Source organism: Mixophyes fleayi, chromosome 1 (assembly GCF_038048845.1).
Source record: "Mixophyes fleayi isolate aMixFle1 chromosome 1, aMixFle1.hap1, whole genome shotgun sequence".
Lineage (NCBI taxonomy): Eukaryota > Metazoa > Chordata > Amphibia > Anura > Limnodynastidae > Mixophyes > Mixophyes fleayi.
In genome coordinates this window covers 122,469,530-122,541,618 of record NC_134402.1, presented here as the reverse complement: position 1 = coordinate 122,541,618, position 72,089 = coordinate 122,469,530, and the positions used below count along the sequence as shown (strand labels likewise).

At 41.2% G+C, this 72,089-nt stretch overlaps 1 protein-coding gene across 2 annotated transcripts; it reads right to left on the bottom strand.

The window, feature by feature from the left end:
- Positions 1-12,259: 12,259 nt before the first annotated feature.
- Positions 12,260-51,722, bottom strand: ANKRD50 (ankyrin repeat domain containing 50). 2 transcript variants are annotated; one of them, XM_075200064.1, is made up of 5 exons: positions 51,561-51,722; positions 47,083-47,943; positions 29,767-29,996; positions 16,388-19,938; positions 12,260-14,435 (listed from the first exon to the last, which is right to left on the bottom strand). In XM_075200064.1, the coding sequence occupies exons 2-4, from the start codon at positions 47,556-47,558 to the stop codon at positions 16,391-16,393; spliced, it is 4,254 nt and encodes a 1,417-aa protein (XP_075056165.1). In that variant the 5' UTR covers positions 47,559-47,943; positions 51,561-51,722; the 3' UTR covers positions 12,260-14,435; positions 16,388-16,390. The 2 variants fall into 2 exon arrangements, with proteins under 2 accessions (XP_075056165.1, XP_075056174.1); XM_075200073.1 differs by lacking the exons at positions 47,083-47,943; positions 51,561-51,722 and adding an exon at positions 21,664-21,685 and having other exon boundaries at positions 29,767-29,794.
- Positions 51,723-72,089: the final 20,367 nt, after the last annotated feature.

Here is a 72,089-nt window from a genome sequence, read left to right as displayed (position 1 = left end):
TTCAAAAGGAGGTATATTTTGCCATGAGGCTACATCAATATATAATAATAAAGAGAAGAGACATAGTATTGGATAAGTAGCACAATATTAAAGATAGATTCCTGATATGATCCCCAATGTTAAGAGGAATTATATAGGTTGGAAAGGGTGTAACGTATCAGTATTGTTCCTAAATATAAATATAGGATATAATTGATGATCATAGTGGCATATAAGATATAGATGGTAAGTTAATAAGAGATAAAAAAAATCGGAGATGGCATTCCTATCACCCCAAGAAACATGCATAATTGGTGTTTTCATTCAAACCATTGGGTATGAGGGAGTCCAAAAGGAAGGTCCATCTACTCTCTTCTCTGAAGTAGTTGTTTGTTCATATCCCCTCCTTTTATACCCAAATGGATCTGTTCTATAGCAAATGCTTCCAAGTCACGAGCAATACCTCCATGTTCATTCAAAAAGTGCCTAGCTACTGAGGTAAGTTGTTTAAATTTCTCTTTGTCAGACTTTGCATTTCTTATAGTTCCTATATGCTCAAGGATACGTGTTTTCATGACTCTACTGGTCATACCCACATAATATTTTTTACAAGGGCATCTAAGGGCATAATTAACACCCCTAGAATTGCAATTAAGGAATTAATCTATTTTATGGTTGGCTCCAGACTTATCCTTAAATTCCTTAATTTTGATCATATGATCACAGGCTTTGCAGCCTCCACATTTAAAAGACCCTGTAAGAGTTGGTGATGCCTTCTTGATCTTACTGAAATGTCTTTTGACCAACCTATCTTTCAGATTCCTGGTTCTCCGCCATGTTAAATTCACCTTATCATCCAAAACTGATTTAAGAGTATTGTTGTTTAATAGAATCGGCCAGTGTTTTTGTAATATCTGACGAATATTTCTCCACTCTTGGCAGAAATTACCAATAAATTGAATTTTATTGAACTGTATTTTTGGTGTCACTGGATATAGATGATCACGATCTTTAGTTTTTGCTTCTTAAAAAGCTCTTTTTATAATCCGTTTGCTCTAGCCCCTTTCAGGTAATCTTTTTTAGTTCTTCCGATCTTATTATGAAATCTTTCATATTTGTACAGTTCCGTCTGATGCGCAGGAACTCTCCTTTGGGTATATTCCTAACCACTGAGGGATAGTGAAAACTTGTATTGTGCAAAATACTGTTTGTAGCTGTTTGTTTTCGGCAAAGGTCTGTCTCAATCATACTTCCTATCCCTTTTTTTTATTGTAATATCCAAGAAATTAATTTTTTCCAGACTCATCTCATAGGTCAGTTTTAAGTTGTTATCATTAGTATTTAGGATTGTAATAAATTCTTCAAACTCCAAAGTATTTCCTTTCCACAAGATGAGGATATCGTCAATATCATGAACCAACATTATTATGTGGTCAGAAAATCTCTTTAAATCCTCATTAAACACAATTTATTTTTCCCATTAACCCAGATAGAGGTTAGCAAAGGTCGGCGAGCACACTGCGCCCATTGCTGTTCCTCGCGTTTGTAGATAAAATTGGTCCTCAAGTACAAAGAAATTTTTAGTTAGAATGAATCTCAACAGTTCAATTAGAAAATCACAAAATATAGAGTCTTGATTATCTTGTAAGAAATATCTCACCGCTTGGATTCTTATTGCATGACCAATACTGGTATAAAGACCCTCCACATCACATGTTATAGACAGCCTGGAGGAGGGGCCATGGGCAGCTTCGGGCACACAGGATCAAAGAAAAAAAACATTGTAAAAAAATTCCTAATTGCTGCCTTGCTGTGCCCCCCTCCCCCCCCCCCAGGTTCCAGCCTTTTTTAAGGAAAATCTTAAAAAGGGCTTTATTAGGCCTTCTAAATCCCCGGTAGGAGCCGGGTTCTTCTTCGTATCTAATGAGGACGGTTCTCTTCGACCCTGTATTGACTTCTGTGGGTTAAATAAAATCACAGTCAGAAATACTTACCCACTTCCGCTCATATCGCTCCTTTTCAATCAACTCAGAAGGGCTTCAGTGTTCACAAAGATCGATCTACGAGGTGCATAAAACCTTATATGTATCAGGGATGGGGACGAATGGAAGACCGCATTCAACACCCACTCAGGTCACTATGAGTATCTGGTCATGCCTTTTGGTTTATGCAACGGACCTGCTGTCTTCCAGGATCTAATTAGCGATGTTCTACGAGAGTTCTTAGGATGCTTTGTTGTGGTATACCTGGATGACATCCTGATTTATTCTCCATCCGTGGACCAACACCGCCTTCACGTGAAACAGGTCCTTTCTAAACTTCGGCAGAATCAACTCTTTGCCAAGCTGGAAAAGTGTGAATTCGAGGTCCAAAAAGGTCTTATTTTTAGGATATATTATCTCCCCGGATGGGTTCTTTATTGATCCCAACAAGGTCCTAGCAGTTTTAGATTGGGTACGCCCAACCAATCTGAAGGCCGTTCAAAGATTCCGAAGCTTTGCAAATTATTACCTAAGGTTTATTCATTCCTTCTCTGACCTTGTAGCTCTGCTTACTGCCCTAACCCATAAAGGGGCTGATGCTGCTAATTAGACCTCTGATGCTATAGCCTCTTTTGAAGCCCTGAAGTCTGCCTTTGCATCTGCTCCAGTCTTAAGTAATCACCCTAATCCTGAATTACCTTTCGTTATTGAAGTGGATGCTTCTGATAGTGGTGCTGATGCTGTCCTGTCCCAGAAGAACCCTCGAGATCATAAATTGCACCCATATGCTTACTTCTCACAGAAATTCTCATCTGCGGACAGAAATTGTGATGTTGGCAGTCGAAAACTTTTAGCTATAAAATGTGCATTTGAAGAATGGCGGCACTGGCTGGAGGGTGCTGTTCATGTTATCTCCGTGCACACAGATCACAAAAGCTTGTTATTTATTGAATCCGCCAAACTTCTAAATTCCAGACAAGCACGCTGGGCATTGTTTTTTACCCGCTTCAAGTTTATTATTACTTACAGACTTGGTCCCAAGAATGTTAAAGCGGATGCACTCTCCCGCAGCTTTATTTTCTCTCACTCTCCACCCGCTGTTCCGCTTCCTATTTTTCTCCATTCATACGGGATTGACCCAGGATTTAGGAGCCGCTCTCCACCATTTCCAAAGAATCGCCCCTCCCAAGACTCCTTCGGGTAAATTGTTTGTACCAGTCCATCTCAGGAAGGCTGTACTATCTGAAGCTCATGACAACAAAATTGCCGGACATCCTGGAGTTTTCAAAACCACTGAAGTCCTCCTGAGCACAGTTTTGTGCCCCTCTTTGTGCTCTTTTGTAGAGATTGTGCTAGAAACAAGTCTACCAGAAGCTCTCCGTCAGGTCAACTTATGCCTTTGTCTACTCCAAGTAAACCTTGGTCACATCTGTCAATGGATTTCATTGTGGATTTACCCTGGTCACAATACAATCTGGGTGGTGATAGATCGATTTAGCTAGATGGCCCACTTCATCGCTTTGGCAGGTCTACTAAATGCTCGAACTCTGGCATCACTCTTTATTCGCCATATCTTCCGCCTCCACGGTCTGCCTGAAGATATTGTTTTTTACCGTGGGTCTCAGTTCATCTCTCTGTTTTAAAGGTCTTTCTGCAACCACCTTGGCATCAACATCAGTCTGTCATCTGCCTTTCATCCACAGTCAAACGGACAAACAGAAAGAGTCAGTCATTGGAACAATTCCTCCGATTATATATTTCCAAATTTCACAATAATTGGTCTTTTCTACTTCCGTGGGCCGAATTTGCCTATAATAACTCTTGCCATTTTTCCACAAGCACATCTCCATTCTTTTGCAACTATGTCCTTGATCCCAGGTCCAATTCTCTTTCTTCAATCAACCCTTTTCATTCTCCTGGGGTACGCCAAACAGCCTCCCATCTCAGAATTATTTGGAAGAAGGTCCATTCCGCCCTACTTCAGGCCTCCATTCGGTCAACATTTTTTGCAGATGGTCATAGCAGAAGCTGGTCTCTTAAAGTCGGAGACAAAGTCTGGCTGTCCACCCAGAATATTAGGCTCAAACAACCCTGCAAAAAATTGGGACCTAGGTTCATTGGACTCTTTTCTATTGTAAAAAAAAATCAATTCTGTTTCCTTCAGGATTAAGCTTCCATCTTCATTGAGAATCCCTAATACGTTCCATTGATCCCTCTTGAAACCTTTTGTCTCGTCCACCAAGTTTGAAACTCATGAACCATCTAAACCTCGACCAGTCAATGTGCATGGTTTCATGAATTTATTGTAGAGAAGTCCAGGGACAAACCCATTTCCTGGTGCATTGGAAGGGCTACAGCCCAGAAGAACGCTCGTGGATTCCTCAGAAGCGCCTGCACGCTGACAAACTACTCAAAAAATTCTTTAAACAATTTCCTGGAAAACCTGGCTGTCTGGGTTCCTTGACCCCTCCTCAAGTGGGGGGGGGGGTACTGTCTCGAGTCACGGCGACTCATTGTGCCCGCAAGATGCATACCGGCTGTCTCCATGATGACCGGAACGTCCCTTTCTGTTTTGCGCCCCGGCATTAAGGGCAGCCGGGAGCGTGCGCAACTATTAGGAATATTAATTAACCAGCCCCCTGAGGCTGATTTACCCCAGGCTGGTATCCTGGTTCCTATTGGCCAGTCTCTGTATATTAGGCAGAAAGGGCCTCCTTGCCGGTTATAGTTCCCAGTTTGTGTGTGCTAGCCTGCTCCTGTGCTCTAAACCTGTGATCCTTGGCTCTGTTTATTGGGTTTGATTCTTGCCTGTTGCCCTGACCTTTTGCTTCGTTTCTGGATCCTCCTCATTTGCTGCCAGCCCTGACACCTTGCCTGATTGACCACCGTACTTGCTCCGGACCTAGACTTCAGCCTGTTTCTGACCACGCCCGATTCTGCACCCTGCTCCTCTGCGCTACGGTACGTTCATAAACCTGTACTACTTTGAGTATAAGACCTGGGGACAACCGAGTAGCTCTGAGCATAACAAGCTCTACGGGAAAGGCGGCTGCTATAGGCGAAGACCTCTCCATCTTGTTCTACTGGTTTATTATAAGACCGTTAGCCGTAACAGTGCAGCTTGTGATGGCCGATTACCGAAAGATTGTACTGATTCATTATGTTGTGTGTGTCATGCACCCCTGAAACTATAGAAGACCCTGGCCCCCCCAGAACAATTCAAAACGTTCTTTTCATGGATGGTCAAAGCAATGCAGGATTTTCAGGCTCCAGAACAGGGAACAAAGAGGGACAGGATTCCTATAGGAGAAGATATCATCATTCTTTAAATAGTGCCACTTGATTCCGCAGCACTGTACAGAGAACTCACTCACATCAGTCCCTGCCCCATTGGGCTTACAGTCCAAATCCCCTAACACACACACAGGCAGACAGACTAGGGTCAAATTGTTAGCAGCCAATTAACCTACCATGTATGTTTTTGGAGCGTGGGAGGAAACCGGAGCACCCGGAGGAAACCCACGCAAACACGGGGAGAACATAAAAACTCCTCACAGATAAGGCCATGGTCGGGAATTAAACTCATGACCCCAGTGCTGTAAGGCAGAAGTGCTAGCCACTTAGCCACCGTGCTGGAAGTGAGGCCAGGGCCATCCCCTGAAACATTCAATTCCCCTCAGGAGTGGAATTCGAAGTCAGTTAGTGAGGCTGAGGATCCCAGAATATTACATTTGGATACTGTGAATGTTATACTCAAGCATATTAACAAGTGTCTAGGCATTGAGGAACCGACAGTTCTGGTCAAACCTCAGGATGCATTATTTTCGGAAGACCAAGTAAAATCTAGAGTGTTCCATACCCATAAGGTGGTTAAAAGACTTGATCGCTAAGGAATGGCAAGCCTTAGACAAAACTCACCCTAACATGGGGAGACTGAACCGCATGTACCCTTTCCAGGATCAGGATATGCTGAAATGGTGTTCAGTACCTAAGGTGGATTCAGCCATAGCTGGCTTATCTTCAAGGACCACCCTCCCATGGGATGGTGGGGGACCATTGAAAGACGCCATGGATAGGAGAATGGAGACACTAAAGTCTGGGATAGACATGGCTTCGGTAGCTAGAGCCCTTAGGTTGTGGGCCAGCACGTTGCATAAGGATATTGAAGATAAAATAAATAGATTGCATCTTTTAAAATCCTTAGAGGTTTTGCAGAAAAGCATTGATTTCTTGTGTGAAGCTCCATTGGATACGATTGTGCTCTCTTCCAAGAGCATGGCCTCGGCAGTTGTGGCATGAAGAGCGCTTTAGTTCTGTTCATGGGCTACAGATCATCAATCTAAAAGCCGTCTGGCAACGCTTCCTTATGAGGGCAATTTCTTGTTTGGAGAGAAACTGGATAATCTCACCCAGAGGCTAGCATGTGGTAATGCTAGTCGTCTACCACAAGACAGAAAGGGGAGACGTTTCCTCTCTTACTCTCTGAGACAACAGTTTAAAGAAGGCCGTACCTATAGGCCTGGGAGACAATATTCCAGACACCAAGATAATATGGCAAGACAGTCCTTTCGGCCCTTCAAACCAAAAAGGGGGAAACAAGAACAGCAAAGATCCCAATGACTTTCTACAGATCCAGTCTCCACTAACTCCAGTGGGCTGCAGGATATCAGGTTTCTCAAAATTTGGATTCAGATAACACAACACAAATGGGTCCAGGAGATGGTCACCAGAGGGTATTCCATAGAATTCCATACCTACCCAGAAGGAAACAGATTTGTTCAGTCAATAAGTCCCTCGTCCTTCTTTGAACAGCAAGCATTGAAAGAAAGCCTAAGAGGCCTGGGAAAAATGAGAGCCATCGTACCAATGCTGACAAATCAGGAAAACATGGATTTCTATTCCAGACTGTTCCTCGTCCAGATAGTGTCAGGTGCCTTCAGAACGGTACTAGATCTACGAGCTCTCAATTGTATGTGCGAGCAAAACATTTTTGGATGGCATCTATCAACTCAATCCTCAAAGCAGTAGAAACAGGAGATTTTCTGACAGCAATAGACTTAAAAAGGATGCATATTTTCAGATCCCGATCACCAGCAATTCCTTAGATTCTGGATTCAAGGACGCCACGTCCAGTTTACTTGTCTTCTGTTTGGCCTTTCCACATCTCCAAGAACATTCAGTCCTTATAGTTCTCATAGTGGCACACAGGGAGACAGGAGTGGTTTTGTGGCCATATCTGGACGATATCCTAATTTCAGTCAGAAGAAGCAGCCTTGGAAGTTACATCACAATTAATCCAGTTTCTGCAATGGCACGATTGGTTAATCAATGTATAAAGAAGCTATCTGACACCATCACAACAGCTTGTGCTTCTAGGAATGCAAATAAATTCAAGAACGGTAAAGATCTGTCTCTCTCAAGAAAGATTGGACAAAATCCAGTTCTTAGCGCACCAAGTTCAGATTCAACCTCGAGTTTCAGTGTGAACCTATCTTTACCTCCTAGGAATGTTTGCCTCAACAATAGGAATCCTTCCATGGGCAAGATAGCATATGAGAGATCTTCAAGCAAAACTCTTTGCACAATGGGATTGCACAGTGGGGTATCTAGATTCCAAAGTCAACCTCTCAAGATCGACAAGATCGTCCCTAAGCTGGTGGCAACGCCGAGGCCTGAGAAAGCAAGGTGTGACTCTCTCAATACCAGACTGGTGTGTTCTTACCACAGACGTCAGTTTGGTAGGTTGGGGTGCTCACATGCAGGCAATGGTCACACAAGGCACTTGGCGACAAGAAGAGAGACTTCTCCAGGGGAACATCTCGGAGATGAGAGCGGTCTGGAGTGCAGTCCAGTACTTTCAGTCCTATCTGCGAGCCAAACATCTGCGAGTGTTCTCTGACATGACTGTGGTAGCCTGTATAAGCAAGCAGAATGGTACCAAAATCAGAGCAATGCTGACTGAAATACCCACACTAATGGCATGGGCAGAGACGAACCTGAGATCTCTCTCAGCCCTCCATGTGGCAGGCAAAGACAACGTGGTGGCGGACTATTTAAGCAGACACCAAGTCCACCCAGGAGAATGGGAGTTGCACGAAGAGGTCTTTCAACTCATGCGACACAGGTTTAGAATGCCAGAAATAGACCTGATGGCCACAGGAAGCAATGCCAAGGTTTCCCTCTTCTACTCCCGTCACAGAGACAACAGGGCCCTAGGATTAGATGTCCTGTCAATGCGGTGGAACTTCAAAGCTGGGGTACGTGTTTCCTCCCTTTCCAGTCATCCTTCAGGTACTCATAAAAATAAGAAATGAGAAGGTGGAGGTGATAGCAGTCCTCCCGACATGGTCACGGCCTTCTTAGTTTTGCAGTAGCATGGAGGATGTTGCTGGAACATCCATGGTCATTGCCGGTCAGACCAGACCTCATACATCAGGGTCCGGTGAGATGAGGTAATAGGCATTCTAATTCAAGCCAGCAAAAATAATAATTCTTTAATTTATTACAGAATTTGGAGAAAATTTGTTGGGCAGGGGACATGGCGAAGGATCCCATGTCTGCCAGTGTGCCAGATGTGTTAGAGTTTCTCAAAGATGGTTTTGTTAATGGACTAGCACCCTCTACATTAAAGGTGCAAGTATCTGCTCTTAACATCCTTCTTGATACCAAGCTGTCATCTCAGGGTCTCGTCTTCCAATTCTTTCAAGCACTGAAGAGGTTACGACCGAGACTGAAACCACTCTTAGCCCCTTGGGACCTTAATATTGTCTTGGACGCCTTAACAGCCGATCCCTTTGAACCATTGCAGGATATATCGCTCAAGTGGCTCACTCTGCAGGTGCTTTTTCTGGTGGCAATCACTTTGGCTCAATGAATAGGGGACATACATGCGTAATGGTGTGAAAAACCATTCCTGAACATTAAGATAAAGTGATCTTGAGGACGATTCCGGAGTATCTACCCAAGGTTGTATCTTCCTTCCACATCAATCAAGAATTGGTACTGCCATCTCTCTGCCCTCATCCCTCTAATAGTGAGAAAACACATCTCCATACTCTAGATGTAGTGAGAGCTATATCTACTTACATTGTCAAGACGGAGAATCTTAGGAAGACAAAGCAACTATTTGTACTTCCTGAAGGTCCTCGCAAAGGACATGCCCCATCAAAACCCACATTGGCAAAGTGGATCAGAGAAGTGATTGCACAAGCCTACATGGGGAAAGGGCATGAAGTACCTAGGATACTGAAGGTGCATTCAACTAGGGTGGTAGCGACCTCCTGGGCACATAGAACCCATGCATCGGCAACAGAGTTCTGTAAGGCAGCTGGATGGTCGTCGATGCACTTTTTCTAAGCATTATCTTCTTGACATTTCGGTCTCTAAGGAGACACAGTTTGGGAGAAGGATTCTCCTTTAAGCGCTGTAAATACATTTTCTGTTTGACCGTATTACGGTGTTGGTTTTTATTGCCCTCCCAACTATTGTACTGCTTTGGTGTATCCCATTGTAAGGGTTGCCATGGAGTAGGGAAAGTAAAATTAAGAATTATACTCACCGTTAATTTCCTTTCCTTGAGATACTCCATGGCAGCCCTATATTTTCCCACCCTTGTTCTAATAGTTTATTAGTTTATAGGACGGCTTGGGAAGTTACAAAAGACACTGAGGAAGAGTTGGAGCTGCCTTATATAGGGTGCAAGTGGGGCAAAATCGTTCCTCTCTACACTAGCTGATCAGGGTATTATTAACCCATTGTAAGGGTTGTCATTGAGTATCTCAAGAAAAGGAAATTAACTGTGAGTATAATTCTCAATTTTCTAGTCACATAGTGTACACCTTGCTTTTAAATATAAATTATGTTTTATGGCTCTGTGGCTGTGTTTTCTGCCAGTAATTCACCTTTAAATTATGATAATCTAATTGAAAACTGTTTTGCATGGAATGATTTGGTTTATGCTGATATTTATCATATAAATTAGACATAAGCTGTAGGTGGTGTCAGCCTTTTGAAATGAAACTAGTTTTACCATTATAAACACTTTTTTTTTTTTTTTTCAAATATTGCATGTGGTTTTTCCTCACTTATAAATAACTAAATTCAATTTAAGATTTTGACAGAAAGCCAAATTTGTCCTGAACCCCCCCCCCCAAATTAAACAAAGTATATATTCTATTGTTATGCAGTGGTCAAAGTGGACATTTAGAAATGGCAGTATGGAAAATTGAACTGGAATCCCAGGGGTCAAGGGGCTTCCTAAGAACCATAAGTTTTAGGGAATTTAATGGTTTGAAATAATAAAAAAAATAAATTATCCTGTAATTATCACCCTTCTGAAACTTGATGTCTAACTACTTGGCACAATGAGCAATAGTTCAGCTCACAGCGACCACCACCACGATTGCAGTCATAGCAGAGTCATTGTTCCTCGACAATGTCCATGCTGCTCCAACAAGATTCCCATCATCTTGACTAAGCTGCACTGGTATTCGTAGTAGTAATTTTGGAGCATCTTGTTATCTCTCAAAATATTGAGATACTAATACTGTATCATGCTATCTCAGTACAAGGTGTGCAGAGGACCCCCTGTGACACATACATAAAAAAGGGGATGAGGAGAGACACTGTGCACCCCTCTATGATCTTGAAAGGATACTTGCAAACATTGAATGGTGACAAGATGTGAAACCCTTCCATATAGCAGTGCACACTTCCTCTGGGTCCCAGGATATGAAACCCCATTGCTTCCAGTTTAAGCCCCAAAAGTGGTTCTTATTAGAAATGAGCAAACCCCCTTGTCCAAACATGGCAAAGAACCCCAGACTGCCTGCTATTCCAACCTGATCTGGTGTCTCTCAGCTGTGTACAGAAGTACGGGTCATGGACCCCGTTTCTTCCTCAGATTTCTCCCAGAGTAGCTTGCCGCGAGACTTCTCTACCGAGTTCAGGGTAACATCCACAATGTACTTCCTGCCGCCTTGAGCCAAAGAGACGTTTACAGCAGTAAATTAGTGTAACGGCAGCTGGGGGACACAAGCTTGTGGCTCCTTTGAAATGGGAGCAAGGTTGAGATGAAACCTAGTGGTTTTAATAGTATATTACAAAGCTGCTGGTGCAGATTAGGATTTCTCCATTCATCAGTATATCGCCAGCTGGAGAAAAGGAACAAGAGCCTATACTTGTGTCTCCTTATTGCACTTGAGCCATTTGGAGAGGTTCTGGTATATCATACTAGCCCACTTTGAGCACTGATGCTATGTGTAAAGTGAAATGACTTCACAGGAATCATGCCTAAACTTTTGTACTGAAACTTTTTCAATAGAAAAGGAGGTGGAAGTCCAAGAGTTGAAACTTTCAGCATTTATTTATTAACATGCATATGTAGTGCCAGCATATAGTAGTACTCTGCAGATCTTCAAAATTTGGACCAAAAATACTATTTGAGATAATGGAGGGTAATTATGAAATATAACAATCTAAGTTACCATACATGGAAGAGGTACACATAATTAGTGTGGCCCGTTATGGTTGGCTGATGCATATCAAATAAAAAGAACAAAAAAGGACACATATATAATAGTAATAAAAACTGAAATGGTCAATCACATAAAATGATATTTGAGAACTTTACACCTCGCCCCATGGGAGATCCTGGAGTTGAGGCCAAATGGCATGTGAGGGAGGCTGTGTCGCCGCAATTCATGTCATTTTGACTACTCTCCTATGGCGCAATGCCACGGTCATATCTTCTCTATGGGGGACAGGGCCACAATGATACGATTTGCTGCAAATCACATCACCGGGGCACCCCCATCCTGACAAACTTCAATAGGGTGTGGGCAGGATGCTGGAGGATGGTCTGGAATATCCCAAGACACTGTGGGGCATATTCAATTGTTTGAATATTCCGCCGCGTTAAAACGATTACCGTTAAGCTGGATTTCTGCTTGCAGCGCTGAAATCCAGCAAGAAAACTACCGTAATAACGTTTTTTAAGCGCACTATTACCGTAATAACGGTAATAGTGCGCGGAGCGCAAGATTTTTGGCGTTTCCGCCGACAACTGAATATGCCCCTGTGAGAGAGTAGGCATGGATGTATAAAATATAGTACTGGTGTTGAGGAACTTCTAGCATAGGAGACAAAAATATGAACAGAGAAATGAAAAAAAGAATTACTAGAATGTCATTCATTTAATTGACGTACCATCATCATCATCCGCTATTTATGAAATCACATTCACATGGCGACTATTTTAAAAGTTAATTTAAGCTTGTAAAAGTAAAAATAGTGAGATATTTGATGAAAAGCAAATATATTTATTATGCACTTTCATATACATAGGAGGAGTTCTTTGCTGAATATTATACAAGGAATAAAATAAAAATTCATTTACAATGTGTAATTCAATTTACATTGGATATTTACATTCAAAAACAGAAGAAAATGTTTCCATAAAGGATGGAGCAAAATACATTTGCATAGCAGAGTAAATGACTTGTGAAGGAATATCTTACAAAGAAATGACAACTGAAATACTGTTAAGAGTAGAACAATACAAAACAGTCAGTCAATAACATAGCACAATTGCTATAATTAGAAAACAAAGTACTAGATTTCAATGATTCACAGAGCTGCTACTTTATTCACTTCTTCCTGCTGAGGCATCTTTTATGGATTATTCAAATAAAAAAAAAAAAGTTAGTGGTTTTACCAGTTAAAGCAAGTTCTTGGAGGAGTGGGGGGGATAAATTATATGTATAGTCTGAATGCAAGAGAACTCTGCAATTGATACTGGTATCTAGAAAACAATTTGGTTATAACAAAATAAATCATTGAATTAATCAATCTCAACCAGCACATTACCTTACACACAATGGAGGCAGTCGTATTGTGAGCTGAACAGATATCCATAAGAATGCTGCCAGTAATTTACTAGTAGTTATTGTCATGACTGACGCAATGATGTCACTGGTTCACACGAGACGTTTAGCTCTCATGAGACGAGCCCTGCCTACTCTGTTTCACATCTGCTTACTTTGTCTCCTTGTATGTCCATGTTTTATGGATGCTGTTTTCTTTGGAGCTTTGTGGCACCTTACAATAATTATGATAAGTCATAGATTGCACTGTCACTATTCGCTCAACCCACAAAATGGCTGACTCCACTGTGTGATGGAAACAGATGCTCTTTAAGAAAAGGCTTTTAAGTTCACAGAGTTGGAACAGTTTATTAATAAGCTACATCCACAAACTGGGCAATATCTGTGAAAAGAGTAAACAATAATATGACACCTTGCTTAAGCCACAAGGTCCATTTTGCCTAAAAGAAGAAAACAAATGTTGCAATAAAAATAAGGCTCAGAAAATGGCAGCTCTTAGACAAAAAAAGCACTTGTAACAGATTGGCGACTGAGTAGTACAGCAAAATACACCATACTTTCTGGACATAAGGGGTCGTTAGCATTCTTAAGGCGGTCTTTTAAGAACGTGTTACTATATTTATGTAAATGTCCCACAGGGACAAAATATTCAAAACTTTATAATATGTTGTAGTTCCTCGGCAGAGGCTGCATTATTCCTAACCCTAGTGCGTTGCATGGAAAATAAATATGCCATTAACAATACTACAACAAAATGTAGAGAACCATTGTCATTTTGGGTCATACATTTGTACATGTTCACTTTTGACACAAACAGGAAAACTACGTACATATTTCTTTCTCTAACTGGACACAGACAACATAACAGGTTACAAGTTTATTTAAATAAGCAATTGAGAACGTTATCACCAGAAAAATACATAACACTGAGATAGTCAGTGGTGGATAAATATGCTTTCAAGGAAAGTTGAGCATAATACATTCAACTCCACTGCAAAAAGGGTGGTGTTGGGGTGGGGCAGGGGGATTGTGGTGCTGCTGATCTTACTGTGCAGGACATGTCTAGGCAGGACATGTTATTAATTACATACTGAAAGTAAATACTGCAGAAAAATAGGCTGAGTGTTTCTCTTTTTTTCCAATCTACATATTTTGCCCCTGAAGTGTTAATATACTTTGGAGCTTGCAAGAATACAGAGGTGCGATTTGTTATATGCTGTCAGGATGGGACTTATTCAGCTGCATGTCTTGTTACTAAACAGGAGAAACAAGAAGGGAGAAGAGTCAGAGTTCGTGGAAGGACATGCATATTTATTAGGTTTCAGATTCATCTGAAAAGCTGCTAGTTGCATTTTTTTGTACGGGAAGAGTAAGGGTTTTCTTTAGGTGCAGTTACAAAGTGCGTTTTTGTGCACAATACATCTTTAAGCACATATTTTAACATTTTAAAACAAAACTGGCCTACAACTAGGCACATTAAAGCAATTTTTCAAGTCCATTTAACTTCAGATGTTAAGGTCACCAAAAATAAAAGGGTTGAAGTTGTTTGTGTCTTATCTTCTAGTATGCTATATCCTTGTGCTTTTCCAACCTGAAAAAAAAAAAAAAAAAAAAAAGTAGGGTTTATTTGCAAGAAACCTTTGTTAGTTGCTCATATTATAAATGTATTTGATACCATAGTTAAAAAGTCCAAAATAGCCCTGTCAGCATGAAAAAACATAGGTCAGCAAGTTCTCTATTTAATCGGCTCCATATTTACTTTGAACGTGTAATATTGTGCTGAAATTATGTAGCCAGTACTTTGCACCTGGGAAAACCACGTTGCATTGGAGGAGGGAGGTAAATTTAAAATATGATTGGCGATTTATATCGGGGTAGGACATGTCCTAGATCAACTTTAAATTTCAGTGCACAAATAAGGCTATCAAGTATTTGTGCGCTACATGAAAAAAAAGCCAGTATTTATCTTATGTGCAAATAAACTAATGTGCACCCCTTGCATTGTAACATGGTTTATCCAGGAGAAATCTTACTCTTTTTTTGTCTTACCTTTTTAATGAATCGGGCCCTAGGACTAGACATAGCAATAACCATACTGCCGATGTTCTGTAGTAATGAATATCTATATTACCATAGAGGGAGCCAAAACATGGGACATTTATCATGGCAGTCAAGATAAATGGCATTAGTAAGCTACACAATTTAGAAAAACACCTACCCGCCATCTGTAATTAGGATATTTTAGCACCATGAAACGTATGCCGTTGAAAAACTTAAATTCGCACCTAATCTTGACCATGTCATGTCCCTTGCTCACCATACTGCGTCATCCAAGGCTATGACAACCATGGTACAATATTACATTTTTAAAGTACTATAGAAGTGGAATTATGCAGCTGTCCATATATACAGGGGAAAAACAAACATTGCAAGCTGTACACCTTAATTGTACAACCACATTGCCATCTTCGTTGTCAGACACACTGCAACTTTTTGTTTTATTATATTTTTTAGTTTTTTAATTCTTCCTCCTCCGCCTGATCTTTTCTTCCAAAGTGATATTATACCCTCTCTTAGTTCTCTTGTCAGCATTCCTTGTTGCACTTCCATTTAAAAGAAATGTAAGACTGCTAATGACAGGTTCATTTTAAATAACTTTTTAAAATACACTACTTCAGAGTATTCGAATTGAAATAAATCAAACATCTAGGTAAGCTCTCTCTTTAGAAGCCTTTCGTTTAGACAAAAACACCTAAATTTAAGATGAACAATAGATATGATATATAAGTACTGATTTGTTTATTTAGTATTAAAAAGCTTAAGAGTATATTCTGTTTTAAACAGACTTTAGACCAGGAGTGCACAATGTTTTTGTATAAGGGGCAGTGGTCCTATGCATATAATGTACTTTTAGATAGGGCACAAGAATGTAAGTTAAGAAAATATAGGAGTCAGCTTGAACTTTGCTTACGGAAATCCGTGCATGGTTTATGTATATGTGGGTGTGGCTTTTCTATGGAATAATAGCTGTACACCATTATTTTAATAATGGGCAATAAATAAGTAATCGGCACATATGAAAGATACATGACAAATGAGAAGCATTACTGAGTACACCAATGCAATCTGAATACAAAATATAAGTACCCATAATGTTACACAAAGAAGTCCTAATCCCAGTCTTGTGTTTAACAATATATAGTTACCTGCCATCTCTAAGTCGGCAAAATAGTCACAGCAAGACTTTGCGGCAACTGTATTAATGTCTGAGCACAGGCATTGACAGCGAATGCTGCAAAATCACTGAGCGTTGATCTTGAAAAAGTGTATAAAATGCAGACACACTAAACTGGATTTGTATTTTGTAACGTTGTTTCAAGTATAAATACAATACACATTTATTTTTCCGCTCTAGAAACTCATATAGCTGTCAAACAAATACAAAGCTTTGACTGCCATGACTGCATTAAAGACTGATGTTTGCTTTCAAGCCCACTGAACCATAAAGAACCTGCACGTTAAAAGCCTAAAAACATGTCTTACCAATTAAAGTGGCGTTTCCTTTTTGTAATTAAAGCTAGGGTCAGTTCCTTCAATTTGAAGCTTAAGTGACTGTTTAAGGCCTAACTCAGTTTCCGTTGAAGGGTATCCATCCAAAACTTCCTGATGTCCTCGACCTTGTACTGAACGTGGCACAGAGACTCTACCAAGAAAAACCTGATTTCCTTGAAGGTGATAATTGGGATTGGTCATTATCCCATTCCTTTTCTTTTGTTCTGCACTTTGTTGTTGAATAAGAAATTGCTGTTGAGATCGCCCGACTTCCTGCTGCACTGAAGGAATTTGGATTTTTGAAGTGTCTGCAGGGATTTGCTGTAATGGTACATTCACTCCAGTTACAGAACTTGGAGCATGCACTCTTTTGTCAAACTGAGTCATTTCATATTCTAAAACCTTAGACTGGGAACAGCTACTTTGCTTTGTTTTCTTTGTTACAGAACTAGATTTGTTTGAGTTTTCTCCTTTACCACTTTTGTTTGTTTTTGTTGATTTTAAACTAGGCTTGACTTGGCTCCATTCAAATTCGCTTATGGGTGAATTATTTTGTCCTACAGATCGAGTTGTTGAAGAAGGAGAGACTACTGACTGTCTACTTCTACTGCGTGGAAGTGAATGTTGTTGAATTTGCTCTGTAAAAGAAAGGCAATGGAAACTATCAATAGGCACAGTTTGAGCGGTTGCTGTAGATGAGGTCGTACGAATTGAAGAATTTTTAGAACTCTTGAGGGAATTATTTGACAGTGATGACTTGTGTCTGTCTACAGTAGAATCTGGAGATTCTGATGGAGAACTAAAAGCATGAGAAGGGCCATTGCATAAGCCACGCATTGTAGGATGCACATCACCACCTCCTGTGCTGGATGAGCTGTTTGATTTAATTGTTAAAGATTGTACTTTAGTAGATAAAGGATTTAAGGCTTTTTGCTCCATTGTGTGAACAGGAGAAGGACTGCATCCATTTAGTGTTGAGGCTCCATATTTTTCAAGCAATTTAATTATTTGAGAATGTCCATTTTTTGCTGCAACACGCATAGCTGTTCTTCCAAATTGATCTGCATGATTTGGGTCTGCACCATGTTCTAACAATACTTGGACAACATCGCTGTGTCCTTCCTGGGCTGCAATACAAAGCGCAGTCGCCCCTTGGTTACATGTATGATCAACAAGAGCACCATTCTCAATTAAAAGTTGAACCACTTTCACATGCCCTTGCCAGGCAGCAGACTGTAAGGCAGAACGTTTTTCATTGTCAGATGCGTTGACAACGGCCCGATAGGATATGAGGGACTGAACCATCTCTAAATGTCCCTGCCAGCAGGAAACATGGAGAGCTGTTCTGCCTTCAGCATCACTAGCTTCTACATTTGCTCCATTCTCTAAAAAATATTCAGCCATTGTTAACTGATTTTCCAGGCTTAATATATAAAGTGTTGGTCTTCCATCAGCATCTTTGGAATTGATGTCTGCACCATTAGTGAAAAGTAACTCAACTATGTCTCTATGCCCTTCCAGAGAGGCAACACGCAATGCATTCCGACCATCATATCCCTTTTGATCAACTGCAGATTTATTTTCCAAAACAATTTGTACACAGTCATAATGTCCTTCTTGTGCAGCCAACACTAAAGGAATTCGGCCATCATTATCAATTTCATTTGTTCGAGCGCCTTGTTCAATCAACGCTTCACATATTAATCGGTGACCCTCAAAAGCAGCCATATGCAGTGGAGTCCATCCAGCATCATCTCTGTGGTTTTCATCTAGACCTCTGTCCAGAAGTGTCCTTACCACTTCAACATTTCCTTGAGCTGAAGAAATACTAAGAACAGTTCGACCTTCACTATCAATACTATCTACTGCAGCACCCCAAAAAAGTAATGTGTTAACAACAGATGCGTGTCCCATAGAAGCTGCAGCAAGGAGGGGTGTACGACCATTATTATCAGTGTGATCAACATCGGCACCACCTTCAAGGAGCAAATCAACAACATCAACATGTCCTTCATAAGCAGCAACAAGTAGTGGGGTCATTCCATCTTTATCACTGTGATCTACTTCTGCTCCTCGCTCAATCAGGAGACTGACTACAGATGCATGTCCCTTACTTGCAGGAACACAGAGTGCGGCTACTGATAAAGCTGTTCGCCCATCCACATCTTCGTGGTTGACTTCTGCACCATGATTTAAAAGATGTTCTACAATTTCTCTGTGTCCCATGTATGCTGCTGCAATCAAAGCAGTTCTACCTTCATTATCAGCTTTATTAACTTCTGCCCCATGCTGTAGCAAATTCAGTACTATATCTTCATGTCCTCCCCATGCTGCTGCTCTTAACGCTGTTCGACTATCTGCGTCTGCACAATCGACTTTGGCCCCAGCATATAAAAGTGCAGAAACAACTTCAGTGTGCCCACCCCATGCAGCAGATCTTAGTGCCGTCCATCCATCATGATCGCAATGGTTTATATTTGTGCCACATCCAATTAAACAATTGACAACCTTCACATGCCCTTGGCGGGCTGCTAAAGTAAGTGCTGTTTGTCCGTTGGTATCTTCTAATTCAAGATTAGATCCTCTTGAAACAAGCAAGTTGACCACATCAAGATTACCACTGTAAGCAGCATTGGCCAACAGTGTTCTTCCATTTGAATCACATTGATTTACAGATGCTCCATTATCTAGAAGTGTGCGGATTGAATCTTCTCTTTCCAAGGCTTGTCGTACAATGCAACATGTTCTATCATCTTCACTGTCAACATGAGCTCCTGCCTTTACTAGCAACTGCAGCACCTCTTGTTCCTTTGGTATTACTGTACACAAGGAATCTTTTACACATGTTCCATTCCAGATCATCCACAAAGCCAATTCTGAGTTTGTTATCTGCAAGTTTGAATGTATTAGATGTAATCCAAACTCCTGAACCTCTGCTGGTGTCAGTTCTTTTGCTCGACATGTATAACTCATAGCAAGCATTCGATGTCCCTCTGCTGCATTGCACAAGTATTTCTGAGTACAGTGCTTTACATCAAGCAACCATTCTGCAAAACTGTAATGGAATAAGATTTTGGTATTCCCTAACCCATCAACCAGGACTTTTGATAAAACATCCAACTTCCGCTGAAATTCTTCCATTGTTAATGACATGTTTTTGGTCCAAACTGCATGGAACAGTTCAATAGTTGTAAGCGGCCTGCAAGCTGCCAGAATAGCATTTAAAATTGGTTGCACCTTTGCAAACTGTTTTCTTACAAACAGCCTCTGACATAGCCAGAGGTATAAACCATTCAAAGTTCCAGGGATATCTCGTATTTCACGTAGCATGATGAAATTCTCTACTACGCCATCTAATACACGTTCCAAGTAAAGAAAGCATCCGCTGCTTTTAATGTGCAGTTGGTTTAACATCTCTGCAGTTTCTTTAGTTAAATGTTGTCTCAACGCTTCTTCTTGGTCTAAACGATGTAGAATATATTGCTGAACATCTTTAACTATGTAAGCTTTTCGGAGATCATCCAAACTTATCTTTCTGAATCCTGCAATTAAAACACACCATGATTATTAAATGTCACATGAGACATTAATAAAAGGACATTTGTTCTATTTGACATATGTATTAGTAAAAAATTGGAAGTTGGGTCAGTGGATTTATATGGATGTCTACTAGTAGATCAGTACACAATTAAATCAATTATTAAAGACAATAGAAAAGAACGCTACTTCCTATGTTTATAACAATTCCATTCAAACTGCATTGTCTATTCCTCTGTGGAAAGTCCCATAAAACATCATGGCAAAAATATATTTACTGAAAATAATGGTTTATAAATAAACAGTGTGAATATTACTAGAGAACTAAATAATCATTTTTCTATTTAAAAACTAAAATTTAGATTTTAAACACATCTGTTTTATCCCATTCAGCAACATGCTGTCTTACTCTATGGTTGGATGTTCTTGTAATAAAACTATTGTTAAAAATTAAGAATGATTTTTAGCACACCTAAACTATTCAAAAGTTTTTGTCATGCTTTAAAAAGGGTACAATAATGGACTGTAAAATGCTTTGCCAATATGAATGTGGTACAATGAAGGTCACCAAAAATTACAAAAAACAAACAAACAACAAAACACAACAAAAAGAGGTACCCTGTAGACTGGAGTATATCCTGTTTCTTTTGCTTCCTCTCAGCAGTGGAATGGCAGCCCACTGTAGAGTGGTTTTGCAGAAACTATTAAAAGCTGGTTAACTGCAACTACAGCTCCCAAGCACAGCGTTATGAAAGTCTGTGCTGATACAGCTGCCAGAGTCACACAGGGTTTTACTATAATGCGGCACATTCCATGAGGTGGAGGAAATAGGCCGGCAATTTGTGTGACAAAGGGGCAAAGGCTGCTAATGTATGACGCTATATAATATTTGCAGTAATTACACACTGGCCAGTGCTTTAACAAATGATTACAGTATAACAGAGCAATAGACAAATTACAGAATTCAGGAGCCAGCTAGAGATGTGCATCCATTTACATATTTAATATAAACTATTCACTAATCTTAGGTGCCAGCAGTAATTTTATTAGGAGTATTGGCTATCTGGCTGCAATGATTTTGTCAGTCCTGATAGAGCGATATCACAAAATTAATGGCCACAATTTTATAACGGCATTCACAGGTAACCTACCATAAAATGTCTGTATTACAGTACTGAACTGTCAAATCCAAAACACTCAGATCATTATTTCATTATTTTTAAACACTGTATGGTTCCATTTTGTATCTACACTTTTTATTTCTCCTTCATGAAAGTGCAGCAAATGTTGCTGATAGTCAAACAAGGACATTGACTTTCATATAGGAGATTATTTTTTTTTATATTTTAATGAATAGACCAAGTTTATTATTTGTCCATTAGATGAAGGCTAACTTAAGTAAATGGGGTATAAAACTGAAACACAGAGGACATGAGCCTGACTGCACACTGTGGTTCAGAGACAATTTTCTTGTCAAGTTAAGAATTGTTTCCATGTGATCATTTCAAGACTGGGGCACTGGTCTATTAGTGTTAGTTCATGTTCCCAGTGTCACTTAAGTAGAAAGGCAGGTTCCACTAATTAATGAACTGAAGACAAACAAATGTCATGTCCTGTATACAATGGCTTATGTCTATATATTTTACTGTTAATTAGGATATGTTTTCCTTCTTACGAGTACTTGAAGACATTTTATATTTGGTGGGATAGACGGTCTATAAAATACATACCCTTTTATTTAAGATGGATTCCCTAGAAAGAAAGGGACACAATTGGAAAACATGTATTATTAAATAAAAATACAATTTTCAAGTAACAAGTGGGGGACATAACATTTTTGTGCTGTATAGCAGTCAATGGATGCCAGCAGGAACAACCCATGGCCAAGAAAGTAACAAATGTGTAACATGTATCACAGGGTGTAAAATGACATGTACACAAGTCAATACACACCGGCTGCTCTTCAAAGGAGAAAGATCAACTCCAAGTTCTCACCCACACATGAAGCCAATCTACACCCTGCACACACACGTCTTTCAAGATCACATAACACCTCTCCCACCCTCTGAAGAGTATTCTCACACAAAGATCACCACATGCTTGGGACAATCTTAGTAGGTCGTGGGGGGGATTGATCTTCTCTGCTTTAGTCTGCCACCAATCCTGTTCACCCTCTCTGCTCCTTGATAAAGAGGCTGAGTGCCAGTAGAAGTAATAAATATTGATTCACATTTTAATTAGAATAGGAGAACATATGAATCACAAAAGTTAACTAAGCATTTACTGCAAACTGTGTTTCTCTTTGATTCTCTGCAAATATGAAGAAAGGTAAATTTATACTACTCATTGGCATGGATTTAGAGTAATATACGTGCAAGGAGATTAATATATCTATATCTAGATAGATATGTATATTGCATTCTATCTATATATTTCTATATCTATATCTATATCTATATCTATATATATATATTATTTATATTATAACTGAACTACAGCTCCAAGCTCAACCATAAAAATTGTTGTATGTAATTTAACACTATTCAGTTAACCAATAAAGAATATCTCTCCAAATCACTATTTGCAAACAACTATTTCCATTTTAATGGCAAACACCAGCCAGGTAACTTTAGTCTAAAAAGGAGATAAACCAGCACTGTACAGCAGCATTTAAACTCAGAGCAGAATAAAAATGTACCAATGCTGTATTTATCCTAATACCACTATGCAGGTGTGTACGGAACTGAAGAAATCAGACGTTACGACAAAGGTTCAAACAGATCAAACACTTCATGCTTACACAGCATAGAAAAAGTGAGCTGGGCTTTTTGATCTCTGCATATAGCATATTACTAAGGTTTCTTACAGATACCACAAAAGGAATGCAATTAGTTAATGAATGCATCCACATCAAAAATAACATTTGTCACAGGTCTATACATCTTACTATGGCAACATATTTTACTACACCTATCAATACATCGCAAACAAAATTGTTAGTTTAGTCCTATCACCACTGAAAAACAACAAAAATCCTTATGTATTGCAAAACATTTGCATTACATTACATTTACCAGCAGCTTGTTAGCTATAAGACCATGCATAACAACAAGACAAAGCTTTTTAAGGTTATCATCTACAAAATAGGCCTGGTCGCTGGTCGCACCTTCTGTGCTAAATGTACTATAGCTTGGATTTTAAAATTGATACCTATTAATTATATGGCTACCACTTGACAAAAACTCTGCCACCTGTCATTTAGTTAATCTTTTGACCTCTGCTGCTGAAGGGAGAGAGCGGAGTACTAGGTGTGGTGGGGGTCGGGTGAGCTATGAAAATGTGTGGGGGGGCGAGGGTAGGAGGAATAAAGGGTAGATAGGAGGAAGCCAGGATGGCGCACAAGTTCCCCCTTCGCCAGCCCGCATGATCACCGCAGAGTACACTAGTACAGCTCCCCAATTTCTCAAGATAATCAAAGCGCTAGAATGAGAGGTGGGTGGTAATTAAAGTATTTAAATAAAAATATATAATAAAGATGTGGACACATTTTGTGTTTTACTAAGACACAAGTTTTAACATAGCTTTGTAAGTTAAACAGGCAAAATGTAGAGAGCAAATAACTTAAACATTAGCTGGAAATAAATACTGGGAATTTACATCAATTACATTTTAAGAATGCTTTACATTCATCTATGGTTACTGAAGAAACATAATACAAGCACACAGTATAGATTAAGTAGCTGATGTTTAAATTCTTTATTGTTCAAAATAATCTTACACTGAAGCTGACAGTTGTTGGTCTGCACAAAAATACAAACAAAAAAAACCAAAAACCTCATTCTGTATCCCAAAAGAACTCACAGACTACATAGGTTAATGAATAAACCCCTTATCTTGGACAAGACGACCATTTATATGCCACTTTCTTTGAAACCTGTACTTCTTATGTGCTAGAACAGATATTTTTTTCTAAAGGAAATTCCACAGCTGGCATCGGAAGAGCATAGGTAAGCACATTTAATATTCTTTTACTCTAAAAATTAAAGAAACAGAAAATGCTTGCACCTGGTATAACACCTGCTAGCTATATTAGTCCTCAAAGTTACCCTGACAACATAGGCAAAACCCCAAAATCGCCCTTATGACTTACTGGTGTGGCATGTACAACTAAAACCTCTCTAGACAATCTGATAAAAATCAAATCTTAAGCGCAAAAATAAACATGGTGCAAAAAAACAAAAGTACTATACTTGCAACTAAAAAAAAAGTCTATAAAAGACATAATACATATTTTGCGTGGGCCCGATTTGTAACATGTTGCAGCTTTTATATATTAGCAAATTATTTGGTAAATAGACCAAAAGTGTTATTTAGAATATAAGATTTGTTGCATTGTCACATTGCCGTTATGTCGTGTTGTTGCGAGGTTTCCTTCCAGCGGTCAAACAATTGTTTACAACCAAAAACGATGTTTTCAATATTTGTCACACTGTGGTCTAATAGGTTACTGTTTGGAAACAAAACAACTATGTAAGATACAGCAGCTGTACCTCGAGAGCTGTGGAAGATATTTGCCAACACACACACACACACACACACACACACACATCTCAACAAATACATATATATACCTGTCTATCTACAGATTGAGTCCCCCATTCAAACTGCCACCAAAACTATCACAAGCTACTGTTCAGCCAAATAAATCACCCTTTCCCTGAGAGACTTCTTACTTCCCATCTCCAGCATTACATTTCAAGAGACCCAAGTGAATATTCTGAAAAGCCAGAAATAAGCAGAGGAGAAACAATCATGGGAGTGTGTCAGTTAGACAACTCATCTTACTTTACAGTATGCAAGGTGACAAGTACAAAAGTATTTTGCACTACTACAAGCTATAATAAACACTGATGACAATTATATACTGTCTCTTTGATCAGATTCCTAATTTCCCAATTTAAATACTTAAACAGCCATCTATACACTGTAAGCAGCTTTTAAGCAGCCAAACCATTAAGAGCCTTAGAATGAGTAGTGGATACAAAAAAAGATTCCATAGAAAATAAATGAGACATTTGACTAACAGCTTGATCCCCACGATTACACACACACACACACACACACAAACACACACACACAATAAGAGACGCTATAGGCAATCAAGTGACTCAGAACAATGAAAGCAGTATGCCGGATTCAGATCTTTCTGGACCCTTCTAGATTTACTAAAATCCTAGATTGTGGCAGGGGGGGGGGGGGCGGGGAACAAAAAAGACTTGATTTTTTTAGGACCTTTAGGGTCAGTTAACATCAAGAGTGCTGGCCACTGAAGCGTAAACCATGGCCAACACTCCTTAATACTGCATTTGTCGGAGGGATTACCGATCCCTATGGCAACCTCACTCACATCTTGGCTTGCATTAAACTCCAATGAGTCTAAAATACTCCATGGATCATTTCCGTTTAACTCTCACTAAGCTGTGAATGAGCAGGAGCGGTTGTCATAAGGACAAATTATCCCACAGACAACTGCATTTTACAAGTGGAATTAAGAAACATTCACAACGGTTAAGGCTCCAGCTGCCAAAGCTTCAATACAACAGGGAAATATAGCCAATTCATTAGGTCTTATTTTCATATTATTTTTCTACATATTTTGAGAGAGGAATCAGTCCTTTTAATCTCATGCATCTGTACATTGTGCTTGATAGAACGAAAATGCCATCTGCCAAACAGGTCTTAGTCAATGACATTTTCATTCAGTATGGGCTAAGTGGTCAATTTAATAAGAATAGCATAATCCTTGCTTGGATGCTTCCAGAAGAAAACATGCAGATACACATACACAAACAGCCCAACTAAATTTCGAAAAGGAAAGTTGCGCTGGATTGCAAATAGATTTAAGTAAAGAAAAAAAAAGGGCCCAAATGAAAATATGTATATTTCACACTTACTGTAATATTAGTAAAGTTCACCAATACATGCTGGAGAGATTACACCTTTAAGACTTATCTAGTGCCAAGTTAACAGCTGTTTCTCATTATCACAGAGCCTTTTGTCTAAGCTTTCTTGGAACAAGCAGGACATTAATCATTAGGAGCATTCCATTTAAACTAACCCTTTCCTCTACATTTCTTGGAATTCTAAACTGCAGCTCATCCGGTATACAATGTGAAAACCTGATACACAAACAATTAATTAGTGCTTATTTCAAACTGTCCATCTCTCCTTGAAAAATATCCATTACTGTCAATAGGGTTGTTCAGCTGTCAAATGTAGACTAAAAGCAATTCAAATATGTCTCATGAATCCCCATTATAGATCATAGCTAAAATCTTACTTAAACATAGTAGAGCAAAAAAAGGTAGCAGGCAGACCATCAAATGTGCTCACTGTCTCCACAGAGGAGTAACAAAACGTTTTTTTGACATTCCACCGTACGAAGCACCAGTTACGCACAGAAAATATTTCAGATTAGTTTACCTTTAAAATTAACAAAATCTTCTAACAATATAATTTCACGTTTATAGCAGTTTTTTATTGCAGTTATCTTATACTGTAAACATTTCAATTGCTACATGTTGGTCGAGAACAGTAAATGGTCCGAGGAACCAATTGGTTCTATTCCTTAGCTCACCAAGCTTGGCAACACATGTACAGAACTTAAAACAAAAATACACAAATATAAAAATCAGCACTGCAAGTAAAATATACTTAAAATAGAATAGCTATGTCTTAACAGGGCACATTTTAGCACCGATTAAAAAGAATATAAAATAAAAAAATAATTCTGATTGCACATTGCTTCTTCAACAAGGTCTCAAAGTCTTCTATAAATGGTACATACTCTACCATATGGTAACAGGCTCCATCACCTTTTAGTCTTATGGTGCTACTGACTCTCGGACCACCTGCAGCAGACTGCGTAAAAAGACTATTATAGAGTATTCAAGTGGAATGAATACGAGTATAAACAACTGTAAAATAGAATATTATATTTTGTGTTTATACGTTTCTATTTGGAGAATAATCAACTGGGTAATGTATATTCCCATATTTTTATAGAAACCTATTAGAGCCAGAGATAAAAGCAACAACAATGCACACAGGGTATTCCTAAATTTTATGATCACCACTCCTGCACTTGGTCTTAGAAAAAGAGTTATGGCAAAGAACCATAATTAAGGGGGTGCAACAGCTATGTGGCCCAAAATCAGATGGGGGGCACATTCCCTGTCAAAGCCCTATATGCGATTTTTCACCATTGGGTGGAACATGGATCTTCACCATTCTGCTACTTCAGTTTTACTCTATAATTTTAGGTTAAGGCACAGTCCTTCTTTATTAACCAGCACTTCTGAATATTAGGTTGTTAAACATCAAGGACCTGGAAGCAGAGTTGTTCGCAAAATGGTAGTTAATTACGCTACAAAACAGCACACACAAAAATAGCTCCCACTGAGATGAACATATGCTTTCAACTGTTTTGAAGAGTGTTAGATGCACTGAAACATAAGAAGCAAAGAATCTCACCATAGCACAATGCAACAAATATGTACAGTCTCATGTTGTGCAATAGTTTTTTTATCACATCTGTGTGCATGCACTTAACTTGCATCTTAAATGCAGAATTTTAATGCCAATAGCCTTAAGGAGCCATTGACATTATTTGCTGAACTATTTGGCTTACGGAAAATAAATAATCCAATTCAAAATGGTCTGTAAAAAAATTTCTAGCAATCCCTGTAATACAAACATTCTGACCAGTGCTATATACTGTAAAGCGCTACAGAATATGCTGGTGCTATATAAATAATTGTTGTTATTCGTAATAAAACATGGGGGATATATATATATATATATATATATATATATATATATATATATATATATATATATATACATATACATATACACACACATATACACATACACACACACACACACTGAAGCCTCAAACATTGCAGATGAAACTATTTCCCACCACTGATTCGTTATCTGCTCCTAGAGTTTACTATGCACATGTAAGCTTTATGACTACTTTCAGCACTTTCATACCCTGGCATAATCAGCAGTGACCTTTGTCCACTGCAGAGAGTAACCAGCAAAGCACTCCCTCAGGCAATTTCACAAATAGCAAAAGGGTCTTTCACTTAACTCTGGTGCCGCTTTGTTAAACTTACATAGCTAACATAGCTCTGCAACAGCTATAAATTATCAGGTTTCTTACATGCTGGACAGTCAATAAAATGAGTGCTCTAACGATCATAGAAGGAAAAGGCTGGCAAGATTTATAAAAATAAATAAATAACATAAATAAATAAAATGAAAGGCTACAATAAAAGTTATGTCCCACTGTTTTTAGCAGAATAAAAAAAAAATTACAATTAAATTTATTGCCCATTTGCAAAATAAACTATATAAATATATATTGTTTTAAAATGCTGGAATGGACAAAGGTCATTGGGACCTGGGGGAACAGTGTGAGCTGGAGAATTTTATTTTGTATACTTCTAGTTAATACAGGTTTTTTTTGTTTTTTGTTTTTTTTATTTCTTCTTGTTACTCATACCTTTGTAGCCTTTCCAATTAAAATAGAAAATCATTCAAAGAATTGAAGCAAGATTCGGGCTAGAATGGGGACGCTGGATGATTCCACACAATGCCGAAACTGTGCCAGTGCTTTTGGGCTAACAAGAAAAGCAAACTTTACACATTTACATTCAAGTGTATTTAGTACATGGAACTGCCAATAAAGCACTATGCACAACATATTGTAGAATAAACACAATGGGCCTCATTTACAACACACGAAACATCTAAGGCACAGTGCAATATTCTGTTTGGTGTCATCACGCACCTCTACCTAGATATCTACCAAATGGCACTGGGTGACTGAGCAAGAGGGCAGCATCTGTGAGGCAGTAGAAGTTTGAACCAGCCAATGGGTAGTTTGTGCGCTGCAGTGCAAAAACGAGATTTTGTGTAGTAATTAAAATTAAAAGAAAAGGGGACACATTTCATTTAAGATAGTTCTTTGCTCTGCACAAGGCTGTAGCCATATTCACTGTGCAAAAACACTTGAATTTGGCACCAGCTCTGAGCTGGCAGAGAACTGCTCATTGTATGCTTTCCAACAGGACACACCTTTACACCGACCACTTCAGTGGAGAAGCGCATTTTAGGTGCACTTTGCCTAATGTTAAAAATAATAAATGTATAAAAGCTTCAACGCACAAGTTACATGACACAAGGATAGGCCCGGTGACGACCTCACTCAGGATAAATTAATGCCATAACGAAGGCTACACAGATCAACATTTCAGGAGTAAATGGAAAAAGATTAATTTAACATAATTCGTGGTTCTAAAAGTGGAAGGAGATTGGACTTTGATGTGCTGCTCACAATTTGTGCATTTCTGGTTTGAGGCATCTCCAATACCAGAAAGTAGATATGCATCATGAAGTGTGGCGGGAGGTCCAACTAGGCTCACCAGCATACAGCAAAAGCAACAGTGGAGTGCATCCAGGGCACTTCATACATAAGGTCCACTGTGTACAAACTGTTTTCCGTTTGTCACTAAGCAGTTTCTTCATTTATTGCAAACACAACGGAATAAGCAGGTCTGAATAACTAACAAAGGCCAGATAGCCATGGCACATAAATATTTACTGCTGGCACCAAACATTTCCTTATCGAATACCCTTTCCTACATCTTAAAAATGTCAAACTGTTTCATAAGTTGTATGCCTGTATGACATGAAATACTAACACTTTTTTCAACCCCTAGCCATAAGTGTTCTAGTATTGTAAAAGGGACTTTAATACATACCTGTAAACATTTTTGTGACTGTCCTGCTTTGTTTGCGGGCTGAACATACGAGTAAAAGCCATGGAGGAAAGAACTCATGGTGGGTTGCTAAAAGATCTGCTATGGTTCCCGATAAGCCAGATGGCCGGTGTTCTCCTTCCGTAACATTGCAGCCTTCATCAACTGAATCAACAACCAGTAAGAGACTTTGAGCAGGAGCTTTCATGGCCAGGAGAGGGAGAAGAACACACCTGGAAACAGAAAGTATATTATTTTGTACACCATGTTCACTTGGAGGTATGTTAGGCTATTTTACAGTTTCAAGTTTCCTTATCCGCACATCCGACACGGACAAAGCTGGCTAACAGCAACAGAGCACAATATCGCAGCATCAGAATTTGTTTCTAATATTTTGAGTATGTTATCACACCTATCATACCACACCACAATGAAAAGAAACATGACAGGCTGGTAACTGGGTGAAGGAATACCAATTTGGAATATGTATTTTTATTATACATTATTTAAATGGACTCTGGTTGCTAAAGAAGTGAATTGTCTGAAACCAGCCAAGACTATGTGGAAGGTGAATGTTACCAGCATTGTGAGAAATAGAATATTGCACAAGTTACAAATGATTCTAAGTCAAGCATCTTGGGGGGGGGGGGGGGGGAGACTTGAATGTCATGTAATAACTATAAAACAAACAAAAGATTCCTATCACAGCTGCTTGCTTTGTATACAAGCAATAAACAATATATCAAAAGCTCTCATGCAGCTTTATTCTTTATGATGTGGCAGAACCAGATACAGGAAAAAACTGTTAACTGAAATTAGACTATGGACAGTACTGACCATATATTCAAAGCAATTCTTAAAATCCTACTTTCCCAGCTACTAGTGCTAATGTCCAGCCTGTGACATGACTACACTGTAAAATATATATCGCAGTATGAAGCCTCCTGCATAATGGGATGTCATCCAAATCATCCACTTCACAAAGCCTTTCTTGTTATCGACGACTATAATATACAGGTTTCTACGTATAAATCTGCATCAATAGTGCATCACGCAGGTGCACAAAGCAGTACGGTAGAAAAAAAAAAAAAAGTACTCTATTATTGAAAGGAACCTTGTTTTCACGCTGAACTTTTATAGACTTGGGTGAAAAGCATCATGGAGTCTGGTAGAGTTATCACTGCATAATTTAAAATAAATAATAATAATAAATAAAAAAATACATAGTCCTGTCCTGAGAGTAAGTCATACTTGCCAACTCTCCCGGAATGTCCGGGAGACTGCCGAAATCCGGATAGGTCTCTCAGACTACCAGGAGAGCAGGCAAGTGACCAGCATACTGGACGAGACCGTCATTTTGTCACGGGGACGGGGCCAAAATGACTCGTTTCACCACCAGTCGCGTCATTTTGGCCCCGCCCAGGCCAAATGATGCAATTCACCGCACCCCACCCCCTCCCAGGGATCTCCTGGACGTCACTATGTAAAAGTTGGCAAGTATGGAGTAAATTATGGAACAGGAACAACCATATGACCATGACACACAAAGATAAACCCACAGCAGATATGAGACAATACTTAAATACTTATTTGCAGATAGATTTTAGAATTATTGCAAACTATTAAAACAAAAAACAATAAAAACTGTACGAGAAAAATTTAAGCAAAAATTTGTGTATTTTGGACCTTCCTTGGTTGTAATCATATTTTAATGACCACCATGTACTAGTTTATTATTATTTTGGTAATTTAACTCCTTATGGTAGACTCAGTCTGAGGCATATTTTTAGCAATTTTATTAGTAGGTGGTATGATTAGTTTTACTACAGACTTCTTATATACATCTATATTTCACAACTGGACACCTAACAAGTAAACAGGTTACATTTTTTATATCGATCGCATTTAAAATGTTATCACTAATTTAAGTCCACAATGTTTAAAGCGTAGTAGAGCCACATAAAAATAAAACACCTCTGGCTATGAAGGGATCATTCTGGCTTTTAAGTAGAGATCTCCTGTGAACAAATGTATCTATAAATAAAGCCCTACAAAAAAAACACTAGTGTTTTCACCCAATGTACATTCAATATAGCATTTTTAAACACAACAATATTTAATAAATCCTCCTCCATCTAGACACATCCAGAACTCCAGAAGCAGTCTTAGGGGTAAATGTATCATAGTCCAGTTTTTGCATCCCGCGCGGGATGACAGCTAAAATTTAAAGCGGCGCTGCCTTGTAAAGGCAAGTTTCCCTTTACAAGGCAGCGCCGCTTTAAATTTTAGCTGTCATCTCGTGCGAGATGCAAAAACCGGACTATGATACATTTACCCCTTAGTCTATAATGTACAGGGTCAGGCACATTCTTTGCCTTTTGTAGAAGCAATTTGAAGTGTTCTGTTCTGGTTTTCTCTGCACAATTATTATTAGGATGACTCAATTTAAAGGACCAGGCATGCCCATTTACTATATTACATATAAAAATATTACTAAACAAAAATAACTCCAGAACAAAATAAAGGATTGTTTTGCAAGGCTTTGGAACTCCTGGTGAATAGGTATTATTTGTATAGGAATAAGAATCAGTATAATGTAAAAAGAGTATGTCTGAATCACAAAGATCCCCCACTAATGTCACCCGTGCAGCACTATTGGTATTATGTAGACTAAATTAAAGCAATCCCATAGACATTCTTTATTATTATTTTTAAGCAGCAAGTTATGTACCTTTGAAGCACCATACAAGATATTTTCCTTTAACTCAGACTTCCCTTTGCAAAATCACTGTGTGGGGAGACTGGTACTACAAGAAAGTGTCCCTCAGCTTGAAACATTTGGCTTCAGCTATAAAGGAGTTTATGAGGAGAGAGTGTAATTTGATCCTTGGAGTTTCTTCACTGACTGGCTCTGACTCACAGTGGTCACATGATGGCAAAGTAATGGGGGAAGGTGGAAAAGGGAATTGTGCTACTAGTGTGTATGTAGAGAAGCCTCTACATACATGCAAAGCCTCTCTGCTCTATAGGTCATGTGACTGTTCTTGTTGTGGTAATCATACGACACTTCGCAAACTGTAAATCATTATTAGCAGCTTGAAGAAAAACACAAAGGAAAAAAACCCCATGTGCTTACCAGTAACCAGACAGCCACCATTTTTAGCCTTATTAAAAAGGAAATAAACTTGACCAAACAACCAAAAAGGCAAATGCTCGTGTGCTATTCTGCCTCCAAGAATCTATTTCCGCCTTTATGATAGAGGACATGAACCTGGATTCTCTACTAGTCACAGCTGAAGAGGATTTAAAAGGATTAAAGAGAATTTAAAAAAGGCACAAGAGGTAGAACTAGAGATGGTCACTGACCCCCGTGTTTTGGTTTTGGATCTGGATTACCGTCGTGTTTTGGTTTTGGAAAACTGCCATTGCGTGTTTTGGTTTTGGTTTGCTATTTTTTTGGAAAATCCATGTTTTTGGGCCTAAATTAACCCAATTTAGTGCTCCAACTGTTTTAGAGACAAGTAATCTAATTGTTGAGGTAATAAATCATCCAAAAAACAGTTTAATTCTTCGTTGGTAGGCCTATTCTACACACAAAACAGATTGTCTTCCTCTCCATCTATGCATATTGGCAATGCAGCCATCGTCTTTGAATGTATATTACACCCTACACTTATAGTTAAATATGTAAAGAAATGGAAAAAGCCAGTTTGGTTTCTGTCTCTCAAGGCCCCCCTCCACTTGTATAAAATACCAAAAAATTCAGCCATTATAGACTGTACAATATTAATTGACATGGAGAAAGCCAGTTTGGTTTCTGTCTCTCTAGGCCCCCCTCCACTTGTATAAAATACTAAAAAATTCAGCCATTATAGACTGTACAATATTAATTGACATGGAGAAAGGCAGTTTGGTATCTGTCTGCATCAGATCCTCTCTCCACTAGGAGTAAAATAGAAAACTATTCAGCCGTTATATAATCTAGAATATAAATAGAAATTGAGAAAGGCAATTTGGTATCTGTCTGCATCATAATCATCAACATCATCATTAGCGCCCTCGTCGCCTACACAAATCTCCCCCTCATCCTCTTCTAATTCCAAAGTGGCATCCTCAATTTGGGTATCACCGGCTACACTCGGGCTATTAAGGCACACATCAGCAGAATGCTCACGATTAGACATCCCACTGTTGGATGGACTCTCCACAGGGATTGTTGTCATTTGTGAATCAGAGCAAATATTCTCCTGTAATGCCTCACTGTTATCTTGCAGCTCGGCTTTGACGCGTAACAGTAGTTGTGCACCAATTGTGGGCTGGGTAACTTTTTGGGATCTGCCACTAATAGCCAAAGGTGAAGGCCTTATTCTCTCTTTGCCACTGCGTGTGTAGAATGGCATGCTTGCAATTTTTTTTTTATCGTCACTTAACTTTTGCTCAGTTACACTTCTTTTTCGCTTCAATACAGTAAATTTTTTTTTGGTTTTTGTTTTTTGCACTAATTTGAAAACACTCTGTTGTTTGATATCGCCTTGGCCAGATGACGTACTGGGAACACTAACATCAGGACTGGTGACAGAACCTGGTTGCTCATTCAGATCATATGTGGACTGCTTTGAATCCATTCTGAGCGCAAACCACTGGGGAGTGCTAAAAATTATTTAGTAGATACTGCTGACAGATATGACTTTTGACAGCCAGAAATATTTATGCACAATTATGGGGGACACCCCAAAAGCGCTGGGGAGTGCCAAATATGAAGAAAAAATAATAAACCTCTATCCTCCTCTCTGCACTAGCGATTTTGGTTAGAGCAATTGCAAGAACAATATTGTATTCTCTGTCCCTGCTCTAATTAGCCTATGACTACACCCTGCTCTCTCCCTCTGTCAAATGGCGATGGGTTGCTGTGGAGACGTGTATTTATAAAGTTGAAGTATCGCGAGAACCGAGCCCCGAGATCCGACGACGTCACAATGACGTTCGGCCTCGATTTGGATTCGGAATGGGCGGGAGAGTACCGAGCTGCTCAGCTCGGTACTCGGATACCCAAAGTTCGGGTGGGTTCGGTTCTCGGAGAACCGGACCCGCCCATCTCTAGGTAGAACTAAACAATTATTTTTCACATAACCAAGCTCAGTATACATGACACTCACATGAAGTTGGTTATGTGAAAAATAATTGTTTGTATTGTAGTCTGCTTGGGAGGAATGGTCCTCACAATCTATCTTCTCTGTGTTTGTATCATCGTGTTTCATTTACTTAATTTGCACTGCTATGTAGATTAAGTTGACAAATTATAAGCTGTATCATTAGACAAATACAACCACAGAGAATAACCTACTTGTTAATAAGGTTAATGGGCCAGATTCAAATCGGAGCCTAACTTGCACGCAAGATGCAGTTTAAAAACAAAACAAAAAAAAAACCACCGCAGAACAGTCTAAAGATGCACTTGGATCTGAATCTGGGTTGAAGTACTCTCTTGTCTACAGGTACTTACCATGTATTAACAGAGACAGTATACACACTAGTGTATGTGCAATATAAGGGAACATCAAAATTCATACAAAAAAATGGATATTCTAAAATAAATTAACAACTCTAAACACTATAATCATTAATAAAAACATGGTTGGTTACAAAAAAACAAAAACAAAAGAACTTTACTTTTTTTTTAAAAATACATTGACTTCACCTTAAAAACATTGCCAGAAACGCCCTTTTCTTAAGCAACATGCTACCAAAACGCTTATCCATTTTCTCATCATCTTCCGTATTGACAATTGAAACCTCCTGTTATTTGGCATTTCTGACACCCATATATCTACACTTCAAATCCATCCAAATGCTGCTGCAAGACTGATCTTCGCCTCTCACCGCTCCACATATGCTGCACCACTTTGCAAATCCCTACACTGGCTCCCTGTGTCCTCCAGAATCAAATTCAAATTACTCACCCTTACCTACAAAGCCCTCAACACTACTACCCCTTCATACATCTCAAATCTCATATCAAAATACTCTCCCTCCCACCCACTTAGATCTAACTCTGACCTTTGCCTTGTCTCGCCTCTGGTAACCACCTCTCACTCTCGCCTACAAGATTTTTCCCGTGCTGCTCCCCACATATGGAATTCCCTACCATCATCTTTTATTTATATAGCACCACTAATTCCTCAGCGCTGTACAGAGAACTCGCTCACATCAGTCCCTGTCCCATTGGGGCATACAGTCTAAATTCCCTAACACACACACACGCAGACTAGGGTACCACGCTCAATCAGACTTTACCACAGCCTTCAAATCTTTAGATGCTCTTTGAAAACCCATCTCTTTTTTAGAGGTGACCTTAACCCCGATAATACTATTCACACTGATGCACCAGCACAAGTGTCCCAATCTCCACTCTGATCCACACTCGCTCCTCTTGTTTCAGCTGTGCCCTCTTCCACTTAGAATGTAAGCTCTCTAATGAGCAGGTTCCTTCATACCCTTTGTTTTCATGTCTGCATTTATTTTATCTACCTTGTATGTACGGTTTTCCCTACTTTACAGCGCTGTGGAGCACTGTGGTGCCTTACAAATCTACGATAATACATAAATCAAGATGTTCTCAATGTGTACTGTACATACAATGTGCTTTTATAATTTATCTCCCTTGTATACACATGTTTTGTGCTATATAGTTGCACGCATACATGTACTTTTCCAAACAAGACTATGCCGTGTCAGTCATCACTATCAGTCGGCAGTTACAACGGTAGCTGGTGCAAATGAGACATCTGAAAACAAGTTTACTTAAAAGAAACCCAAAACTTTAATTAGCCACATTTGCGTTGGCCCGCCCTTACTCTTAAGTGCCTTGATTCCCACCAACTACAGCGTGCAAGTACAACACTGCATTTTTCTAAGGGGAGAAGCACAGCTTTGTAAAACCTTGCCTACCACTACTCTTAACATGTATTATTTAGAGGATGAACACAATTAAAATGGTTAATGATTTTGGGCTGTTTATGAGGGACCTATTACACAAAAGGCAGTGGTAATGTAAATTCAGCAAAAATAGTTTGTAACACCTTTTAAAAAGCTAGGGAAGAACCAGGGCCGGATTAACCATAAGGCTAACTGGGCTACAGCCCAGGGGCCTCGGGCATCCAGGGGGCCCTTGAAAGTGCTCAACAGCATTATTGATCGGTCGGGGGCTACCATTGCAGTAAAGAGCGTACATTGTGCCGGGGAAGGACCGCAATGCCAGGAGAAGGAGGTAAGTGCCTTGGGGGCAGCTCGGATCACGGGTGTGGGGCCCTCACGGGGGAATGGAGGCCCCCTTAGCCCAGGGGCCTCCATTCCCTTAATCCGGCCCTGGGAAGAACCAATCTTATTATATTCTATTTGACAAATGCAAGTTAAAAAACAAAAAAAAAGCAGACTACACATAAGGGAATTAAATTCCCCCTGAAGTAACGCAGCGTTGTAAAATGCAGTAAATTTAACCCAGATTTCTGCTCGCGGGTCCCTGAGCCGTAAGCAAAACCCCATTGCAAAAGATTACCATACTAATGGTAATTATGCGCATTACCGTAGTAACGGTAATAGTGCGCATGCTGCGTTACTTTCAGCAGTAACAGGCTATTAAATTATATATAAAGCACCGTTTTGGTAGAAAGATATTGTCTCTCTAAAAAAAAAAACCATAAAAACAAAGTAAGAAAACAAATCAACAAAGCAAAAAACAAATTTATCAAAAACGCATGACATGTTTTAGTCAAGTATAGTCTAGTCTTCTGTATGTAGTTGGACCAATTTGCAAACAAATACACAATTTTGAGAATTGACAATACACACATGCATTAAAAAGAAAAGAAAAACACGTTTTATAAACTCAAAAGAAGTTTATGTGAATTGGTTGACACATTAAGTTATATGCATATTTTCTTACAAAGCTTATCTTCAACATGCTCTTTCATTTACACGTCACTTTTTTCCTGTACATTTCCCATTCTCAGACAGTTATAAATCACATATTAAAATGTATCCAAATTATATTTTACTAAGATTTATATCTAAATAATGATTCAGTTTTCATGCATGGATGGAGTGTTAAAAGAAATAAGGTAAGAATTACTATGTAATACTTTGATGTTTGCGCAACAAAGACAAATCATTTTGGATAACAAAGACTACTGTAATTTCAGAATGTTAAGCAACAGTATACATAGACTTATGGATATGAAATGTGGATCCTAAAGCTGGTCCAACAGACAGATTCTACTGCGAGTGACAAACAGGATTGTTATGCAGGTTGGATAATCACTTGGAGGCCAGATTGGATGAGATCTAACTATTGCGCCCCTCTGCCTGAAAGGACGGGTCAAAGGAAACTGTGAATTCAACAGAGGTCTTCTATCATTCCCCCCCAACATCAATGAACATTCAAACACCCACTTCAAAAAGCTATGAGTGACGTCATGAAAATAAAATATTTGGGGAGGACTCCCAAACACCCATTCCCTTAAATACTTTCTGTAGAAAGCAATTGCAAAAAAGTGCATAAGAACCAACAATTAACAGAAGCTACATTCAATGCAAAATGACCCAAAGCAATTTAAATATACATATATTTAGTGGCGTTAGCATTTAAGCTGCTGGTCAGGTAAAATCAGCTTGGCTATCTTGGAGCAAGGAGATGCCTATATTATAATCTTCTTAGAAAAAGGATTGATGAAGCACTGCAATTCACAGCATACAGTAACAAGCCAAAATATTTTCAGAGCATAAGATATCATTTATATTTGGTGAAGCAATTGGATACCACCATCCTACTACGAGCACAAGCTACTCGTTAGAACAACTGACAGTTGGTTGCATTTTCTCTACGGAGGGTTAAATCACACTGCACAGAGCATGAATCCATTACACAGTTCTAATTACAACACTTTTCAGCCAACAGAAAATGTATGTCCCCATGCTTACTTTCCAAACAAACTTTTTTTCTAAAAAAATAAAATCAAACCACCATAATCATCTATCATCACACAAGGTAAAAAAAAAAATATCATGTCTAACACCTTCTGGGATAAAACAAAAAAAAAAAGGATGATCGCAAAATACATAGATATAAAACATATACATTCATTATATAATTATATTAACTGTTCTTGAAAGCACTGGTATGTCTTATTTTATTTGTACCAAAACAGGTAAGAGGGTGCAATGGTCAATAATAAAATTCACTGAGAAATAAGATACTCAAACTGAATGTAGTAAAACTAAAATATATAGTTACCTGAAACACATAGTAGTAACATATTAAAAAAACATGCTTTTCATTTCATGCAGCGTTAAAAAAAAAAAAAAAAAAATACCCAACGCTGCTTCCGTTCATTTCGGAAGTAATTAACAAAAAAAAAATAATTACATTTACCAAAATGTCTATGTATGTTGAATGAGAGCTGCTTGCTACAGCAATAGATGAGAAAAATGTAGCACTGGAAAAACTATTAGAAGAAAGGATGTTGTACAAAACTCAAAAGTGACAGCACAGCCCTAACTATAACTTGGGGCAATAATTCTTCTGAGGTTTAGTTGTCAAGTGAAGAATTAAATTCAGGTGTCACCTGTCTATTCAAGTGTGGTCTGGAATAAAATGATTCACTTGACAAGCTCTAAAGGCTCCCCAGCAGTAGGACTGAGATCTGTGAATCAGCAGCACAAGCGATAAGGTCATTGTAGAATTTGGCCACATGTGGGTGGCCAAATTAGCCAAGAAAAGGTCGTTTGACGTGCAGGTTGAGTGGCTGGCTTACTTCTGGACTACATGGAGGCATGTTAGGGTTTGGTCTGCTTGCAGCCTGTGGTCATTTGCTCATGGGAATTACAGGCAGAATGACAACTATCACAATGATTCATAAACACTCAGGTTACAGAATAGGTGAGGTGTTTTTGATCATTCGGCAGCTATACTTTATTTTTAGATGCAATGTCATTAAACATTCTGAAAATTACAGTTATACAACTTCCAGTGCAGGGCCAACCATCTTCTGCTTGCAAACATAACATACTTCAATGTTTCCATTTATGTCTCAATGTACATCCATTTATTATAGAGGTATCCTGGGAATTATATGATGTACAGAAGAAAGCATTGAGCAGTGACTACAAATATCAGTACTTCCTCTCCAACCAATAGAAACATGTTCCTCCAACCACCAAAACAAGAACAGGACATTATGGAAAAAAACATGTCTGGTAACCAAACATTTTCCTGAACTAAAGCCATTCTGATGGAGACAGACTGCTAGGGGTATATTTACTAAACCGTGGATTTGAAAAAGAGGAGATGTTGCCTATAGCGACAAAATTCGAGTTATTTATTTAGTACATTCTACAAAATACGACTGGTTGCTATAGGCAACACCTCCACTTTGTCAAACCTGCAGTTTGGTAAATATACCCCCTAGGTTTCATTTAATTTCATCTACCTTAGATTATGGACTACTTATTAAAAACTAATTTACATAAACTTTGTGTAACTGAAATAATATTGTGCAGCATATAGAACCTTTCTGCTGCTCTTCTGCTATTGAACACCAATCAGCATTCACTTATATACACTCCATTCTGGTTGGTTGTTGGAGCACAATCAAGGACAAGTATCTAGTAAACCATTGGCAGCAACTTTATGTAAATATGCCGGAAGTGTGGCACACGTGAGATGAATTACAGTCATAAGCAAGGGGTCCTGCATGGTGGAGCGACACAAAAAAGTGATCCCTGAACATGGTCACTAGAGGCTGCAAATCAAGGTGACCGGTATAATATGCTAAAATGCAGAGTGTAATGAAAAGGGGCATGGCATTATAAAAGCAGCATGGTCTTATATGTTGGTGTATAGTTACAAGCAATTGTCCTAAACCAAAAGCTATTGGGCGTTGTGCCTACACTCAGCAACCATGGGGTTCTATATATAGCCGATTTACAACTTAAATCAAAATATAATCTATAAAAAGATATCTAAACACTGCCTGCATGGAGTTTCTCTTGTCAGAAACACCAAAATGAAAAAAAAAAAAGTTAAGGCAAACACCTTGGAAATCGTGGATTAAGGGAATGGAGCTATTATGATCTAAAACATACTTCAAAAATGACCATAAAGTCCTTAAACGAATGAATGATTATAGTTTAGGATGGTCCAAAGACTTAAATATTATTGAAAAACTATGGTCAAATCTGAAAATTGGTGTGCTAGCAAGAAGAGCCAAGAATATTTCCAAGCTAGGAGAGTTCTGCAAGGAAGAGTGGGAACAATTCCTAACAAATAATAAATAGACTTATAGTTGGGAATATAAAATTTTGTGAAAGTTGTGATTTTTGCCAAAAATGGTATTACCAAGGACAGACTGTCAGCGTATCCAAACTTCTACACATGCCACGTTCAGTTTTATTGCTTTTCAATCTTTTAAATGTACATTACAATCTGTAGACCTGCCACCAACTTTTCACTGAAAATGCAATTTGACCAGGGGTCTTTAAACTTTTACATCAGTTTTTTTTTATCATTAAACAACCTGATAAAGGCAATATTCATTTCTTCCTGGCCCCGTCTGCTCTGTAGGATGACATTGAAAGTAACTCCCATCAAGGATTTAAAGTGGCTCCGTCATCAAGCTGGGGGCATTTATTTACCAAGATAACATTTTTCCCCACCTAGTCACCAACGAAAGGGACGGCATAAAGGGTAGCATATCCGATAGTCTAAAAAACACTTACATCCAGAATACCCCTTCGCATCCTGGTTCTGCTTAATTTAGTGCACATGTGCAAACTTTTCTCTACTTCCTCTCACATCAAAGCAGACAATACAAAAATGAAGACCATGGGAATAACTCCCCAACTCTGCTGTATTCCTACTAAAGTTTCGATATTAAGAAAAATATGGTCAGATCCACACAATATTAGCGTTCTGAGGCCAGAGAGAGATGTGTTGGATGTGCACTCATAGCTGCAAAAGTGGCAGGTTGCAAATTATAAACCTGCTTTACCTAAAGTGTGCACATTTTTAGAAGGGAAGTATCTCTACAATAGGAAATAAGTGTCATGGAAAACAATGCAGAGTTTATTATGTAGAGCTGGAGTAGTGGAAGAGAGAGAGTAGACCCAAAACCAGAGTATACTTTTGAACATGACTGTTTTACCTAGTATTGTATTAGCGATAGTGACATCTCCCTTTTCTGAGCCTGAGGAAGCAAGGGTAAGGTTAAGCGTTGTGAACAAAAGCACACTTTTTGTAAAGTAAGGGCAGAGAGGACAGGGTAACTTACCAAAAAAGTACAGCAACTATGACCAGTGTACTTAAAATAATTATGTTTTTTTTTTAGACCATTTAAACTTTTTAAGGTCTCTTCTACTGTTCTTCACCAATTCCCTTTCGGAATTGGTGCAGAACAGTAGAAGCGACATGTGCGGGAGGTGCTAATAAGGAAAAATGGCAAATGTTGGTTTTGACAGATTATAAACCACAACTGGGTAGGTATATTGGTAGTAGATATAAGATTTATAATGCAACAGCATGGAGAGGTCTGAAGGCAAGAACAACAATTTTCAATTATATTTTAGAGTTGTGGCAGATAACATGATATTTTCATTGACTTCAAAACAATGCAAAATGTTGGCCATTATATTGCATTAGAAGATCTGACTACCAGCTAGATGTTTTCAAGCAATGCAAACACCGGTTAAGGTTGAAGACAAAACATTCAATCTCTAACTACTTTGCTGCATATAAAAATACACTGTGCTCACTTTGTGACATCAGAATCAATAGGAAAAAAGCCAAAGAGGAAAAGTACTACTGCCCATCACTGTTGTATAAGCAAAAAAAAAAAAAAAAAGACACCTGTGCAAGGACAGGCAGAGAATTACAGATTAAAAAACTTCATGGTCAATCTAGCAGCTACACTTAAAATTAATGAAAGGAGTGACAGTGTGGTTCCCAGATAATGTCTATGAATCAGCAAGTTTTTTTAATAACATTATATAAATCTATGCACATTATTGTTGATAATTTTAACAAACAGCAAATTTGAGATTCTTACAAAATAATATTGAAATCTGGGTTTTAAGGGTTTGTTTTTTAGTAATTTGTAGCACACAATTTGTTTACAAAAAGAGGATCACTCCATATAGCACACGAACCCATAATTTTAAGAAGCAATGACTTAATGGAAAGCAGGTGACCAGAGGGATCCCAATAATCAAGATGGAAAATTATTACATGTATTTGGGGTTTAATAGCATAATTTAGTAAGATTGGGAAATATTTCTGACATGTGGCAACATGCTTTTTTTTTTTTTTTTTTTTTATACTTTTGTGGTATCGTGGAGATGAAATATTGAGCAGATTGCCATATGACCCCAAGTCAGTGGACTATATACACTATATGGCCAAAAGTATTTGGCCACACCTGTTAATTATCGAGTTGAGATGTTTTAATCAGACCCGTTGCCAGAGGTGTATAAAATCAAGCACCTAGCCATGCAGTCTCCATTTGCAAACATTTGTGATACAAAATGGGTCAGTCTGAAGAGCTCAGTTACTTCAAGCGTGGTACTGTGATAGGATGTCACTTTAGCAATAAGACTGTTCATAAAATTTCTTCCCTGCTGGATATTCCTCGGTCAACTGTAAGTGATATTATTAGAAAGTGGAGGTGTTTAGGAACAACAACAACAACCCAGCCACGAAACGGAAGAACAAAAACTGAGCGGTGGGAGCTTAATGGAATGGTTTTTCATGGCTGAGCAGCTGCATGCAAGCCTCACATCACCAAGACCAATGCCAAGCATCAGATGGAGTGGTGTAAAGCACACTGACACTGAACTGTGGAAACAAGTTCTGTGGAGTTACAAATTAAGCTTCTCTGTTTTGCAGTCAGATGGAGAGTCTGGGTTTGGCAAGGACTGCAGAGACTGACAGGGACAGAGCTCTGACCCCATCGAACACCTTTGGTATGAACTGGAACGGAGATTGCGCACCAGGCCTTCTCGACAAACATCAGTGCCTGACCTCATAAATGCTCTACAGAATGAACGGGCACAAATTCCCACAGAAACACTCCCACATCTTATGGAAAGCCTTCCAAGAAGAGTGGAAGCTTCTATTGTTGCAAAAAGGGGTACAAACTCGATAGTAAAGTATATGTGTTTGAATACAATGTCATTACAGTCCCTGTTGGTGTATGATTCAAGCGTCCGAATACTTTTGTCCATATAGTGTATATTATATGTAAGTGACGGTAGAGTTAACTACTCAAATAAAGAGTGTGACAGAATGGACCTGCTGTCCGTGTTGCTGGAGACCAGATGGGCTTGCCCTGCCACCATCCCATTTTATCCCAAATGCACCCCTCCTGTCGCAGTAGGAGGTGCCTGCTACCAACACTAGGCTCCTACAAAAGCACCTAGAACTGCTTCCTTCTGGGTAATTTCGTTGCTAGTAACCGCCTCGCTGGGCACCTGGGCTGGTACCCCTGACCTCTTCCTTTATCATCAACATTTATTTATATAGTGCCAGCAGATTCCAGAGTGCTATACAATTGGGAACAAACAGTAATAAAGCAATACTGGGTAATATATACATACGTAGATGTAAGAAGGCCCTACTCGCAAGCTTACAATTTCTTTAGATCAGGGTTGCTCTGGATGGTTCCCTCTGGCCTATCACACTGGCCAGAGCTGCAGGGTAGCGGGGAGAACCATTGGTACTAGACAATGGGCCTCAACCACAGAATAGCTGGACAACGGATTACATTTGATTTAATCTGTGTTCCAGGGATTACAGCAGGTAAGTAGGCATCAAACCGGTTCCTTAAGCAATGAAGTTTATTAGCTCAGGAAGTCCTGAAAAGGACATTTACACTAGTTTGAGGTACTAGCGATATCCAGAATGTACAGATGGTATAATACTGATACATGGTCAAACAGTACACTTTTTATACAGCTTTGCACAGATATGTAATCCTACCCCTCTAACTAATCCAAGTGCTTCATGGAGACTCTGCCCATAAATAAGCCTGGAGGGGTTTAACACCTTTTTACATTGCTGCTAGCTGCCCCACTACGTCTGATGTTTTTTAATTCAATGTTTACCTTCAGAACATAACATTTCTCTAAACTTGTTCTGACCGCAATTTAAGTTGCAAAATTCACATTCATCTGTGATCACTTGCATAGGGAGTCTACCAGCAAGTATAATTACCTCCTTGTGTCTTTCAGGCTCAACAGACGCTTTGGCCACTCATTGACGGAAATGTCTAATTAACATGAGATTACCTGTCTCTAGACAGTTGCAAAACTCAAACGTGACATACTGTCTCAAAAGATACATACATTTGCAATGATATGCACCTCTGTATTGCACATCTACGGTAATTAAAATAAATATCTACAATAAGTTATTTCTATGTGATCCAGCCACATAGGGCTTAACAAAATTAAGTCAGAGGGATCTTTTAAGGAGACATAGAAAACTGGCAACAATTAAAATGAATAGAAATTACTCCCAGATGTTAGGCACCAGCACCAACCTTGCAGGCATATTGGTTACAGTACTCTTGGAACCTGTTCAGCACTGGAAAAGGATGAAGTTAAGATGGAAGGTTAAAAAACAAGGTGCTCAGTTTTGCAGTTTTGGACAGATAGAGCGATGACATCAGGAAGGAGACAGCTGAGGCATTAAGTGATGTAGGTAATTTCCTGGGAAGAGAGTTCACGTGAAGAGATCTTAAGTTGTGTATCACAAGCATACCAACCCATCTTATTACATTTCAGTGGAACCAGTATTAAGAGACAAGAGAAGGGGGGGGGGGGGGAGGGGTCAGCAGTGAACTCAATAACACCCCAAGGAAGCAGGGAGGGGGTAAAACCTGCAAAGGAGACACCAAAGGAAAGATTTGAATTTTGTATTGTATCAAACACTAACATAATAGTAGCAGAAGTTGGGGAACTCTACTAGAAGCCTCATCTTGGGCACGTGCCGTGGTATATTTAGTACACAATGTGTGGTTTTAACCAATATATTCTGTGCAAGGGTTGTACTGCTTACAGCTATTCTGCTGTGATCTTGCCATGACACGAACACATTAACAAAATGCAGATTGTAAACACTAAGTGAAAAGAAACCATCCATATCTATCCTTCAAATCTACCTCGGGTTCTAAACTATATCCATGGCACTTGCCCTGCGCTGTGTATACACGATGCTGAACCTAACTTAAAAGAATAAAAATAAGGATCACTGATCTCTTTGTGAAACAGTTCATTCAAACTCATTGTTGTTTTTTTGTCATTCATTCGCAAAACTAAGAACAATCAGTTTACATCAGGTGAATCAGTACACACGCTGACAGCTATGTTGCATTGACTGTTTGGACATGAACCACGGGTCACCAACAACCATTCCCCCTCCCCCACCAACAAAAGTCATTAACTATCAATTAAGTAAATGGCCACTAGACCTAAAATTCTAACTTTTTATTAAAAAATAAATAAAAAAAAGGCATCTTGCAACATTCAGAAGAATTTCTATGTGAATTACTATGAATTACTATGAATTACTATGTGCGGCGCTGCGGAAACCTTGTGGCGCCCTACAAATAAACGATAATAATAATAATAATTTCTGAAAGACACTAATCAATGAGAAAATGATATACACTCACTAATAAGCCAAGCACACACAATCATCTTGAATAATCATGTTGTATGATCCAGACTACAGACAGACTATTGACCACAGAGGAAAATACCCCCCCTCCTCCTAATAGAGCAACAGTATAAAATATTATAATTTGTGGAAAGCTTCTGAAATATTTGCATTGATACCTATGAATACTTGCAATAGCTCTTTTTAACTGTTACTATAAGTTTGGTGGTCAATTTAATGTTTAAACCAGCTCATGTTATATAAATATATACTAAACATACATTTATTTTTAAAATGTGATGTCAGGTATAGGCTTGGAGATGAAAAATAATTTAAGCAGGAAGTAATATGTGAAACTGACACCAGCACACTTTGAGCCACGATACAACCTTTAAAAAAAAATACATAAAAACTCTAGAAAGCTTTACAACAGATTTCAAAAGATGTTTGTGATAAACACATATGGTATAGGAGTGCATCAAGTATTCCTATTGGCTACTATCAAACAAGAACTGTTAACACAGACTGATCATCAATGTTTTGTATGATATTTCAGTTATGATTGCAAGTGTTAACTATATCGATCTAGGTTGCTTCTTTATACAATACTATACCTTTTAAAGGCCTCAGATGAATTACGTTCACATTCTCCAGGCTGTAAAAGTTTTTGAATTGAAGGGTCATTTAATTTGTCCTCATATCCTGGCATCAGCCCTCCTTGACTAATCTGGTCAACCAGAGTCCTGATGAAGCTTCCCACACATAGAGTATCAGAGTCTTGGGCCCTGCAAAAGTGGAAAGCCAGAACCTGGAGGTGCAAGCCTCTTTGTAAACCTGCAGGTGAACTTGGCCATACCAATTCTGTGCAAAGAGCTGTCTTTCCACTGCCAGGGCCCCCAACAAATAGCAAACCCCAGGCTGTTCCTTTGCCAGTGCTGCCTCCATTGTTGCCAGAGTTTACCACAAGTGATAGTTTGTTTGCTGTAGTTATGTTGCAGTTCGTTTTTTCCTGTAGACAGTGCTGGAGCTTGTGGAAGATCCATTCCCTGCAGTAGAATGGTTTTCCCTGCAGCAAACTCGTCTGAGCCATTGTAGCTACTGATTGTGAATTTGAGCACTCGCACAAAATTGTATTACTTCAACATCTGAAACCAAATAAACCTTGGGGCAAAAGATAGAACTGAATTCCAGTAGTGACATATCCCAAACAAGAAAGGGCAGTGGAATGCAGGGTGAATTCAATGGTTCCAGTAAATGTCAATCTCCAGGTGCAGCACGTTCAATATTCTGCATGCGTTTGTCCCCATTTTACAATTAAGTACTTAAAAGACCCAGTTCATATGAGGAATGGCAATATTTTGCCTACATCCAAGAGTAATACTTTTCAGATGGTTCAGACAGTCAAGTACTCTCATCACTGCATCTGTTTTTCATATAACTGTGCATTCTTTCACTACAAGCAGGAGACAATACATCTGGAAAAATGAAGGGGGAGAATGGGAAAGCAACCGTTAGTATGCACCAAAACAACTGATCATCACATGCTACAGTTCATTTGAATAATACAGCATTTGAATAACTTTATTTAAAAAGTGGACAGGACACAAATTTCAATAGACATGCACAATCGTGAAATTGAGGTTGTAAATCTAAGTATTACATAAATGCGACATTACATCGTTAAACTAAAGTATATATTTAAATAATACATTTTGTATTTCTGAAGCAACAACAATCTTATCATATTGCTGCCTTCTGAAATGGTTATTGCAATGCAACAGACATGGTGATTCTGGCATGTAAAAAATAATGTGTGCTGCTGCTAATGCTAATGCTCTGAAGAGAACAGAACAAAAACATATTTTTGCATCTGGGAATCCCAGTAAAGAAGTTTACACTAAACATGCAGAAAAAGTAAACTGACCAGACACTATGCCAATCCTAAATTTTACTGAATATTTAGGGAAGGAGCTAGGCAACCTAATACGCTTGAAGGGCACCATACTACCCTTAATCTCAGAATTAGAGCTGGGGCTGCAAGTACAGCTCAGTAGGGCATAAAATAAGAATGAGGACTCAAAGGACAAAAAGCAGAGATGAGCTTGGGGTTGCAGGTGAAGGCTTGGCGAACCACATGCAGTCCTACAGCTGCCTGCTGCCCATCAATGATTTAGGGTATGACAATTTTGGCAATATTGGGCAAAAATAGCAAATCCAATACATGTGAACTAATGTATGTAATCAAGTGAAATGTTTTGAAGTAATAATAATGTATTCAACATTGAATACATTTAACTACAATAAAAAAAAATTGTTTAATAACCTTTTCATCCCAGAAGACATGACATTTGCAATTATAAAATACCTCAAGATATGCCTTTTAACCCATATCTTTATGCAAATATGATTTTTACTTTGCTACATTATTACAATTGTAATTTTACATATGTATCACTTGTGGTCTACCTCAATGTCTGTTTCCACACAGAAATATATAAATAGCAGCACAGATCACAGTTCAACATATAGCAGCGCAAAATATAGTTGTAGAGATCATGAAAGAGCAATACAAATATATCATAGCACAAGGTGTCCGCACAATCAGAGACTCCCACAACACAAGCATGCCCTGCACATAAGAAATGACTAATGTAAGAGCATATTTTCCATATACAATGCCACTCATTTGTTTGGTGTTTCCCCATTTCAGTGAATCAAGTGCACAGTTGAAGCGCAAATAAACATTTCAGCAACAGATCACTGTGATAAACACTTTATCTATAATCTCACTGTATTATAGTATATGAAGACTGGACAATGACCACTGCTTGCTGTATTTTATATATGTCCAGACTTCAGAGTACTTTTAAAGCCATTATCCCCAATTAGCAAACGTTCAGCTCCAGATATGATCCATACACAGACAGATAGAAAAACCACCAGGAGTACAAGCCCTTACGGGGAGTATGTGTGGCAGACTCCTTGAGAGGACACAGAAAGTGATATTACTACTGGAGAATGACTATTCCACAAGACTCTTGTGGAGACACAATGGGTTTGTATGCAAAGACATTTCAAATCACTTAGGAAAGCTTTATTCAAATTTGTATGACAGTTTTTAAAGTAAATGTCACCATTTGCTAGATTACAGAGACTGTGGTTTCTGTTTCAGACTTTATTTTGTGGTAATAACAGCTATCGATTGTCACACCATAGTATTAAAATTTAATGTTGGTGTCTCTTCAACTTAAGTCAAGTAAAAAGTATGTATATTTAATTGGGTATCACAGATGTGCAGACGACCCACCCAGAGAAGAGCACATATATTAAATGCCACAAAGATATTAAGCTGTGAAATACATACAAATAGGAGAAAACCGATTCCTCTACTAGTGGCCGTAAATGTATTTTGCAAGTAAGTGCAAGCAACGAGACAAATTACAAACTTGCTTGCTCTAAAAAATATCTACCATTTTTTAAAGGTAAAGAAATCCATAGAGTAAGGAATTCATACATAGTTGTAAAACTATTACAGAAATCTAAAGGCTAATGCATTAATGTCAATACTTTCCAGGTTCCAGTAAAAGAATATTAATACATCCGGAATGCATTTGCAGACAAATAGAGGAGGAAGAAAACTGATGATTATAGGCACTGGAGAACGCTGTATGAATTACATGCCTGATCTGTCTGGCATCGCCCCTTTAATCTGTTTCAACACATTGCCCATGCTCTGCCGCAGTTCACCTTCCATCAATGGAAGCAAATTGCTTTAAACAATCTATGCTGAGCTTTGCAGTTTGCATTTTCACTGTGTTTGGAATTAAAACATGCATTTTTAAACCACACAATGCTCATCAGTGGTAAGCACCAATTCCTGGCTTGCAGTTTTATCGACACACCCCTATGACAAATTAGCTTTAGATCTAACCTCAACCATGTACTGATTATACCTACTAAGTAAAGAGAGATACAGAAATATCTGAGTATAAACAGAGTAAAATTAAAACTTTTTTTTACTGAATAGCTGTCAATACAATTATGCAAAGTATATGTAAATGGTTAAGTGCCACTGTAAACCCTTACGTTAAAAAAGCAGTGCCACAAAAAACAACATTAGAAGAGGAATTCAAACTCCTTCAAAGGAAAACAAAAAAAACCTGTTGGAAAGGGGGGGGGGGGACTCTTTCTGACAGCAGCTAGCCTTGAATTTACCCTTCATATACACCCTTGCAACATGGTCAGCTCTGAGCTGCAATTTTCTCTTTTCTCTCTCTGCATGGGGTGGAAGTGATTTCTTATTCAGGATTTTGCACATTGCTCTTGGGTATTTATGGCCTTCTTCCTCCTCCCCAGCACAGCTCATGACCTTTGTGCTGCTGGAGGATCCCAAGCCCCCTTTCCTGTGTATGCATGGAGACTTGGGCAGCTCCAGCCATCCGTGTCTGGCCATGCAGACACACGTACACAGGGGGCTGTATGCACACAACACATAATATAACAGAAGGCCAATGACATGCTGTGCAAGGCCAATGACCCAGCCCCGGATAGATATAGCATGATGGGCTGTAGAAGTGGGGGGGGGGGGGGGGGTGTCCGTGCAGCTGGAGTTTGGGGTCTACAAACAGGGTGGAGGTGCAACAATTGATGAGTTGGTCGGTTATTGGGGATAAGCCAGTCACACCCGTATCCAGCTGCATGTGTGCATCTTACACATCTCGTAGAAGTACAGTCCACCTTCTGTGTGCGGGATGCTTATCAACATAATGTGGGGAGTCTCCTGCAGACAGTGGTTTAGACATTCTACGGTTTAAGAGACGAAAGGTACAAATACACACACTGACATGCACACAGATAACTTCTCTACATTAGCAGACAATAGGACACACTGATGAGCTGTGTGTAATTAGGACTAGTGACTCGCTGGGGTACTGACATATGTGTGCTGCATACGACATGCATGTATCATGTACTGTTTACACTTGTGTGGGTGTGTTCATAGTCACATATGTGTATATACACAGCACATCCTGCACTGCCCTCCCTTGCTCCCCAAGCGCTGAGGTGTCCGCCTTTGCCCCGGGATATTTACCTGAAGCTGCCTCTGTGTGTAGAGTTGCACTGGGCACCACTCCCCACAGACCGGGTGTCAGTCCCCGTTGCCTGTCGCTTCTCTCCCCGGGGTGCTGGCTCTTTGTTTCCCCTCTTTCTCGGGTCCTCAGTCTGGCTGTGCAGCGGTTGCTCCTCCCCGTCAGCCGGGTCTCCGCCTCTAAACAGCAGGAGGAGACAGCAGCCATACAGCTTGCTGGAAGCCGAGGACACTCTGCCTGGCTGCCACACCCACAGCCTGACGTCACGCTTTCCAGCCACATTCCCGTCTCCATGGTCTGGACACCAGCCAGCAATTTGCTCGCTGCATCACGGGAGTTGTAGTTCTACCGGCTTTGCGGACAGCAGGGTCACGTGATTAGGCGTCCTGGTGTAACCCCCTGACTTGTTTTCACTTTTTAAAATATTTACTGTCAGATATGAGATTTCATTCGCATCTCCTTCAGACTAAAACGACAGATTCTTTCAATATATATTTCTTAAGAAAGAAAAATACTAGTGGTATTGCTTATGGATAAATGAGGACCCTCTATCATGACCCTTTCCACCAACAAAAAAATAAATGTTCTGCTCCTGTACTTAGTTTACTATTGTAGTTACTTACACTAAATTAATTAAACGAGAAGGGTGTTTTAAGCATACTTCATACTTGCCAACTTTCCCAAATTGTCCAGGAGACTCCCGCATTTCGCGAGAGTCTAACGGACTCACGGGAGAGTGAGGCAATCTCCCACATCTGCCCACTTCCTAGTGAAGTGGGCAGAATAAGGTCCAAAACGCAGCGATTCACTGGGAATCGCACTGTTTGGCCCCGCCCCCTGCTGTAAAATGATGCATTTGCGTCATTACGTCATGGGGCGGGTCCAAAATGATGCAAATTTTGGAGCCCCGTCCCCATTACACCCACCTCCCCCGGCAGGCTTCCGGAAGCCAACTTTAGAAAGTTGGCAAGTATGGCATACTTGCCTTCTCTCCCCGAATTCCCAAGAGGCTCCCGAATTTCTGTGAGTCCTCCCGGACATTTTATAGCGGGGGCGGGACTTTGGTGATGCAATGATGTCACCACGCCCCCTCCCACCCCCCTGTCACATGACTTCTCTCCAAGGATCTGGAGGGGGGGGAGTTTGGAAAATGAGGGTGTCAAATATCACTAACATATAAGGTATATACATGATTACGAATTTCTTAATGGTACAGCTATGAGTATTAAACATTTCACTTATTCTACAGAGTTGCAATAGCAGTGAAGTTACACAGGTCTTTGCAGTACATGCACAGTTAGCACTGGGACAACACCTAGCTGATATATGTATATAGATATTTCCTGGCTTTGCCATGGTTACTACAGCATTTCATAATACACACAATAAAAGTGAAAGTACAATAAAATGGAGTTCAGCGGCCAATTTGCTTGGCTTGTCACAAGGGCTAAACTACATACAACTGGGTCATGTTCAAATGTATGCTCACCTTTGGTCTACAGATGACCAAAGTTGCATTGAAAATCTATACAAATCCAGTTTTGTGGCAGAACAGGCCATTATTCAGAGGTGTGAAGTTATGGCGATACAATCTTTGGGGCATATTCAAATGCGATTCGCGGCCGCACGGGTCCCGGTAACGCAACATCATGGATTTCTCCCCATAGGGGTGCACACAGAAATCCGGGATATTGCACTACCGTATTGACGCTTTATATGCGCAGCCGCGCGTAATCGCGGCCAGTAATCGGAATTGAATATGCCCCTTTGAGTTCCACTCTTGCTTCACCATTCTGCAAAATGTCTATTGGGCTCTGGGTGTGTAAATGCTCTTTTTGGAGATTTTATAGCAAATTGCTGAACAGTTTTAAAAATGTCACTTATCTCTACTCTTAGCTCAATCAGACTTTCCCACAGTCTTCAAATCTTTAGAAGCTCTTTGAAAACCCATCTCTTTTTAAAAGGTAACCTCATCCCCGATAACACTATTCACACTACTGCACCCTCACAACTGTCCCAATCTCCAGGGCCGTAACTAGGGCTGTGCGACAGGGGCGACCACCCAGGGCGCAACGCTGAAGGGCAGTGCCGGATTTACACCTCATGGGGCCCTTGGCATGATATCGGTTTGCCCCCCCCCCCCCCCTTCAGACACACAGTGGCCCCTCACACACACACATAATACACGCACACAGTGGCCCCTCACACACACACATAATACACGCACGCAGTGGCCCCTCACACACACACATAATACACGCACGCAGTGGCCCCTCACACACACACACACACACACACACACACATAATACACGTACGCAGTGGCCCCTCACACACACACACACAATTATTATTATTATTATCGTTTATTTGCAAGGCGCCACATGGTTTCCGCAGCGCCGTACACAGTACAAACAGTAGACCATACAGCAGGGGCGGATCTAGACATTTGTCCTACCCAGGACGATTTTGGGGGGGCGATTTAGGCCCCGTCCCCTTTCTGATGTCTAAGGCTGCCGGCGGCTTCACAGTATGTGCAGGTCCGTTCAGCAGTGGCAGTGTGCTGTTCCGCTGCTCTGATTGTGTTTAAAACACAATCAGAGCAGCCCCCCCCTGGAACTGCCAATGCCATACAGGGTAAAACAGTACAGAACATTAAACATAAAATACCAATACTTCAGAAACTCCGGACAGGCAAATACAGTAGAGTGGGAGCCGAAGAACAGGTATGGAGACAGGAGGGAACAGGGCCCTGCTCATACGAGCTTACATCCTAAGGGAGAGTGAACAAAATCAGGCACAGAAGGGAGCCAGTGAAGCAAAGGGGAGAGAAAAAAGGGGGCCAGGGGAGGAACAGAAGAGATGAGAGGTTAAGTGGATGGTTGGTAGGCCTTAAGGAACAGGTGAGTTTTAAGTGCCCGTTTGAAGGAGCACAGGTTGGGTGAGAGACGGATGGAGCGAGGGAGGTCGTTCCAGTGAAGGGGGGCAGCACGGGAGAAGTCTTGGATTCTAGAGTGGAAAGAAGTGATCAGAGTGGAGGAGAGGCGGCGATCATTGGCTGAGTACAGGCAGCGGGCAGGAGTGTGAATGGAGAGGAGGTTAGAGATATAAGGGGCAGTAGACTGGGAGAGAGCCTTGTAAATGGTGGTAAGGAGTTTGAAAAGGATTCTATAGGGGAAGGGGAGCCAGTGTAAGGCAAGACAGAGAGGGGAGGAAGAGGAGGAGTGGCGTGAGAGGAAGATGAGTCTCGCAGCCACATTGAATATAGAGCAGAGGGGGGCGAGGTGGGAGCAGGGGAGGCCAGTAAGTAGGAGGTTGCAGTAGTTGAGGCAGGAGATGATGAGAGCATGGATGATAGTTTTGGTGGCAACTTGAGAGAGGAAGGGACGGATGCGGGCAAAGTTACGGAGTTGGAAGCGACAGGCTTGGGCGAGGGATTGGATGTGGGGGGCACAATACACGCACGCAGTGGCCCCTCACACACACACACACACACAATACACGCACGCAGTGGCTCCTCACACACACAATACACGCCCGCAGTGGCCCCTCACACACACACACACATAATACACACACGCAGTGGCCCCTCACACACACAATACACGCACGTAGTGGCCCCTCACGCACACACACAATACACGCACGCAGTGGCCCCTCACACACACATAATAAACGCACGCAGTGGCCCCTCACACACACATAATAAACGCACGCAGTGGCCCCTCACACACACACAATACACGGATGCAGTGGCCCCTCACACACACACACACAATACATGTACACAGTGGCCACACGCACACACACACAATACACGGACACAGTGGCCACACACAATATACACACACACACACACAATATATATACACACACACACTTAATATACTACCCCACCCCTCCCCCAAACTTACCTTTTTCCATCTAGGAGCTGTGGAGTCTTCATCCCCCTCACACATGGGACGGCACCTGTCATGTGGTGCACGTCCCATGTGACACACAGCAGGCCACACAGAGGAGAGAGGAGACCAGCCAACACACTAGCCCCATGTAGCCCCTCCACCGATTTGCGGCACCCGACCCCCCCTCCCCCGATTTGCAGCACCCGACACCCCCTCCCCCGACTCGCGGAACCCCCACGTGGCACGGGCTTATGCCGCGAGTCGGGGGAGGGGCCGAATTTTTTATTTGTTTTTAAAATTGCTCCTGTCACCCCCAGCTGTGCCCCCGAGAGCCGCTAGGCCCTAGGCAGGTGCCTAGGTTGCCTAGCGGTAAATTCAGCCCTGCTGAAAGGGTGCGCAATTTAGGAATATTTTAGATTAATTTGGTTAAAATTGAGGGCTAGGGGGGCGGCATTTGTCTTTCCCGTCCCAGGCGCTAGAATTCTAAGTTACGGCTCTGCAGGGGCGGATCTAGAAAAATGCTGTACCTGGGGCGATTTAGGGGGGGCGATTTAGGCCCCGCCCCTTTCTAACATCTTAGGCTGCCGTTGGCTGCACAGTATGTGCAGGTCCGTCCAGCCGTGACAGGCAGGGACAGTGTGCTGCCCGGCTGCTCTGATTGTGTTTTAAACACAGTCAGAGCAGCCGGGCAGCACACTGTCCCTGCCTGTCATGGCTGGACGGACCTGCACATACTGTGCAGCCGTCGGCAGCAAGTGTCTGCTAGGGGGGGCGTTCGCCCCGATCGCCCCCCTGGATCCGCCACTGTGGCTCTGCCAATCTCCACTCTGAGCCACATTTGCTCCTCTGGTGTTAGCTGTGCCCTCTTCCACTTAGAATGTAAGCTCTCTAATGAGCAGGGTCCTCCATACCCTTTGTTTTCATGTCTGTGTTTATTTTGTCTACCTTGTATGTCACTGTTTTATGTATGTACTGTTTTCCCTACTGTACGGCGCTGCGGAGCACTGTGGCGCCTTACACATCTCCAATAATAACAAAATTCTACAATAATAATAATACTCTGGTTCTTTGTACGTTTGCCTTGTTAGTTTTTTCTTTCTAAAACTAAGGAGCTTTTCATGGTGTACAAATATGGTGTATTATAGACCTGTAAGCCTGACATTAATAGTGGGGAAACTACTGGAAGGTATTTTAAGGGATAGTATTCAGGATTACTTGGTACGCCATAAAATTATTAGTGGGAATCAACATGGATTTGTGAGGGATAGGTCATGTCAAACTAATCTAATTAGTTTCTATGAGGAAGTTAGTGGAAACTTAGACCAGGGCAGGACAGTAGATGTGGTCTACTTAGATTTTGCAAAGGCCTTTGATACAGTGCCACACAAGAGGTTGGTTTACAAAATTAGGGAACTGGGTCTAGGAATCAACAGTTGTACTTGGATCGAAAACTGGTTAGAGAATAGGGAACAGAGAGTTGTGATAAATGGAACATTTTCTAATTGGTCAAAAGTCTTAAGTGGAGTACCTCAAGGTTCCGTGCTGGGGCCACTCCTTTTTAATATATTCATTAATGACCTTGGTGATGGTTTAGAGAGTAAAGTTTCTATTTTAGCAGATGACACTAAACTCTGTAAGGTAATAAAATCAGAGCAAGATGTAGCTTCTCTACAGAGGGACTTAAATAAACTGGAGGATTCGGCGGCCAAATGGAATATGAGGTTTAACACAGATAAATGTAAGGTTATGCATTCAGGGATCAAAAACAAGAACGCAATCTATAAATTAAATGGAATTAATTTAGGAGAATCTAAAATGGAAAAGGATTTGGGAGTGCTCGTAGACAGTAGACTTGGCAATATTGCTCAATGTCAAGCAGCAGCTGCAAGGGCAAACAAAGTATTGGCATGCATAAAAAGGGGCATAGATGCAAGGGAAGACAGTGTAATTTTGCCACTGTATAAATCATTGGTAAGACCTCATCTTGAATATGCAGTACAGTTCTGGGCACCACTCTATAAAAAAGATAATTTGGAACTAGAAAGGGTTCAGAGAAGGGCGACAAAATTGATAAAGGGTATGGAGTCATTAAGTTATGAGGAAAGGTTAGCCAGTTTAGGCATGTTTACTTTAGAAAAGAGGCGTCTAAGGGGAGATATGATTACTATGTACAAATACATTAGGGGTCAATACAGAGAACTCTCATGGGAAGTTTTTACCCCAAGGACTATACAAAGGACACGTGGTCACCCTCTAAGGTTAGAAGAGAGGAAATTTCACAACCAGCAAAGGAAGGGGTTCTTTACAGTAAGGGCAGTAAAGATATGGAATTCATTGCCAGGGAAGGTTGTGATGGCAGATTCAATAGATATGTTTAAGAAAGGGTTAGACAAATTTTTAGCGGAAAGGTGTATCCTGGGATACGACCGTTAATTAAAATGTAGGATAGTAGTGGATATATGGTAAAAATAGGACTGCAATATTGAGTCTGGGGGGATTTTCACAATTGAAACAGATTGGCGGTTGCTTACTCTGGATCAATTTCAAATATAAGTGCAGGATCGCAGGAGATCCAAAATGGGTTGAACTTGATGGACTGGTGTCTTTTTTTCAACCTCATCAACTATGTATATTTCTATTGATATTGTGCTTATTTGGCAGAGACTGTAATTTTATTTTGTGAAGTGGTCTTGCCAAGCTCATTTCTACTGAATTATATTAATTTTGTTAATAAGATAAGACGATAAGTCGTCCCCGGGGGCAGTCCAGTCCCATTTTGGACAAGGTTGTCCCCAGTTGTGAGATATTCCTAAGTTTATCCCTGATAAAGTTATGGCACAAAACTAAATTTCAAAAACAACTTGTGGTATCATTGATATTAGCATGTCATTGCTTCCTCTGCTGATCGAGTAGAGTCTGTATTGTGTACTAGCCATCAGAATGGAGTTATATAGCATGCTATCATATTGCAGTCTGTATTGTATACTAGAATCAGATTGGGGCCTGTATAGTACACCATTATTATTATTATCCTTTATTTGTTAGGCGCCACAAGAGTTCCGCAGCGTCGTACACAGCACAAACAGTAGACTAACCAAGGTGAAACATTACACACAGTAAACAAAAAATACCAAAACTTCAGAGACTCCAGGCAGGCTAATGCAGTAAAGACGGAGCAGAAGAACAGGTATGGAGAACAAAGGGAAGAGGGCCCTGCTCAAATGAGCTTACATCCTAAGGGAGGGTAGACAGAACACAGGCACACAGGGAGCAAGTTGAAGAAATGGGGAGAGAACAGGGGGGCTGGGAGGAGAGAGGAGGAGAGCAGGCGGAGGAGATGAGATGAGGGGGTTAGGAGTAAGGTTGGTAGGCTTTTAGGAACAGGTAAGTTTTGAGTGCCTTCTTGAAGGAGGACAAATTGGGAGAAAGACGGATGGAGCGAGGGAGGTCGTTCCAGTGAAGGGGGCAGCACGGGAGAAGTCTTGGATTCTGGAGTGGGAAGAGGTGATCAGAGTGGAGGAGAGGCGACGGTCAATGGCCGAGCGCAGGGGGCGGGCAGGGGTGTGAATAGAGAGGAGGTTAGAGATATAGGGGGCGGTAGACTGGGAGAGAGCCTTGAAAGTGATGGTTAGGAGTTTGAAAAGGATTCTGTAAGGAATGGGGAGCCAGTGTAGGGCAAGGCAGAGAGGGGAGGCGGATGAGGAGCGGCGAGAAAGGAAGATGAGCCTTGCAGCCGCATTGAGTATAGAGCGGAGGGGGGCGAGATGCGAAAGGGGAAGGCCGGTAAGAAGGAGGTTGCAATAATCAAGGCGGGAGATGATGAGTGGATGGATGATAGTTTTGGTGACATCTTGGGAGAGGAAGGGCCGGATGCGGGCAATGTTGCGTAGCTGGTAGCGGCAGGTTTGGACAAGGGATTGGATGTGGGGGGCGAAGGAGAGACTATCATCCAATAAACTAGGTATGTCAGCTCACATTATTTAACTATTTCAAATGTTCTGTTGAGGCTGAGGTGCAGGGGAGACATGTACCGGCAACCCCCAGTAGAAAAAGTTAAAAATAATTACATAAATGAATTATATCAAAATGTGAAGCCCAACAAGAGTGTGACTCCTGTTCTGTGTGACAGTGACACATTTTGCATGTGTCATTTATCCATACAAAAATGAATGACAGTAGAATGTGTTTTGTTTCAAAACTACAAAAATAGTGCCATCGCACCAATTTATTCCACCCACCCTTAAATCTGTACTTCATTTAACCTTGAGGATGTATACATACTCATGCTTTTGCAGTACATATGTTCAGTTGCATTATACCACAACAAATCTAAATGAGTCAAGTTATGAATATGCCGATTATCCGCTTTAAAATCTAAATCTCTTAAGCTACAGTAAACTTATGTGTGCCACAGCTTTAATGTAATTATAATGTTGACCATACAGGCAGGGCCTGATTAAGGGTTCTGGCCATCCTAGGCTAATACGGTCGCATTTCCCTCCCCCCCCCATCCCGAATATATAGGAATACTCCTGAATATGAATGTTCAGGTGTATTCCATACTTGCCAACTCTCCCGGATTGTCCGGGAGACTCCCGCATTTTGCGAGAGTCTCCCGGACGAGTGTGGCAATCTCCCTGATAGGAAGGGGGAAAATTTTAGTTTAAACGCCGCGATTCACCCGGAATCGCGGCGTTTAGCCCCGCCCCCACTGTAAAATGACGCGATTTGCATCATTCCGTCACGGGGGCGGGGCCAAAATGACGCGATTTCGCAGCCCCGCCCCCTGCACGCCCACGTCCCAGCCGGCATCTCCCGGAAAAAGAAAAAAAAATGTTGGCAAGTATGGTGTATTCTCCAGCATTCAAGTTTAGCCATTGTCTCTTACCTGTTCTTGTTCTTCTCTCTTGCAGCTTTGTTATCCTCTCGCTGGCTTCTGGAAAGTTGGCTTCCTGTTTTGAAAATGCAAAAATTTATTATAATGCAAAATGTTAACAAACCCTGAACGATTAGGCCCTTTAGTTAAAACAAAACACTCCATTATGGCCAGCTAAAAGTACCCCATTGTACAAGCATATATAAGCAATATCTGAATATTTGTGGTCAATCAAATACAAACCTCTACCAGCCCCATCTCACTAATATTTAGTATTCTAGTGATTGCTGAGACCACAGAGAGCATCCATGAGATTGGATCATGGATCATGAGATTATGCCCTCCAAAGCTGCTCTATTTTTTAAATACCCCCTGCAGCATTTTCCTTACCCTCTCCTGCAGCCATTGCTCCCCCTGCAGCCATTTTCCTTACCCCCCCTACAGCCATTGCCCCCTGCAGCCATTGTCATTACCCACACTGCACCCATTCCCTCCTGCAGCCATTTTTCTTAACCCCCTCACCATAGACATTTTCTTTACCTCCCCCCGCAGCTTTTTTCCTCACCTCCCACTTCTGCAGCCATTTTCCTTACCTCCACCCTGTAGCTATCCCCCCCAGTCACATCAAAAAACCCCAGTCACACATATCAACCCCTCTCCCTCCCTATAGATTTGCATGGCAGCCCCACTGCTCCCACCCTTTAGATTAGTATGACAGCCTCCCCTCTCCCTCCCTATAGATTTATATGACAGCCCCCCTCTCCCTCCCCATAGATTTATATGACAGCCCCCCTCTCCCTCCCTATAGATTTATATGACAGCCCCCTCTCCCTCCCTATAGATTTGTATGACAGCCCGCTCTCCCTACCTATAGATTTGTATGACAGCCCCCTGTCCCTACCTATAGATTTGTATGACAGCCCCTCTCTCCCTCCCTATAGATTTGTATGACAGCCCCCTCTCCCTCCCTATAGATTTGTATGACAGCTCCCCTCTCCCTACCTATAGATTTGTATGACAGCCCCCCTCTCCCTACCTATAGATTTGTAGCACAGCCCCCCTCTCCCTCCCTATAGATTTGTATGACAGCCTGCTCTCCCTCCCTATAGATTGGTATGACAACCCCCTCTCCCTCCCTATAGATTTGTATTGCAGTCCCCCCCTCCTCCCTTCTTATAGATTTGCATGGCATATCCCCCTCCTTTCTGTCCCTATAGAGTTGCATGGCAGTAACCCCCTCACTTACCTGTAGTTGTGCTGGCCAGTGTCGCTCCTCACTCCTCAGATCAGCAGACAGGAAGTGAAGACTTCCTGCTTCCTGTCTGTTGCACAGTATTGTGGGTGCCCATTGTCACGGGCACTAGGAGTCTTTCCCAGGATTTTACCAGATGACTGGGCTAACACAACGGTCCTCTGGTAGCGGGGTGACTAGCGGAAAAGATATCACAGCAGATGGAGAGAGAATGCCAAGAAATAATAGGAAAGTCAGTGACTTGCAGCAATCTTTGGTCAATGAATCAGCGACTAGCTGATATAGTGGAAAGGTAGATTTGAACACGGAGATCAGGATGGACGTGAGTAGATGCAGGGAGGTAGCAGGGAAGTCAGTGGTCTGCGTACAGCAAGTTGTACCACTGCTTATGGTGAAGAGACTTGTCCAGGTGCAGGTAGGTAGCGGGGAAGTCAGTGGTCTGCGTATAGCAAGTTGTACCACTGCTTATGGTGAGAAGACTTGTCCAGGTGCAGGTAGGTAGCGGGGAAGTCAGTGGTCTGCGTATAGCAAGTTGTACCACTGCTTAATAGGTGAGGATGTGTACAAGTGTTGATGAGTGGAAGCATACAAAGATAATAGGATGCAGACACTGAGAGCACAGAGGAACTTGATCCCTATAGGTATGCAGCGTAACCAACAAAGTCTATATAACGACATGTGTGGCGTTGCTTGGTAGAGACTTGCTCAGCACAGATATGCAGGCCAATAATGGATAGTCAATCACAGTTATGCATATAACGACTGAGTAGTACGGTTAATTCCAAACAGGTATGCAGCGTAACAATAACATTCTATAGCGGGTATGGATACCGCTGCTGAGCGTGGAGACTTGTCCTAGCGGATATGCAGAGTAAACATAGAAAGTCAATAACAGATAGGCATACCGCTATTCAGTAGAACAGTCTGTCCACAGGGAGATGCAGGAACTGCAGAGACGCTGGACGGCAGAGACCAGTGTAGAAACCACAGTTGAGTAGATCCGGTAATCAGAGTCCAACTGAGGACACAGGCAGGAAACAGGAGACTGTAGCAGGTATGGAAACCAGCGATGAGAATCACAGGGAATCTACAGGAACTGAAGACACTAGTCGTACACAGGAGATAGTAGCGGGTATGGAAACCAGCGATGAGTAGATCAGGAATCAGCAGGAAACTGAAGACACTAGTAGAACACAGGGAACACCTTCAGAGACTCACAGGGAATGAGACTCCAAGATCAGGCAATGAGGTAATGCACACAGGTGCCTTAAATAGGGAGTCGCCTGATCAACCAATTTGGATTAAAAGCAACAGTCACAAGAGTTCTTGGGAGCTGCGCATGCGCAGTCGATTAGGATGGCGGAAGGCCGCGGTTTAGGACAGGTGCCGGCAGGAAGGCTAGGGAGCCACGCACCAGCGCAAAGGCACTCACGGTCCGGTTAGTGACAGTACCCCCCCTTTTAAAGGTGGGCACAGAACACAAGGATCCGGGTTTGCCCGGATTCTGGGAATAGAATTTTTTCAGGAGAGCTGGGGCGTTGAGATCATCAGCCCGGATGCAGGAACGCTCCTCTGGACCAAAGCCCTTCCAGTGCACAAGGAAACGAAGAACTCGCGAAATTTTTGAGTCTAATATGTGAGTGATCTCAAACTCCTCCTCTTGATGAACTTGAACTGGCCGAGGTGCTGAAGGAGGAACGGAGAAACGGTTTATGATAAGAGGCTTGAGTAATGACACATGGAAAGCGTTGGAAATTCAAAGGTTTTTGGGTAGTAGAAGTTTGAAACAGACTGGATTTATCACTTGAATGATCCTATATGGACCAATGAAACGAGGAGCAAACTTCATAGATGGAACCTTTAAGCGAATATTTTTAGTGGAGAGCCATACACGATCTCCAATCTTTAGTGGTGGAATAGCCCGCCTCTTTTTATCCGCAAAGGACTTGTATCTGGCAGATGTCTTTTTTAAACAGGTTTTGACCTGAGACCAGATATTTTTGAAGGTCTGACAAACAGTCTCCACAGCAGGAACTTGGGTGGGAGGGAGGGCAGGAAATTCCGGGAAAGACGGATGTTGACCGTAAACCACAAAGAATGGACTTCTTGAAGATGACTCGTGATACATGTTGTTATGGGCGAACTCAGCCCATGGAAGTAGATCTACCTAGGTGTCTTGGTTGGCTGAGGAGAACATCCTAATGAAAGTTTCAAGATCTTGATTGACTCTCTCGGTCTGTCCGTTTGATTGAGGATGGTAGGAAGATGAGAGTGATAACCGAATACCCAAGGTCTTACAAAGGGCTCGCCAGAATCTGGAAACGAATTGCACTCACCTATCCGAAACAATCTCAGAAGGACATCCATGAATTCGGAAAATCTCTTTGATGAAATGATCAGCCAGAGTAGATGAAGAAGGTAAACCGGTCAGAGGAACGAAATGTGCCATTTTCGAAAATCGATCCACCACTACCCAGATGGTATTACACTTTTTACTTGGAGGAAGATCGGTGACAAAGTCCATACTAATATGGGTCCAAGGTTTGGAAGGAATGGGTAGTGGTTGTAGTAATCCCGCTGGTGTTCTGCGGGGAGTTTTAAACTGGGAACACAGCTCACAAGCGGCCACAAAGTCTTTGACATCTTTCCTCATAGAGGGCCACCAGTAGCTTCGAGAAAGGATTTCTAAAGTCTTGCGTTCACCCGAATGTCCAGAAAAACGTGAGGAATGGAACCAAGACAATATTTTCCTCCTAAGAGATGGAGGCACGAGGGTTCTCCCAAATGGTAGCACCTTGGTAGACGAAGTGGCCAGGGACACACACTTGGGATCTAAAATAGAATGGTTAGGACCATCTTCAACGTCTGAGGACGTCACGAATGCCTGAGACAGGGCGTCTGCTTTTTTATTTTTGGCAGCAGGTTTGAAGGTTATAATAAGTTCAAAACGGGAAAAGAAAAGAGACCATCTTGCTTGACGGGGATTTAGACATTGAGCTGACTGTAGATATGACAGGTTTTTGTGATCCGTAAAAATAGTTACGGGATGACGAGCTCCCTCCAGTAGATATCTCCATTCCTCTAATGCTGCTTTTATAGCCAACAATTCCTTGTCCCCGATGGTATAATTCCTCTCCGCGGGTAGAAGACCTCGGGAATAAAAGGCACAAGGATGGAATTTTTGTTGCTCCGATCTTTGGGATAATATGGCCCCTAAGCCAACATTAGAGGCGTCTACCTCTAGGAAGAAAGGAAGCGTAACATCAGGCTGTCGAAGAACAGGAGCAGAAGAGAAGGACTCTTTGAGAGACTGAAAAGTTTGAAGGGCCTCGGAGGACCACAGTTTAGTGTTAGCCCCCTTGCGGGTCAGGGCCACTATAGGAGAGGCAATGGACGAAAACCCTTGAATGAAGCGTCTGTAACAATTCGCAAATCCTAAAAAGCGTTGGATTGCTCGGAGAGTAGTTGGCTGGGGCCAACTTAATACAGCGTTCACCTTTTCTGGATCCATCTTAAGACCAACTCCGGACACAATGTATCCCAGGAATGGAATCTGGGATAACTCGAATGAACATTTCTCTAGTTTGCAAAATAAAGAATTTCTTCGGAGTCTGGAAAGGACCTCTGCCACCTGTTGATGATGAGTGGGCAGATCCTGGGAAAAAATTAATATGTCGTCCAGATAGACGACGACACAGACATACAGCAAGCCCCAGAAGATCTCATTCACGAAACCCTGGAAGACAGCGGGGGTGTTACACAACCCAAAGGGCATAACAAGATATTCATAATGGCCATCCCTGGTGTTAAAATCTGTCTTCCATTCGTCACCGGACTTGATCCGGATTAAATTAGAGGCACCTCGAAGATCCAACTTGGTAAAGATCCGGGCTCCCTTAATGCGATCGAAAAGTTCAGTGATTAACAGAATACGGTACCGATTTTTGATGGTAATGGCATTGAGTCCACGAAAATCTATACAGGGACTTAATGATCCATCTTTTTTCTTTACGAAAAAGAACCCCGCTCCAGCGGGAGAGGTAGAAGGTCGGATAAATCCTCGCTGGAGGTTCTCCTTAATGTACTCAGTTGTTGCTTGAGTCTCAGGTAATAAAAGTGGATACACACGGCCCCTAGGAGGACTCTTGCCAGGTTGTAAGTCAATCGGACAATCCCATGCCCGATGAGGAGGAAGGCGTTCTGACTGAACCTTATCGAATACATCCGCAAAGGAAGCATACTGAGGAGGGAGGCCCGGTGGACATGGTGAAATGGACGACTGCTGTATTTTGAGTGGAACAACTTGAGAGAGACAACGATGACGACATTCGGGACCCCAGGAAGTGACTTGAGGAGTGTTCCAGTCAATCTGAGGGGAATGAAGTTGAATGACAGCCCCTCTCTCCCTCCCTATAGATTTGTATGACAGCCCCCCTTTCCCTCCCTATAGATTTGTATGACAGCTCCCCTCTCCCTCCCTATAGATTTGTATGACAGCGCCCTCTCCCTACCTATAGATTTGTATGACAGCCCCCCTCTCCCTACCTATAGATTTGTAGCACAGCCCCCCTCTCCCTCCCTATAGATTTGTATGACAGCCCCCTCTCCCTCCCTATAGATTGGTATGACAACCCCCTCTCCCTCCCTATAGATTTGTATTGCAGTCCCCCCCTCCTCCCTTCTTATAGATTTGCATGGCATATCCCCCTCCTTTCTGTCCCTATAGAGTTACATGGCAGTAACCCCCTCACTTACCTGTAGTTGTGCTGGCCAGTGTCGCTCCTCACTCCTCAGATCAGCAGACAGGAAGTGAAGACTTCCTGCTTCCTGTCTGTTGCACAGTATTGTGGGTGCCCATTGTCACGGGCACTAGGAGTCTTGCCCAGGATTTCACCAGATGACTGGGCTCACACAACGGTCCTCTGGTAGCGGGGTGACTAGCGGAACAGATATCACAGCAGATGGAGAGAGAATGCCAAGAAATAATAGGAAAGTCAGTGACTTGCAGCAATCTTTGGTCAATGAATCAGCGACTAGCTGATATAGTGGAAAGGTAGATTTGAACACGGAGATCAGGATGGACGTGAGTAGATGCAGGGAAGTCAGTGGTCTGCGTACAGCAAGTTGTACCACTGCTTATGGTGAAGAGACTTGTCCAGGTGCAGGTAGGTAGCGGGGAAGTCAGTGGTCTGCGTATAGCAAGTTGTACCACTGCTTAATAGGTGAGGATGTGTACAAGTGTTGATGAGTGGAAGCATACAAAGATAATAGGATGCAGACACTGAGAGCACAGAGGAATTTGATCCCTATAGGTATGCAGCGTATCCAACAAAGTCTATATAACGGTATGTGTGGCGCTGCTTGGTAGAGACTTGCTCAGCACAGATATGCAGGCCAATAATGGATAGTCAATCACAGTTATGCATATAACGACTGAGTAGTACGGTTAATTCCAAACAGGTATGCAGCGTAACAATAACAGTCTATAGCGGGTATGGATACCGCTGCTGAGCGTGGAGACTTGTCCTAGCGGATATGCAGAGTAAACATAGAAAGTCAATAACAGATAGGCATACCGCTATTCAGTAGAACAGTCTGTCCACAGGGAGATGCAGGAACTGCAGAGACGCTGGACGGCAGAGACCAGTGTAGAAACCACAGTTGAGTAGATCCGGTAATCAGAGTCCAGCTGAGGACACAGGCAGGAAACAGGAGACTGTAGCAGGTATGGAAACCAGCGATGAGAATCACAGGGAATCCACAGGAACTGAAGACACTAGTAGTACACAGGAGATAGTAGCGGGTATGGAAACCAGCGATGAGTAGATCAGGAATCAGCAGGAAACTGAAGACACTAGTAGAACACAGGGAACACCTTCAGAGACTCACAGGGAATGAGACTCCAAGATCAGGCAATGAGGTAATGCACACAGGTGCCTTAAATAGGGAGTTGCCTGATCAACCAATTTGGATTAAAAGCAACAGTCACAAGAGTTCTTGGGAGCTGCGCATGCGCAGTCCATTAGGATGGCGGAAGGCCGCGGTTTAGGACAGGTGCTGGAAGGAAGGCTAGGGAGCCACGCACCAGCGCAGAGGCACTCAGGGTCCGGTGAGTGACACCCATACAGCAACAGGTAGCCTAGCGATTGGCTGGCTGTTGCTGACCACCAATGATTTTGATATCGTCGCCACCTCCACCCCCCCACGCACCGCGACAACCCCCCCGCGCTGCAACACCCTCCCCCTGTGATGAGACCCCTCCCCGAAAAAAATAAATAAATAAATACTGGCAGCGCTGCGCCCCCCGGGACCCAGCGCCCTAGGCTGCAGCCTGATCAGCCTAGTGGTTGATCAGGCCCTCCATGCAGGCTTCTTTAGAGGCCCAAGCCTTCCAAGATAATGTTTAAGAACAGAATTTCACCATGTCACTGGGAGATGGAGCACACTGTTAGCAATTTCAGTACTTGCATAATTCTGTGGCTTCGCAAGATTTCTCCATTCAGCTGTTATCGGCACTTGGGGGTCTATTTAAGAAGCAGAGCTCTTTCATTGCTGTTTGCTATATAAGAAAAGTTAGAATCTGAGATAAAGGATGTTTCTGGTCTTAACCCAATTAACTGAGCCTCCTGCTGTCCCCATAGACCTCTATGGGGAGAGCAGCACTAATTAATTTATTTATCTCAGGAGTTACTGGTATTTTGCAATGGGATCTAGCTGAAGCCAGTCCATCTTTACTGAATCCCTCTCCTGTGAGGGATCCGTTCGCTGCCAGCATTAGGTTGTCCATGAATAGCAAAAAATCATCGCCGAGGAGGGAGATCTTTGCCGTGGTTCCCCAGAGTAACCCCTGCAAGGTATATTACAACAGTGTTTCATTATGCATTGCTGTGATTTGCAGCAATGCATATTGATTGCCACTGCCTGTTATTAATAAATAGACCCCTTGGTGAGATGATAGCTGTTCCACTCTAATGTTTGCACAGTCTGCTCATGCAAGAGATTTATTTTTCCTCCAGCGAGCAAAAATCTGTCAGCGTGATGAAACACTCACCGTTCAAAGATCTCCAGCAGTCTTTTGAATATAGCAATGCTGTCTGCACTATAACAAATGGATCTTAATACATTGCAGTAGTCTGGGGGATAGTCCTTACGCGTTTCATCGCCCAAAGTGATTTCATCAGAGGAGTTGAGTGAGCTCTATTTACTGAACACGTTACTATAGGGCTCATCCGAGTCAACTAAACTGCAGTTCTGCTGTAATTAATGAATTACAACCACTGGATTAGATTATATGTAAACTTTAATAAATAAAATAAAAATATATAAATATAGGATACAGGAAAGTGATTCTTACTACAAATATCACATAGTTTAAATGCTTCAAAATAATTCATTATCTCGACAAATCAATGTTTTGGCCACAACTGTACTTCAGACCTTGAGCAAAATATACATATTTGGTATTCATAAATTAGTGAGAACTAGATCCCAGCTTGGCTTTGTATTGAGGACAGGACTGGGAAGATACTGACCTTATTATTCAGATATGCTTTTTTTGTCCTTTGACATGTTACTAGTTACCACCTCAGATTCATCCAGATTATAGATTTTTATGATATTGCTGTTGAATTTCAAGGGTTTTTCTTCAACTACACTGAGGGCTCATATACCATACTTGCCTACTTTCTCGAAGTTCTTTCCGAGAGAGGGGCGTGACTGGAGGGCCAAATGCATCACTTTGGCCCCGCAATGGAAATGCCATTTTTTTTGCGGGCGGCGGGGCCAAAATGACGTGATTCACCGCAAATCGCGTCATTTTGGAGTGCCAGTAGCGGGATGCGGGAGATTTGCCAGTTCTCCTGGGAGTCCGTGCGACCGACCCGAATTTCAGGAGTCTCCTGGACATACCGGGAGCAAGTATGTCATATACTCCTGAGGAACTCAAAGTTTATCTCAGGGATATTGTCTTTTCTGGGTTATCTTGGGAAAAAGTGGAATACCTGGCCCTGAGTGTACCTCCTTTCCCATCTGTAAGGCCTCTGGCCCTGTTGGGTTTCTCCTGGAATTGTACAGAACTAGCTCTGATATCGTTACCCAGCAAATATTTCAGTAATACATTTCCATTTCTGTGCTGCACTTTTGACATCTTGTTGAGTTTGTATCCCAAATTAGTCAGTTTTGATAGCAAATGGGAACAAATTGCTATTTATTGGATTTACCTAATAAAGTAGTCTCTTAGGCGCAGAGTCTGATTCATTAAGAAAAGTTAAGCAAACAATTTAGTAAGTTTTCTTACTTAAGTTTTTTGGACAAAACCATGTTGCAATGCAAGGGGTGCAAATGAGTTTATTATTTTGCACATAAGGAAAAAACTAGATGTTTTTTCATGTAGCACACACATACATGATAGCTTATTTGTACACTGATATTTAAAGTTTATCTAGGACATGTCCTACTCCAACTATAAATCTGCCATCACAGTTTAAATTTACCTCCCCCTTCAATGCAACATGGTTTTGCCTTACTTGCTTACTGTTGCTTAACTTTCCTTAATGAATCAGGCCCAGAGTGAGTACTATGCCAGTTTGCATAGCGTATTTTGAGTGAAATCGCTCTGCACATGCCCACAAAGTGGCCGCATGCTTATTGCACCTATGCAGATTTGCGTGGTTCTGGCACTTAAGCCATTTTTTCACCTGAAAAGGCAGGGCAGGGGAGGGAAAGGGCTCTGTAACATGGGCCAAGTACAGTAATGGTTTTTTTGATTTTGAATTCCAAATAGATGCAGACTGGCTGCAGATGACGATCTCCAGCAATAGTGCAATTGCAGCATTTTAAGTCAACACAATTTGAGACTGCAATTTGGTGAGCAATAGTGGCCAATTCTGCATCAGCCCCTTTGTGTATAACTTATTTAAAGACATGGGGCCCGATTCATTAAGGAACTTAAATTAAGAAGTTTCTTATTTAAGTCTCCTGGACAAAACCATGTTACAATGAAAGGGGTGAAAATTTGTTTTCTGTTTTGCACGTAAGTTAAATAAATAACTGTTTTTTCATGTAACACACAAATACTTGATGGCTTATTTTTACACTGAAATTTAAAGTTGATATTTGTGTGCTACATGAAAAAACAGTCAGTATTTAACTTATGTGCAAAACAGAAAACTAATTTGCACCCCTTGCATTGTAACATGGTTTTGTCCAGGAGACTTAAATAAGAAACTTCTTAATTTAAGTTCCTAAATGAATCAGGCCCATGGTCTACTTTTTTCATAAGTGTAAAATTATCAGTAACATATATGTCCATATGTAAATATAGGTTGCTGCACCAATTTAACTCATGTATAAGTCAGGTATTTGCATTCACTAGGAAATAGCAGGGAGATATATTAGCTATATCGTTCTATCATCCTCAATTTTGTAATGGTTACTCTATTAAATTTTAATGGGTAATCTTCATTTACCCAGATACAAAAACTTACAGTTTCATTAAAATAATAAATATATTGTTTTATCTTTTGAGTGATTTACAGAATACTGCAAGGCATCATTCACTTACTTACATTTAAGGATAATGGTGTTTAGATTGATTTTTTTTTTTACACTGCAGGGGACAGGATGATATTAAATGGAAGAAAGTTTTTTCCCTGTTTATTGATATCAATCAAGACATATACCTTTTTTATTTGTTCATTATTTAAGGACAATATAGAGCTGAAAAATATGCTATAGTGTGGGGGTGTCTCCGGTGAAGACCCCCGCCAGCGCTGTGTCCCTGGAGGGACGGAAGATGCTGGAGCCGGTGCCCGTGAAGAGGGCGAAGATGTCCGCCAGCGCTGTGCCCCTGGAGGGGCTGAAGAGGTCCCCGATGGTGCCCAGCAGGAAGAAAGAAGAGAAGAAGTACTCACCCGTCCAGCGATCCAGCGGTGAGTATCGTGGCTTCTTTCCTGCAGGTCTTGTGCGCGGGGGAAGGATGAGCCAATCAGGGCTCATCTTTCCCCGCTGGCCAATCAGCGGCCGGATGCGCGAGCCAATCGCGGCTCGCGCCCGGCCATTCAAAAGATTGGCGCCGACGCGAGCCAATCAGCGCTCACGCCGGCTTATGATGTCACGCCGGCGACTATATAAGTCGCCGCGTGGCGCCATTTTGGCAGAAGTCCGTCGGCGGAGAAGAGGGAGGACGTCTCTGCAAGACGTCCAGCAACAGGACCAGCGGCAGCGGCGGCAGGGGGCCCTTGTAAGGGCCGTGAGCTACCCTGCCGCCCGAAGACTACAATCAAGCCGCCGGAGCAGTGATCGCCGGCGGGGAGCCCTTGTAAGGGCTGAGAGCGCCCCCGCCAAGCAGCTCTCAACAGCGCCGAACCGGAGAAGAGGCGCCGCCGGTTGGAGGGTCTGGAAGACCCGGAGAAGGCGGAAGAAGACGGCGTGGCAAGCTGAGATTCCTGCGCAGAGCAGGTAAGTGACTCAGCGTTAATTCGGGCACTAGGCCCGGGGCCACA

Excerpts from the sequence above, each read along its gene's own strand:
- ANKRD50 (XM_075200064.1), bottom strand. The coding sequence starts at position 47,558 with ATGGCTCAGACGAGTTTGCTGCAGGGAAAACCATTCTACTGCAGGGAA. Across the intron at positions 29,997-47,082 it reads TCATCTGAGGCCTTTAAAAG|GTGTGTTCTTCTCCCTCTCC; the intron begins GTATAGTATTGT and ends TTCTGTTTCCAG. Across the intron at positions 19,939-29,766 it reads AGTCACAAAAATGTTTACAG|GATTCAGAAAGATAAGTTTG; the intron begins GTATGTATTAAA and ends TTTTAATTGCAG.